Here is a 71664-nt window from a genome sequence, read left to right as displayed (position 1 = left end):
AGTGCTGCAATGAACATTGGGGTGCATGTGTCTTTTTGATTTATGCTTTTCTCCAAGTATATGCCCAGTAGTGGGATTGCTGGGGCGTAGGGTAATCCTGTTTTTAGTTTTTTAAGGAACCTCCATACTGTTCTCCATAGTGGCTGTATCAATTTACATTCCCACCAACAGTGCAAGAGGGTTCCCTTTTCTCCACACCCTCTCCAGCATTTGTTGTTTCTAGAGTTTCTGATGATGCCCATTCTAACTGGTGTGAGGTGATATCTCATTATAGTTTTGATTTGCATTTCTCTAATGATTAGTGATGTTGAGCATCCTTTCATGTGTTTGTTGGCAATCTGTATATCTTCTTTGGGGAAATGTCTATTTAGGTCTTCTGCCCATTTTTGGATTGGGTTGCTTGTGTTTGCTTTTTTTTTTTTTTTTTTTTTTTTTTTTGCTTGTGTTTTTGATATTGAGCTGCATGAGCTGCATGAGCTGCTTGTATATTTTGGAGGTCAATCCTTTGTCAGTTGCTTCATTGGCAAATATTTTCTCCCATTCTGAGGGTTGTCTTTTCATCTTGTTTATGGTTTCCTTTGCTGTGCAAAAGCTTTTAAGTTTCATTAGGTCCCATTCGTTTATTTTTGTTTTTATTTCGATTTCTCTAGGAGGTGGGTCAAAAAGGATCTTGCTGTGATTTATGTCATAGAGTGTTCTGCGTATGTTGTCCTCTAAGAGTTTGATAGTGTCTGGCCTTACATTTAGATCTTTAATCCATTTTGAGTTTATTTTTGTATATGGTGTTAGGGAGTGTTCAAATTTCATTCTTTTACATGTAGCTGTCCAGTTTTCCCAGCACCACTTATTGAAGAGGCTGTCTTTTCTCCATTGTATATTCTTGCCTCCTTTATCAAAGATAAGGTGACCATATGTGCGTGGGTTTGTCTCTGGGCTTTCTATCCTGTTCCATTGATCTATATTTCTGTTTTTGTGCCAGTACCATACTGTCTGGATTACTGTAGCTTTGTAGTATAGTCTGAAGTCAGGGAGACTGATTCCTCCAGCTCCATTTTGCTTTCTCAAGATTGCTTTGGCTATTCAGGGCCTTTTTTGTTTCCATACAAATTGTGCAATTTTTTGTTCTAGTTCTGTGACAAATGCCATTGGTATTTTGATAGGGATTGCATTGAATCTGTAGATTGCTTTGGGTAGTATAGTCATTTTCACAATGTTTATTCTTCCAATCCAAGAGCATGGTATATCCCTACATCTGTTTGTATCATCTTTAATTTTTTTCATCAGTGTCTTATACTTTTCTGCATACAAGTCTTTTGACTCCTTAGGTATGTTTATTCCTAGATATTTTATTCTTTTTGTTGCAATGGTAAATGGGAGTGTTTCCTTCATTTCTCTTTCCGATTTTTCATCAGTAGGGTATAGGAATGCAAGAGATTTCTGTGCATTAATTTTGTATCCTGCTACTTTACCAGATTCATTGATTAGCTCTAGTAGTTTTCTGGTAGCATCTTTAGGATTCTCTATGTATAGTGTCATGTCATCTGCAAACAGTGACAGCTTTATTTCTTCTTTTCCAGTTTGGATTCCTTTTATTTCTTTTTCTTCTCTGATTGCTGTGGCTAAAACATCCAAAACTATGTTGAATAATAGTGGTGAGAGTGGGCAACCTTGTCTTGTTCCTGATCTTAGTGGAAATGGTTTCAGTTTTTCAGCATTGAGAATGATGTTGGCTGTTGGTTTGTCATATATGGCCTTTATTATGTTGAGGTAAGTTCCCTCTATGCCTACTTTCTGGAAGGTTTTTATCATAAATGGGTGTTGAATTTTGTCAAAAGCTTTTTCTGCATCTATTTACATGATCATATGGTTTTTCTCCTTCAATTTGTTAATATGGTTTGTCACATTGATTGATTTGCATATATTGAAGAATCCTTGTGTTCCTGTATAAACCCTACTTGACCATGGTGTATGACACTTTTATTGTGCTGTTGGATTCTGTTTGCCAATATTTTGTTGAGGATTCTTGCATCTGTGTTCATCAGAGATATTGGCCTGTAGTTTTCTTTTGTTGTGACATCTTTGCCTGGTTTTGGTATCAGGGTGATAGTGGCTTTGTAGAATGAGTTTGGGAGTGCTATATTTTGGGAGTGCTCTGCTATATTTTGGAAGAGTCTGAGAAGGATAGGTGTTAGCTCTTCTCTAAATGTTTGATGGAATTCTCCTGTGAAGCCATCTGGTCCTGGGCTTTTGTTTGTTGGAAGATTTTTAATCACAGTTTCAATTTCAGTGCTTGTGATTAGTCTGTTTATTTTTTCTATTTCTTCTTGGTTCAGTCTCAGAAAATTGTGCTTTTCCTAAGAATTTGTCCATTTCTTCCAGGCTGTACATTTTATTGACATAGAGTTGCTTGTAATAATCCCTCATGATTCTTTCTATTTCTGCAGTGTCAGTTGTTACTTCTCCTTTTTCATTTCTAATTTTATTGATTTGAGTCTTCTTTTTTTTCTTGATGAGTCTGCCTAATCGTTTATCAATTTTGTTCATCTTCTCAAAGAACCAGCTTTTAGTTTTATTGATCTTTGTTATTGTTGCCTTCATTTCTTTTTCATTTATTTCTGATCTGATCTTTATGATTTCTTTCCTTCTGCTAACTTTGGGGGGTTTTTTGTTCTTCTTTCTCTAATTGCTTTAGGTGTAAGGTTAGGTTTTTTATTTGAGATTTTTCTTGTTTCTTGAGGTAGGACTGTACTGCTATAAACTTCCCTCTTAGAACTGCATTTGCTGCATCCCATAGGTTTTTTTGTCATGGTGTTTTCATTGTCATTTGTTTCTAGGTATTTTTTTATTTCCTCTTTGACTTCTTCAATAATCTCTTGCTTATTTAGTAGTGTATTGTTTATTCTCCATGTGTTTTTATTTTTTACAGATTTTTTTCCCTGTAATTGATATCTAGTCTCATAGAGTTGTGGTCAGAAAAGATACTTGATACAATTTCAATTTTCTTAAATTTACCAAGGCTTGATTTGTGACCCAAGATATGATCTATCCTGGAGAATGCTCCATGAGCACTTAAGAAGAAAGTGTATTCTGTTGTTTTTGGATGGAATGTCCTATAAATATCAGTTAACTTCATCTTGTTTAATGTATCATTTAAAGCTTGTGTTTATTTATTTTCATTTTGGATGATCTGTCCATTAGTGAAAGTGGGGTGTTAAAGTCCCCTTCTATTATTGTGTTACTCTCAATTTCCCCTTTTATGACTGTTAGCATTTGCCTTATGTATTGACGTGCTCCTATGTTGGGTGCATAAATATTTACAATTGTTATATCTTCTTGGATCAATCCCTTGATCATTATGTAGTGTCCTTCTTTGTCTCTTGTAATAGTCTTTATTTTAAAGTCTATTTTTTCTGATATGAGAATTGCTACTCCAGCTTTCTTTTGATTTCCATTTGCATGGAATATCTTTTTCCATCCCCTCACTTTCAGTCTATATGTGTCCCTAGGTCTGAAGTGGGTCTCTGGTAGACAGCATATATATGGGTCTTGTTTTTGTATCCATTCAGCCAGTCTATGTCTTTTGGTTGGAGCATTTAATCCATTTACATTTAAGGTAATTTTTGATATGTATGTTCCTATTACCATTTTCTTAATTGTTTTGGGTTTGTTATGCAGGTCTTTTCCTTCTCTTGTGTTTCCTGCCTAGAGAAGTTCCGTTAGCATTTGTTTAAAGCTGGTTTGGTGATGCTGAATTCTCTTAGCTTTTGCTTGTCTGTAAAGGTTTTAATTTCTCCATTGAATCTGACTGAGATCCTTGCTGGGTAGAGTAATCTTGGTTGTAGATTTTTCCTTTTCATCACTTTAAATATGTCCTGCCCCACCCTTCTGACTTGCAGTGTTTCTGCTAAAAGTTCAGCTGTTAATCTTATGGGGATTCCTTTGTATGCTATTTGTTGCTTTTCCCTTAATTTTTTTTCTTTGTATATAATTTTTGATAGTTTGATTAATATGTGTCTTGGTGTGTTTCTCCTTGGATTTATCCTGTATGAGACTCTCTGTGCTTCCTGGACTTGATTGACTATTTCCTTTCCCATACTAGGGAAGTTTTCAAATATAATCTCTTCAAATCTTTTCTCAGACCCTTTCTTTTTGTCTTCTTCTGGGACCCCTATAATTCAAATATTGGTATGTTTAATGTAGTCCCAGATGTCTCTGAGACTGTCCTCCATTCTTTTCATTCTTTTTTCTTTATTCTGCTCTGCTGTAATTATTTCCCCTATTTTATCTTCCAGGTCACTTATCCGTTCTTCTGCCTCAGTTATTCTGCTATTGATTCCTTCTAGAGAATTTTTAATTTCATTTATTGTGTTGTTCATCATTGTTTGTTTGCTCTTTAGTTCTTCTTGGTCTTTGCTAAACCTTTCTTGTATTTTCTCCATTCTATTTCCAAGATTTTGGATCATCTTTACTATCATTACTCTGAATTCTTTTTCAGGTAGACTGCCTATTTCCTCTTCATTTGTTTGGTCTGGTGGGTTTTTACCTTGCTCCTTCATCTGCTGTGTATTTCTCTGCCCTCTCAGTTTGCTGAACTTACTGTGTTTGGGGTCTCCTTTTCTCAGGCTGCAGGTTTGTAGTTCCTACTGTTTTTTATGTCTTCCCCAGTGGGTAAGGTTGGTTCAGTGGGTTGTGTAGGCTTCCTGGTGGTGGAGGGGACTGGTGCCTGTGTTCTGGTCGTTGAGGTTGTATCTTGTCTTTCTGGTGTGCAGGACTGCGTCCGGTGGTGTGTTTTGGTGTGTCTGTGACCTTATTATGATTTTAGGCAGCCTCTCTGCTAATGGGTGGGGTTGTGTTCCTGTCTTTCTAGTTGTTTGACATAAGGTGTACAGCACTGGAGCTTGCTGTTCATTGAGTGGAGCTGGGTCTCAGTGTTGAGATGGAGATCTCTGGGAGAGGTCTCGCCGATTGATATTATGTGGGGCTGGGAGGTCTCTGGTAGACCAATGTCCTGAACTCAGCTCTCCCACCTCAGAGGCTCAGGCCTGACACCCAGCTGAAGCACCAAGACCCTGTCAGCCACATGGCTCAGAAGAAAAGGGAGAAAAAAAGAAAGAAAGAAAGAAAAAATAAAAGATAGTTATTAAAATAAAAAATTTTTTTAAATAGTAAAAGAAAAAAGAAAGAAGAGAGCACCCAAACCAATAAACAAATCCACCAATGATAACAAGTGCTAAAAACTATAGTTAAAAGAAAAAAAAGGACAGACAGAACCCTAGGACAAATGGTAAAAGCAAACCTATACAGACAAAATTGCACAAAGAAGCATACACATACACACTCACAAACAGAGAAAAAGGAAATATATATTTTTTTTTAAAAAAAAAGAAAAGAGCAACCAAGTCAATAAACAAATCTACCAATGATAATAAGCTCTAAATACTAAACTAAGATAAACATAAAACCAGAAACAAATTAGATGCAGAAAGGAAACCGCACGTCTACAGCTGCTCCCAAAGTCCACTTCCTCAATTTGGGATGATTCGTTGTCTATTCAGGTATTCCACAGATGCAGGCACATCAAGTTGTTTGTGGAGCTTTAATCCGCTGCTCCTGAGGCTGCTGGGAGATATTTCCCTTTCTCTTCTTTGTTGGTACAGCTCCTGGGGTTCAGCTTTGGATTTGGACCCGCCTCTGTGTGTAGGTCGCCTGAGGGCATCTGTTCTTTGCTCAGACAGGATAGGGTTAAAGGCGCAGCTGCTTCGGGGGCTCTAGCTCACTCAGGCTGGGGGGGGGGGGAGGGAGCTGTACGGAGGAGGCGGGGCGAGCCTGCGGCGGCAGAGGCGTTGTGACGTTGCACCAGCCTGAGGCGCCGTGCGTTCTCCCGGGGAAGTTGTCCCCGGATCACGGGACCCTGGCAGTGGCGGGCCGCACCGGCTCCCGGGAGGGGCGGCGTGGAGAGTGACCTGTGCTCGCACACAGGCTTCTTGGTGGCGGCAGCAGCAGCCTTAGCGTCCCATGCCCGTCTCTGGTGTCCACGCTGACCGCTGCGGCTCGCGCCCGTCTCTGGAGCTCCTCTAAGCGGCGCTCTTAATCCCCGCTCCTTGTGCACCAGGAAACAAGGAGGTAAGAAAAAGTCTCTTGCCTCTTCGGCAGCTCCAGACCTTTTCCCGGACTCCCTCCCAGCCAGCTGTGGCACACTAGCCCCCTTCAGGCTGTGTTTACGCCGCCAACCCCAGTCCTCTCCCTGCGATCCGACCGAAGCCCGAGCCTGAGCTCCCAGCCCCCGCCCGCCCCGGCGGGGGAGCAGACAAGCCTCTCGGGCTGGTGAGTGCTGCTCGGCCCCGATCCTCCGTGCGGGAATCTCTCCGCTTTGCCCTCCGCACCCCTGTGGCTGCGCTCTCCTCCGTGGCTCCGAAGCTCCCCCCTCTGCCACCCGCAGTCTCCGCCCGCAAAGGGGCTCCTAGTGTGTGGAAACCTTTCCTCCTTCACAGCTCCCTCCCACTGGTGCAGGTCCCGTCCCTATTCTTTTGTCTCTTTTTTCTTTTTTCTTTTGCCCTACCCAGGTATGTGGGGAGTTTCTTGCCTTTTGGGAGGTCTGAGGTCTTCTGCCAGCGTTCAGTAGGTGTTCTGTAGGAGTTGTTCCACATGTAGATGTATTTCTGATGTATCTGTGGGGAGGAAGGCGATCTCCACGTCTTACTCCTCCACAATCTTGAAGGTCGCCCCTAGCCTCGTTCTACCCTCATGGTTTTCCTCTGGCGTTTCCTTCCTGCATAATCGCTAAAGACAATCACATGAAAATGAATTTTCGCTTCTGAGGGGTCCATCTGCTCCCCCCACTCACCAACACGTGAGAGACGCCTGCTCATGACTGCATCTCAATTTCAAATGAACAGTCAGATAAAGTGCTCCATCAAGGCTGCCTCACAGGGCATAAAGGCCACAACGACAGGGCTACTCCAGAGGCAACAAGCTCACGTCGCTCCCCCGGCATTGCAGCCACGCTCCTGGGCGTGAGCAGGATAAGAAGGGCCTGTAAAAGCTGCTTCCCCAGGATGCAGGGCCCTCAGGCAGACAGATGTGCTGAGTGTGGAGACAAGTTTTCCAAAGCCTCCCTTGCACCCAGCCGGGGGCATAGCACTGGGACCATCACTGCCAGCCACTGGCCTCCAAGGCTGCTGCCCCGGTTACTGATTTTAACTTCACCTTCTTACTCTCCCCTGCTATGGTTAGTTTTATGGTTTTTGGTTTTTCATTTGGGTACATTTGTAAGGTGATTTTTCTTGGATCTTCCCTATCATATGGATGTGCTGCAGGAATAGAGAATAAAAAAGGTAAACTTCTGTCTAATCATGCCTGAGTGATAAAGGCATAGATGGACAGGGAAGGGCTGGAAAGGGATGAATCTCTTTCTTAGTGGCTCTCACTTTTCTTTACACCATTGTCCAATGTGCCCAGTCTAAACAGCAGAGTAATGGGTGGAAATCATCTCTACAGTACTCTGAACTTTCTCTGGGAAACCACATCTCCTCCACTTCCAATCCGTCTTCAGTGCTAGAGTGGGCAAGTGACTCATGTCTGACCCATCAGAGCAGAGGACTCACCCATCCATATTGATGAACGTAGGCATGGCTGTGTGATCCAGTCCTGGTCTATCAGCTGCATAAGGCTTTTTCTTACTAATGGAGAAGAATTATGCTCTTGCATCTGCTGACTTTAATTCTGGAAAGTCATGAGCCCAGAAATGTTGGGGGCCACCACATGAAATCAGAGAGTAAAGGCTACGCAATAGAAAGCAGAGCCCAGTAATGGAGAAAAACTGAACTCTGATGAAATCGGTTGAGAGCCTAAATCTAGCAATGATTGATGCTATAAGATTTCCTTTTTGCCAGTTTCTGAATTCTGTTATTAGTGAGTAAAAGAAAAGCAACTGGTACAATTTCATTTGATCATCTACATTAATAAAGATTTTGGTAAGGCAAATTCAGTGTGAAGTTATGTGAATTTGCTAGCACAAAACATTGAAATAGAAACCTCATGGGTTATTTCATAACATAATTTGGTTTCATAACATAATGTGGTTTCTTTGGCTAGCACCACACAAGAAGAAAAATGTCAGGGATAAAGTTATTTTAGTGATTTAGTTACTGATATGTCTTGAGCAATACCATAAAGTACCCACCTGTTTACTACTCTGATTAAATTTTTTCTGAATTCCAATTCCCACTTTGTAGCAGTGTCTTCCTTTCTTTCCTAGACAACAAGCACTTACCTGGGTTCCTTCAAATCCAAAGGGTCAGTTTGACTGGTGTCCCTCCAAGGAAGAAGAATTAAAAGCATGCTCAATGCCAGAAGGTCAAGTGCTCTTCGGTGATAGCCACTGCCGACATGGTAGTTTGGGTGCTATAGTGACTCACTATAGGACTCACTACAATTTCCAGCCTAGAAACAGGTTCTCTAGATACCAGAGGGTGAGAATGGTCTTTCTCCCACAGTGTGATGTTCAAATATTGTCACAGCATGCCAACACGGGCATGACCTTCCAAAGCCAAAGCATTCTAGAGGCTTGATTTACACGCAGAGCCATTCCTTGAGGCATGCCCAAACTACCAGGGTGACTGGATTATATAGAATCTGGCCGTGAGCAACATATTGTGTCCAGAGATAACAATACGGGGGTAGGGGGGAGGGAGAGAACAAGGCTTTATTTAGCTCAAGAGATCAGTTCTGATTTCTTCTGACTGACCACTGACAAAACTAGGATTCTCTAGGCACCTGGCGGGGTAAGCATTTGGGAGGCTGAAGCCTCAGAGGTGCTGGGCAGTCAAAGGAACCCCCCTTCCAGTAGCCCCCAGCAGACCACCACACATCCTCATACAAGTCTGACATGTATACTTTTCCAAGGCAACATATTTTAGAAGTGATTTAAGTTTTTCTTGTAACAACCAGAGCAGGATATATTTTCTGTGAAGAGTCAGCTCTCTACTACATCGTAAACTAGTCTCCATCAGAAACTAGAGTCCTCTGCATCTTGTGCTACTTCATGCTTCATCACAATAGTGCTTCCCTATTTTAGAACAACATTAATATCCAGTCTGTGCCTCAGAGTCCCTAACCCACTTTCCACCTGCTGGTATCTATGGAAATAACACATCTGACAACCACTCGAAGATATAAATAGCAATCCAAAAAAAAACCCCTGTATGCCACCCTAGGCATGCTATTTACCATCAAACAGGTATTCAAACTTCCACAGACCACACAGCCCTTCCCCATTGTCAAGGAAGGATTGGCCTCACCATGAATTGCTCTGATTCTGTATGAGAAGCACTTAGACTCAAAGGACCACGTCCTACCAGCAGTCAACCTTGATGAGAATAAGGCCCTAGAATGAGGGCAATGAGAGCCACCTCCTGTGCACCAAAGACTTCTGAGCTCCCAGATGAAATGCTTCTGATATGACATAAATGACTGTAACGTTTCGCCCAGGATTTCTCATTCCACAGTTTGGAAGCCCTTTGAGAATGAGGCCCTGAAAGCCAGGCGGTAACCAGCCATCAGTGGCAGTCAGACCATCATAGACCAAGCAATCCTGAAGGACCGCAATGCACTGAAAAGGGCGAGGAGGATGAAAAGAAAACACCGCAGAGCTGGACACAGACACAGGAGATTAAGGAAGGAGGCGGAGAGTTTGCAAGGAAATCTGCTAGACGGTCTGGCCAGCCTCCACCCGGTGGCTTCAGCTCTCCACGGAAGTGGCAGAATGGCAAGAGTAGACCGACAGGTGACACCTGGGGGCGACAGACACCCTCAATCTAGATGACCTCACGCTGAATGTCCCATGTGCCTCAGGACTGTGTGACTAAAAGTGTCCTTGGGACTGTGCCAACCTAAAGAACCGGGATTTGAAGGGGGCGGGGGTCAGAGGTGATGTAGTAGCTGGAAAAGGAGAAGGGGTGTGTTTACATAACATCCAAGCGTTGAGCCTTGAGCAGTGCTGAGTGAATGACAGAGAAGGCATAAGGGCGTCACAAGCTCCCTCTGTGGCTAATTGAACACATTGATGTGCACCCCCTGGGAAGAAGAAAAAATGATGGTCCAAAACACAGGAAAAAAGTGTGAGACCCGGCCCATCTGTCTCGCCTTGTACTCTGTGAAGGAAGATAGTAAGTGTTGTAAGTGTAATAGTAAGTGTTGTAAGTGTTGTATTTGTTTGTTTTGTTTTGAGTGTGGGCCTTTTTGTTTGTTTGTTTTTAGTGAAACTGTCAATTCTGAGAGTAGCCGTGAGGGAAGCAGAATCTGCTGCTCCAGATGGAAAGGCTGGACCCCGCACCTGGCAGCCGGGCTGAGGGGTGCAGAACATGAGGGAAAAGGGCTTGGGAATTGGTGGCGAGGGAGTGGGGAAGAGGCAGGATGGGCAGAGAGGGCAGGCTGGTGCTGGAAAGCGCTGATGCACATAGAAATCCGGGTGGGCCTAGGTGTTCTGGCAGAAGCACTGGGTGAGACCCCCGTTTAACTTGCAGCCAAAAGGGGAGTGAAGCTGGGACCCCCAGAGGGAGGGAGTCTTGTCCAGTGATGCAGAGCAATCAGCCTAGACTTGAAATTGGAAGCTGGAAGGTTAGCAGGATGGAGAGTGGCCCCAGACTCCTAAGTCTTAGCTGATGAGAGGTAGAAATTAACATGGGAAAAGGATTCTCTGCGTTTTGCAATTGTGTTAGTTTTCTGTTTTTGACCTTTGACGTCATTTTTTAGCACTATTATAAAACCTTATTAATTACACCTGCACTTATTGGGATTCCGCGAACTATTACTTCAGATATGAAAGGTAGACTTATGTATTCAGACCCTGACCCCTTCAGTGTGCAACTATAAGAGACGAGAAAATAAAAGCACAATTTTGCAGATATCTATTAAATTCAAAATATTTACAATTTTTCCGTATTCAAATACATTTTGGTTGCAAATATTGAAATGGAGATAAAAGTTATAGATGAAAAAAATTAAAATATGAAAGACTAGAAACTTGCCATCCAGACAAAAAATTGCCTAAGTAACCGTTAAAGATTTAAAATGTAATTATTTACGACCAAATTTTCTGAGGTTAGTGGTAAGAAAGACTTCTCATGTAGATACTGGGGTAAACCACCTTGGTTTGCTTGGTAGTAAAATACGTCTAAAACAAAAGCTGAGTGGGTTATAAGCTTCAGTCGCTAAACCTGTTTAGCGCTTTATTTAGCAGGATGTTTAATGCTTTATTTAGCAGAATGTAGATGTAATGTTACTACATAACTTTTAATGAAGAAAAAAATCTTCATTCTCAAAATGCCCAAATTTTAGTTATTATGGATTATGCTAAATACACACAAAGGATTTTTCAGCTGTTTCCAAAGCCAAAGGCAAAATATACTGGAATAATTTAAATCCTGTAATAAACAAAGGATATAAGATATAATAACTCTAAAGTAGCAGGGAAAATTAACTCATTTTAAAATCGGTCTTTAGCAGGTGTAATGAAGAAGATAAATTTCAACAATTAGGAACTAATAAAGACTTTGTAAAAATTGCTATTTACAAAGAATAAGTGAGAAAATGCTTGGGAAACATGACATATATTAAGCAATAGGTCTGAATGACGAATGCCCTGGGCTATTAAGGAAATCAGTCAAGAAACTTAATTGACTTACAATGATTTTTCAAAACTCATAGTTGGTTGAATACTGGCAACATGGTACCCATTATCTGAAAAAGATTAGAAAGAATGAGCTCAGAAATTACCAGGTGGTGATTTTTCCACTAATCATATTATTAGTAAAATCATAAGATTAGAATTCAGTGCATAACAAAAAGATCAAGGCACTAGAATCATAATAACCATGAGCATATTTTTAAAATTAACCACACAAAACTAAACAACCTTTATTATTTTCCACTCAATATCAGTGAAATACAGAGGGAAGGAAAATAAAACTTACATTGACTACTGAGTATGTATTTTTTAATAATTTTGGAATGTGAGAAATCTAACATCCGCTTGCCAGATTACTTTTAATTGACTTGTTTAGAAGGTGGGCTCTGTAGATTGAAACTTGTCCTTGGCAAGGGAAGACCCATAGTTATCTTCCCACAGAAAAAGTCTCTAAGTGAAGGGTCACAGTAGTTGACCAGAGGGCTACGTTTCCATTAGTCTGTACCCTATGCTAATGAAGTCAATACTGAACATTGTGACATTTGGTTATGTCTCAATAGTGAACGTTTAGGATTTAAACTTTCATTGCACAGGGAATTTGTGGTTAGCATGGGTATGGGAAGAAAAAGAGTGTATCTAAAACCTCAAAGCCAGGGGAGAAAAAAAAAAAGCTTTAAATGGGAAAATTGGAGACAAGTTGTTGAGAGGAAACAAAGTCTTTAATGAAGATAAATGGGTGGATAAAAGCAAGTAATCAGTGGAAGCAGGATGTTCCAGAGCTGGTGGCAGTCCCAATGAATTATTCACTAGAACCATGGCCAGCGCCTGCTCGGCTGTCCTCTCCTTGCTCTGCAGTTACTGGCAGAACAATGGCTGTGTTCGAACTTGACTTAGTATACTCTGGGCCTAGCCTGGAGGGGAGTCAGACTGCGTCAGGTTTGGGGGAATTCATAGAGTTGAGATAGACAGTGAACTGTGTCCACATTAGACGCAGATGGCATGGAGAGGTAAATTCAGTGCCACCTTCCATAATATTAAATCACAGTCTTCTAAGGTTGTTTTCTGTTTTAAAACTGATAGTAACTTTCTTCCCACCTTCAAACAATTAAAAGATTTCTCTACAAAAAAAAAAAAAATCTAACATGATGTTAACTTAGTCTCTAATCTTGGACAAATTTCTTAGTTTCAGTGTCTTTGTTTTCTGTTTTTCAGCTGTAAAATAGAAATGATTTTTTAAAAGACCCTCTTAACAAGATGAGCATGAAGCTTAATGAAGTGAGATGTCACATGGGAAAACTATTCACAAATTTTCAGGGGTTATATGCATTAGTTATTATTTTTGCCATTCTGGTTAGATTATATTTGTCCTTGGCAGAGGAGCTGACTTTTAGAGAGAAGAGATAAGGAAATGAGTTTGCAATAGAATCTCTACTGATTAGTTGGGATGGAAATCAGAAGGTCTTCTGCAGTCTGGATTGCATTTTATATTATCTCTGAAACTTATTTAGTACATCAGCATATTTTGCAACTTCCCCTCACCACCACCTCAGTCCCTTCAGTAACATCTTTTGCTTGAATGAGCAGTAAAGAACAAGGAGAACTAGGGACAATTAACTATTATTGTAGCCCTATGACTAATGAAAATTCGTGCATTGCACTTTGGGGGAAAATGCGCTTATTAACATGCCTGTTGGGGGTAGCTTAATGTTGCTATTTTAACTTTGCTTGGGAAAAACTGAAGTCAAATAACTTACCCAAGGTTATCCAGCCATCTGTGGCAGTGAGAATTATGCAAGCAGAGGTCCTCCCAGCAATGGCCCCAAGCTACCTGCTGAAGGAAGTCTGGGGTCCCTGCAGCATCCTCTAGCCACACCCCAGACTCTAAACACAGGATCCATCTCTGCGTCGTGAGGCTCCTTAGCAAGATAACTAAAAATGTATGTATTAACTAGTAAGTCTTTGTACTATTCCCAACACCTTCCACATGCATTCACACATTCAGTTAATCATTCTTTCTGAGGATCTGTGAACCCAGTGAAAACTTCAGGACCCCAAAAAGAAAGTTTTAATGGTGATGTGACAATTGGAGGGATTGACATGCAAGTTCATTAGCCACCAAATCACACTGTCACTGATTTCTTCATTGACTGGGTAGTTTGGCGTTGCTGTAGCGCAAGTCTTAATAGAATAAACAGAGGACTGTGTTATTAGATACTGAGGATTCTCTTTACGACATAAAAGGGAGTATTTTATTGTGTAGTTAATGGTTAGCTACTGGAAAATTCTGAGCAGGGGTGTGACTTGATTAGATTTTCTTGACTGGTTTTGGCAACAATCTGGCAGAGTGGAGGACAAACCAGAACTAGGAAATAGCCCTTTTCCGAGAGTGACGATAAGAACTTGAACTAGATCTTTAGCCATGGGTATGGGGAGATGAAGGCAGACTGAGAGACATTAATATTCACAGGACAAACAGACAGAAAGACAGGAATGGCTGGAGGTAGGAGGCAAGAAAAAAAGGGGAAGCTTAGGATGACTTCTAGGTTTCTGGCTTGGAGACGGAGTGGATGATGGTACCGTTCAGTGAGACTGGAACCACAGGAGACAAAGTGTGTGGGGGCTGTGTAGGGTGCAGGGGATGCAGAATGGGAAATGTCTTTCCTTTGAAAGATGTTGAGTTAGAAATGCCTGCAGGCATCTGGACAATTTCCAATAACCAGTTTGCTACACAGTTTTAGACCTCAAGGAGAAATCTGTACTAACATAAAGATTTGACAGTCATGGTATAGTGGACACTCATGTACCTTGGCTGGCCTTGATTCCTCACCCAGCCAGTGTTTGATCCTGAAAGAAGGTTATAACCCATAGAAATGAAAAACAGGAGATGGTCATTTACTTTCTCTTTGCCTTTGTTTTTAATGTTGTTGTTCTTTAAGCCATGAAAATATCTGATGAGCTTAGCTAGTCCTAGGGAAAATATGCAGTCAAATATCAAGATGTGTCTAATAAACTCTGATAGACTTTTATAAACCCATTATAATAGGGAGTACAACTCACAAATGTTTCCCTGTCTTTCTTTTGTTTCTCATGGTTTCCCTGAGTATTTTTGACATTCATCCTTGGCCTCATGGGAGTCATTAAGATAAAGTGCTTTGTAAGGTGCAAAACATCAAAACAAAAGTAAAGGATTAAAACAGTCATAATGATGAAGATGATTAGACTTTATACATGTAAAGCACTTAACACAATGTCTTTACACCATAATTATTCAATCAGTATTATTTTTCTTACCCACTTCAATGGACCCAAATGCTTACAACATCTTCAGCACAAGAAAACTAGAACGGTGCTAATAATCAAATCACTGGTTGTAAGAAGTCAATTCTAAATGTTCCAATTTACTTTGTATTGATTGGCCCTTGGCAACATTTTAAGAATTTCCTTCAGGTCCTGTTATTTCTGTTCAATGCACCAAGATGATGGATGCAATAACTGAGGCTTTTTATTTTTAATTAGAGAAGATTTATTTGTTCAGAAGTATGTCTATGGAAATAAACCCAAAGTTGACCACTGTTAATTTTCGAAAAATAAAATTAAAAAGTGAAAATTTTATTTGAATTCTAATATACCTATTCCAATTTATCCCGAAAGGATTTCTTTAAAATAAACAAGTTATTTGCCTAGAATAAGTGAAATCATGGTTGAGGCAACTACATACAGACTAATAGCGACACCAAGTGGTAGCATATTGGAAATGTTTTTAGTCTGTTTTATAAACGACTAAATAAATTTCTTTATAAGAGAAATTACAACCCGGGAAAATGGTCATTGTGACCAGCATAATCTGTAATCTGCCTCTAAATGTTTTTAAGTATAATTACAACCAGTGCTTCTGTAATAAAAGTTTTATTTCCAGACCAGAGTCAAATAAGAAATTCCGTACGGACAACCATGATTTGTATATAAACGAGCATAAGTAAATTTTGCTTATCTTTTTGGAAAGAAAGAGGAGTCAGGTGTTGTGCAGAGCGGCCGTCAGCCTTCTACAGGGGTAGCTGCTGCCCCCTAATGGTGGGAGGTACTGATAGGAAGGTTCAACCAAGGTTCAAATCCGTCTTTGCTGCTTGTTGGGTGTATGATCTGCAGACCATTATTTTAAATCTCTCATTAATAAGTTTTTCCCCCATCTCTAAAGTGGGGACAGCTACACTCATTGGTATGAGGGAAGGTCAGTTACAGAAGGATTCGGACCTGACAGTGAGTCTGTTATCAGTTTCAGGTAGCTGGGTTCCTCTTGTCTCACCTTTACCTGGGAACAATCTGAGAAGTTCTCTTGCTTTCAAGGTATATGATGGGCAGATGCCGTGGGCAGATATGGGATGGCAAGAAGCGGGGAAGAAGCATCCAGTTTGGGGAAGATATGAAGCCGTATGGAATATAAATCAAACTACCGAGTTCACTACAACTGAAGTTATTATATGCAAGCACAAAACCATGGGAAACAATGAGAATAAGGACTCAGTGAGGGGGCAGCTCATAACAGGCGTGTCACTTGAACAAGTTTGGATTTTATCATGAAGACATTGAAAAATGGAGACTGGTGTAAATATATGTACTTTTTCAGAAGTATGACCCTAATAACAGGTTAAAGATTAGATTCAGGAGGAAGTGGATAAGACGAGCAGAAGAAGTAGTGAAGGGTTGTCAGGATGGTAGAAGCATGTGGAGTTAAGAAACAGGCAGGGTTTTTAATGAATCAGATCTTAATTAACTGGGGTACCAGAGAGGTAGTAATGAAGAATGATGCCTAGGTTTCTCTTGTCTTCCTATAGATGATATTCTATCACCGTAGAAGGGAGGGCACAAACAGCTCTCTAATCACTATTTCTGGTGGTGAAAGTCTTAGGGCTTAGAATGAGGTTCAGAACAGGCCGTGGAAAAGAAGGAATTTTGAAGTCAAGGACTCTTGAGTAGAGGTCTAGTGATTCCCATTCTTCTCCTTCCATGTCCATAATTCAGGACTGTCACCAAGATTTGTGTTACTGGACACTTAATCCAAAAATATTTAATCAACTTATATAACGTGTGAGGCAATGTTCTGGGTGATGGACAAGCCATACAAACTCTCTGGGTCTTAGACTCCTTAAAATAAGGGTGGCGTTTAGATTATTCCTAAAATCCCTCCCTATTCAAATACTGAATCTCTGTGACTTTCCAGTAAACCCCTTCTTATTCACTTATCACCTTTACCAATAATAAAACTTATTTATCCCTTCCATTCATCACTGTTAATATTTCTCTCTGATGTCTACCTGAAGGTAAGGAGATCATCCTCACTTCAGCCTCCCTTGAAAGCAGAAGTCTCAGGATTCTGAGTTTTCTAGAACAAATCTGATTTCAGATCAGAACAAATCTAATGTCAAACCAGAACAAACCTGATTTCAACCAGAAAAAAAAAATCTGATTTCCAACCTGTTGTCTCTGAAAACACATTTGCATTGTGCCCTGATTTAGGATTTAGGGGGAAAACGGTCTCAGTAGAGACAACTAGAAAGTTTTGTTTAAGCACCTTCTATAAAGCTTTGTGACCCATTGGATACAGAAGTCCTCTCCCAGCTGAAGGACTTTCTGGCCAGCTTCAGTCACCAGCTGTGCTTCTCAGGAAGGACAACCAGGTCAGCTGGCCCCAAACCCAGGACTCCCAGGCCTCACCTGGAAGAGGCTTAGAGGGTCTGTGAATATAAATAATCTTACTTCGAAACAGCAGCCCTGAAGCAACGTGAACCAGTGAGCCCTGTGGCAGCTTTTTCCTCCAAATCTTGGTCCTCTAATCGAATGACTCTCTCTTTATGAGGAAGAGAAGAGATTGCCTGGAGACCTTGGCTAACCCTTAGCAGGCGTGCCTAAAGCCCTGTCTCTGACACAGTCGCAGCCCTGGAGAACCATTAGCAAAAGCCTTCATTCTGATGAGAGAAACGTCAAAGGCCCCGGATGAGGGAAGAAGTGTCCCCGGGAAATGTTGAAACGACAAATAGCAATATTTCCGCTGACAAAAGATGAAGATGAAACAAATGTTAGAACAGAAAACATGATTTTATTTTGCCGGGCTCTCACTGGAAACTATCATCAAAGTCTTTAACTGAAATGAAAAAAGTGTCGATGTAACAAGCCCACTAGAGCCAACTCGGATTTCTAACGTCGAAAATCATCTCTGAAATAACAAAAGCTTACAAATTAATGAAAAATCTCTGTGCAGAAAGTCAGGTGTATGGCCCCAAATAGCCTTGTGCTGCACATTCGTTAGACAACATTAGAGCTGGAGGCCACTTAGGGATCAGCCTGGTAAACCCCTTCATGTTACAAAAGAGGAGACTCGGAACACGAAAGAAGTGAAGTAACTTGTTCAAGGTCTTAGAACTAGTTAGTGACTTCTGAATTGCGGGCAACTGCCTTCTCTACATCCGTGAAACCAATCACTTCTGCCTTCAAATCCAACTTTGCCCAGTTATTGAGGCAGCCCTAGTCAGGGCTGAAGTTCAAGTTCAGCAGGTGCTGGGGCCTAGTATTTGTCCTCCTGTCTTAGGTCCGTTCTGTGTTATGCTCACTAAGCCGTAGGCTTGCTGGAACCCGCCTCCCTACCACCGCACAGCTGCAGAGTCAGAGGTCCGTGTGCAGACCTATACCCTCTGCAGTCAGGCCTGTCTGACGTATGACATGGAACACAGGGACCAAGACTGTAAATTCCGAAAAAATACTGGGCAAAAAAGATGGAGGGCTGGCGAAGGCGTGGTGCATCCTAGAAACTGAAGCCCACAGAGTTAAATATTAGGGATAAGGGAAAAGATAGAAAACCCAAAAGATAAAATAAATGATTTTTTTTCAAACGCTGCTTAGTATGAGAGGTCCTGAGAATCAGTCAATAGGTGAGACATTCAACCAATTCAATCTTTTAGAATCTGCAAAAGATTGGCAGCAGTGTAGCTTAATCTGCCTTTCAGATATACAGATCGCACATTTTTCAAGAATAAGTAAACTTTTAAAAAGTATATATATAGTAAAAGTCATGGAGCCTATAGAGATGAACCTTCAGATCAAAAGGGAAAAAGCAGCATGGAAAATACTCAGAGAACGACAATCTGAGACCAATCTCTTATAGAATCTAAAGATAATGTATGGAATCTGTTTGACACATGCAATAGAAATCAAGTCGATATGTTGCTTATGAAATGTGATTCTTCTCTCACTATCCAGGAGAGAAGATTCTGGTATGAAAAGTGAGACAGTTGGCATAAGGAAGGATTGCTGAAAGGACTCTCAACCCACACTCTGCTCAGGTCCTCTGAGTTCCCACCCACTTCCCTGACCTTTCATCCATCTGACACTCTCTTCTGAGCTCCACACCCAGCTGTGAAGCTACCTTCTTGAAATAATGTACACTTTGCCCTCTGTATCCATGGGTTCCAAATCCATGGATTCAACCAACCACGGATTGAATTCCAGGGATACGGAGGGCAAACTGCAAGTATATGTTGCAAGAATCTCAATGCTAACCAGTTCAAAGTGGGACCCTTGGTCCCCACCACACCTAAAACTCCCTACCCCTGCTCCCCCTTCAGCTTTTCCCCATTGCAGGAAAAGCACCTCCTTCCATTCCTTTGTTCATCCCAAACCCTTCAGTAATTTAACTTGCCCTCACCACTCCCACACATACCCTGGTACATTCTGTACATTCTGTTTAACACTGAGACCCGTGGTTGCTTTTTAAAATGTGTCTCTAACACATTCCCTTTTCTAAGCTTATTCCTCTACTACTCTAATGTCATCAGCCCTCATCTCTTGCCAAGGCTATTAAAATAATCCTGCTATTGGACTTCTTGTTTCTACTTTTGCTCTATTTTATTTTATTCTCCATACAGCAGTCCAATTAATCTTTAGAAACTGCAAATTTAAGTGTTTCCTTCTTCAACTTAAAGCCCTTTAATAGGTGCCAATAGTATTAATAGTTAAAGGTAAATTTTTTGTGTGACACACGCACCCTTCATGACTGACCTTGCCTCTCTTCAGCCTCCTTTGCACGCCCCCGCCCGGCTCACAACTTCCCTCCCACACTCGTACCGTTTCAGTTCTCCTTCAATAAGCATCTTTTAATATCAGGAGTTTGTATGTGCTGTTTCTTCGTCCTGGTACACCTTCCTCATTAACAGCCTGGTTACTCTCACTCAAAATTTAGATCTTAAACAGTACTTCTTCAAAGAGGTCTTCCCACATTGCCAATCTAAATAAGTCTCCCAGGTGACTCCCTCATGGCAGCCTTTATTTTGCTTCTTTTCCTAATACTTAGGATGGTTCATAATTATATTGTTTTGCATCCTTTTGCTTCACCATTATGATCTTCACTCCACAAGACGTAATGGCACAAGAAGACTGTCCATAAATAGCAATCTTCTGGCATACAGTAAATATGGAACATGTGTTGCCTTCTTTTCCCCCTAAATACCCTATTTTGATGACTGTATAGAAGGGGAAAAAAGAAATTTACCAATGAAAATAAGAAAGGTGAGAGGGAGTTCAATGGTGGGCAGGAGGTTCTGGTTGATTTTTGGAAGTCATAATGTATATGGCAGAATATCAATGGATGAATCAAAGTGAAGGAACAAGCAGCTTGGCACACGTAAAGGAGAATGCTTGGGTACTGGTGGGCATCAGAATTCCCAGACAGACTCAGGATTCTGAGTCAGCAGACCCTGAGGGAGAGAGGGCAGAAGGGAGATGGAACTTCAGTGGCTCCAACTGGCTCCATGCCTCCCATCTCCCTGTTGGCAGAGTGATGGGCAATCCAGAATTGCTCCCTAGGGAAAAATAAAATTGTGAACTTTTTTGGTAAAGAAATTTTAAAAATCTGGCCAGAGAGAGAAGGTGCTTTTAATATGGAGACTAGAACCTGAGAGTAGAATTTATCCTACTCTGAAATTTGAAAGTTAAAGAAGGAGGAAAGGGAGTGGAGGCAGGTGGGGAAAGAGGTAGGCACGCCAGGCTTTTCTACCTGCACGCCCTCTGGTACAGAACGCAGGTTACACACCGCTCCATAAAAAGCAGACTTCTCAATTAAGCATACTTTTTGACAGAGAAGCCTATTGAATAAAGAGACCTACCTATACACATAGACAACAGTAGAGGCGACATAGACGAGCTGCCTACATCAATCCTCAAAATTATTCACTACTGGATAGGAGTCGACAATCAAAATGTACAAGGAACCTTGAAGAACATCTTTGGTTTACTATAGAGGGAACAATACTGACACTCAGAAGAGCTGATCTGGAAGAAACAATTTAGACAAGAACGTTAACAATTCCCATTAGGTATTTTTAGCTAATTCAAGAGCTTATTACACATGCTTACACACAAACACAGACACACAGACTGATATGACAGAAAGGAATAAACAAAAGGCAAGAAAATATGTTTCTGAAATTTAAAACATTATTGCCAACAAAATCAATAGAAGGACTTGGAGGAAAAAAAAATCGGGAAATAGCTCAGGATTTAAAAATAGAAAATAGAGAAAAGTTGAGCTGTAGATGATCGATTCAGAGGGTCTAACACTTGATGGCCATATATTTTGGACAGTAAGATAGGAAGGGAAGAAATAATCAAATAAATTGTACCACATGTCATCAATTCTAAAATGACCTCCCCTCTAAAATGCATTATTATTTCATGTATTGCTAAGGAAATAAAAGCTATGCCAATTGAATTATGATACAATACTTTGTTTCACTAGAATTTTTATTTATAAATATGTAAAGAGTCCCTTTAGGTGCGTTTAGATATGTATTTTGTTAAGTCTTCTTCATAGGTAAAATGCAATATTTTCAAAATAAATTGCAAAATAACTTAAAACCATATTTAGAACCTGGTTCTTTTAAATGTTTATGGGGCTTAAAACCATAGATGTTCATTTTCTCATCACAATATTCTTTATTCTGCCAGCAAGAGCTTTGGGGCATTACCCCAAAATGCATTATGTGGGCATTACCAAACGTGAGCAAACATAGCCCTATTGTCTGGAATTTTCTTCCAAGCTACTGACACTCTTTCTGCAAGTTTTGATGTTAGCGTGTGATAGGGAACCCTACAACACAGGGTTATAGGGTTGTCCTTTCTTAGGTCCTATAAATTATGGTTATTGCTTTGCAAGAAAATTGGGAATTTCACTCATTCTTCCAAACCTAGACATTCACTTCTCTAATATCCAATTCCACATCACTGTTTCACTTCAGTAATTTTTGGCATTTACAATAATTTTTTAAGGCCAAATAATAATATAATCTTTAAAAATTAATGACAACTATACTTGACACACATAGCATCAACAATAACTTGAAGTGAAAAAAATAAAGACACCTATGACTAAAAACATATACGGGCAATGACAATTACATCTAGACATATCCTACTTTCAGGGGTGTGAAGATGTACAAAAATGGGTCTTATTATGAAGTACAGTATACTAGTGATATTTTTTATCAGATTTTTATTATTTTTTCTATGTTCATCTGTCCAGTATTGAAAGAGGCATGTTGAAATTTAAATTTTATCTTCATTATGAATCATACCCTCTCTATATCAAAAGACAGCATTTCTCCATTTTAATTCACTTCCTTAAAGTCCACCTTTTCTGCTATTGATAGTTTGACTCCTGCTGTCCCTTTATTTAAATTTCCCTGATATATCTTTGCTCATTTTATGTCACTTTCTTTGAGGTGTGCTTAATTGAAAACCACATTTGACCAAACACCGTTTTTCATTTTCAATCTAAAAGATTTTTATCTTTTAATAAGGAAGTTACTTTTAGTTCCATTATTAAATTTACAATATTTAATCTTATTTCTCTTAGCTGGTGTAGTCCTCATTGCATCACGTTATACTATGATTTCTCCATTCTTCTGTTAAATCTTTTTTATTGTGAAATGTATCACTGATACAACACAATGGATATACATATATGTATATTTAAAGATTAATAGTAAGTTGAATAAACATGTAATATCCACTATCCAACTTAAGAAACAGAGTATCAGGAATAATTTTGAAGCTTCCTGTTGATCTGATTACATTCTTTCCCTGCCCTGGGTTTCGTACTATCCTGTATTTTGTGTTAGCAATTCCTTTGCCTTTTCTCTATAGCTTTACTACATAGATGTAGCTCTAAACAACATAATGACCAGTTTGCTTATTATTTAACTTTGTGCAAATGCAATTGACACTTGTTATTTTTACTCTGCATTGTTTTATGCTGATAGCTGTGATTAATTCATTTTCCCTAATATATGGTGTTCTGTACAAATTTGTACAACCTTGTACATTGTGTTCTGTATGAAAGGTGCTGACAATGTGAATGGTGCCCCAGAGCTGAGTAAGGTGATAACCCTGATTCCTTTGTATGAATACAACATAATTTATTCATTTTAATAATTCAGCATTTTTTCCTAGGGTTTCTTTTAGCATTTTTCTTGCTGTGATGAAATAGTATTGCTATGAGCATTATTTCACACGTCTCTTGAACATACAGTTTCTCTAGGGCTTCTAACTAGGAGTGGAATATCTGGTAATAGTGTGTACAAATACATGCATTAATAAACTGTTTTTTCTCTTGTTAATCTTTTTGTTAAAGAGCCTCAGCTGAAAACCTAAGGCAATGGCTAGAAGTAAAGTTTCCCTTCCCTACAAAAGCATAAGACAGACTGGACCGCCGTTGCTGACTTTGAAACTGGAAGAAAGCCACCAAAAAAGGCCCCCAGCTGACAGGCAACAAGAAAACAGGGACTTCATTCCTACCACCACGCGCAGCTCAGTGCTGCCAGTAACCTGAATGTCTCTGGAAACGGATTCTCCCTCAAAACCCCCAAAGGAGGCAGCCCTGCCGACACCCTGACTTTGACCCTGTAAGACCGGGGTAAGCCACTGACCTACAGAATTGCGAGATGAAGATTCTTTACTCAAGCCACTGGGATGGTGGTAGCCGTCAGCAGTAAAAACCAACACAGTGGATGAGCTTGGCTTGTGATAGTCCTGTTGATCCAAATGCTTTTAAATAACCTGATCAATGTTATTTTAAATTAATTGTTTTCTCTAGTCGTGTTAGTCTTTAACTGGCAGGAGGAGGCCATGAACTAAGACGTATCACTGCTCAGTTAAGGCCCAAACAGGTTTGGTGGAACACAGACACTTGATCAGTCTTCCAAGAAACGTATTAGAGTAACCGTCCCTAGTTCATCTCTATGTTTCCTAGCCGCTTTGCCCTTGTTGTTTGTTCTAGGATGGACAGCTATGGAACAAAATTTGGCCAACCTAAGACTATGGTTTTGGGGTTGAGGGGTGGAGCTCTGCTTCAAGTGCTGTGGGGGAAGAAGGAAGCTGACACACTGAGAAACAATAAAACCAGAAATGAAGAAAGAGCCTAAGGCACTTGGGTCCATAGTTCTAGTTATTCCTCAAGCACTTTTCTTAACTTGATACTGGATAATAAATTGCTTTTGTCTAAGTTAGACAGAAATGTGTTTCTGTCATTTGCCAATGGCAAGGATCAGTGTTGAATGCTGTATTCATTTCCTGTTGATGTTGTAACAAACTGTTATAAACTTAGTGACCTAAAACACCACAGATTCACCATCTCAAAGCTCTGCTAGTCAGAAGTCTAACGCAAGTCTCTGGGCTAAAACCAAGGTGCTTGCAGGGCTGCATCCCTCTCTCCGGGCTCCGTGGCAGAATCCATTTCCGTGTCTTTTCCAGCTTCTCCATCCACGTCTCTTGACTGGGCCCCTTTCCTCCATCCTCAAAAGCCAGCAACATTCAGTCTCTCTGTGCTCTTCCTCCATGGTCACATCCCCCTCTGACCTCTAATTTCTATTTTAGTTTGCTTTCTTTTATGAATGATATTGAGCATCTTGTCATGTGTTTACTGACCTTTTCTGTTTCCTCTTTTGTGAAGTATCCATTTCATGTCAATTTTTCTACTGGATTGTTTGTCATTTTCTTACAGATTCTTTCATGGCAACATTTAACCACTAAAGGATTTATCCTTTAGTGGTTAAATTTGTTAAACTATCATCTCCTGGTTTGTGCTTATATTTTTATAATTTGTATGGTGTATTTTAAACTTAAAGTACCTGTATTTTAATGTAGTTGATTTTGTCCATTGTTTGCCTTAACTGTTTTGCTTTTTATATATTAAGAAATCCTTCTTTGGGAATTCCCTGGTGGTCCAGTGGTTAGGAATCCGTGCTTTCACTGACAAGGGCGTGGGTTCAATCCCTGGTCGGGAGCTAAGATCCCGCGACCCTTGCAGCATGGCCAAAAAAAAAAATCCTTCCTTTCCCTAAAGTCATACAATATTCTGCTATATTTTCTTGTAAAGCATATAAAATTTTCATTTTTCGTTAAGTATTTACTATCTCAATAATTGTTTTCTTCTTTTAAATAAGGAATTTTTCCCAGCACACTGTATTGGGCTGTCATTTTCCTATTGACCTCTAATACCAGTTCTTTTCTATTTCACATTTCATATAAGAATAAGTATGCTTCTGGGCTCTTCTGTACTATTAATCTGTCTGTCTATCCCTGTGTAAACACCACACTGTATTACCAGGGCTTTATGATAAGCTTCAATATCTAGTAGAGCAGAGCTCTGCAACTTGATCTTTTTCTTTAGAAATGTGTTATAAATTTTGGCCTTTTTCTTATTCATATAAATTTTTACATAAACTTGTCAAGCTCCATAGAAGCGTTGCTGGAATTTGGATTAGAATTACATTACATCAATAGGACAAGTCGGGGAGAACTGACAATTTTTTAACTCAAGGTGTATTCGTGATATGAAATATGTCCATTTATTTTGGTCATCATTAATGACTGTCAATAGCACTTTATAATTTTCAACATAACAGTCTTGCTTATCTTTTGTTAATTATCATTCTTAAGAACATTATATTTTTAGTGCCAAATTAATTACATTTTCTAACTATTGCTTTTTAGATGCATAAAAATGCAATTGACTCTTGTCTAATAATGATATTGTGTACTACTATAGCAGGTATTGCTCTAACCTCTTTATCAACCTATTAAATCCTCTCAACAACTCTGTGAGGGGGTCCTGTTATCATAATTACACTTTATTTTGGTATTCAAACCACCGCATCAATTTGGTCACAGGGAATTTGAAGTAAGGCAGGGTGGGCAGAGTGATGTACAATGACTGCAGCCCTTTATGGAGAAGAGAACTTGCCGCAGAACAAAATGCTGTTGGTTTCATCGTGCCTGATGAAGAAAAGGAAAGGGTGGTCTGCACAAAATCTTGGTTCAATTCTGCTGCACTGGGAGTTCCTGACCACGGCAGTGGCCGCAGCTGCCTCCGTGCCCTCCTCATTGACCTCTACAAAGCACTTGTGCACGACCTTGGACATGGGCACGTTCTTCTTGGCTGACATTCCAGAAAAGTCGGCCTTGGCTTCCTCAAAAGCATCAGTCATTCCTAAACTTCGAAGAAAAGTCTCCAAGTCATAACTCTCCTCCAGCTTTAATCTGGGAAGAAAAACTTGAACTTTATCCTTAGTCAGCTTTTCTGGATTTGTCCAGGCTCTGAACTTCTCATATGTAAGTGCCTTTTCCACCTGAAATAATGAAGAGTTAAATCTTAAAAGCTAGATGACAATAGCCTGGTACCCACCCATCCAGCCAGTCATTAACACCTCCACACACACGCATGACCTGCAGCTAGATGGTGAGATCTGGTCCAAGATAATCTAAGGGATATTTCCACTTATAAACACACCAGGATTTCCCCTCAAATTCTTGCATTTTCCTTGTTTTATGGATACAAGCGAAGAACAGTTAGAAAAGACCTGAGACGAAGATAGGGTTTTATTTTTAACTATCTGTACCAAATTCATTTCAGGCGGTTTTTTTAGTTTAGAAAATTCTCATAACCAATTGATCGTATTCATGCGAAACACTTTACCATGAGTTTGAGAACTTGTTCGACAAAAGGGAGACAAAGCATGGCTCAGAACTCTGATGGATGAAAAATGGGGAAATCAGGGATCATCTGAACGGGAAGGAGGACGTGGATTCTGGGGGGGGAGAGCAGCAGTGGGGAATTCCACAGCACGATCGCTTCTGGCATCCTCATTTGCCCTCTGCCTGCCCTGGAGCTTCAAATCCTACGAGACCCAGAACTCATTCTGTTTATCCACAGGGAAGAAATAAAGGAGGAAGAGGGGGCTTCCACTTGCATCCCCACTTCCCTTCACCACCTGGAGTCCGGGTGCGTGCTCCTCTCCCGTGACAGCTGGGTTTGGATGTCAGCTCTATTCCTAGACTCTCCTGATTTTCTTCTCAAGTCGCCATGACAGAGCTCATCCTTGACTTATGCCAGGACCTTCCTGATTCCATGGAGAAGCCAGGGAGATCAGGCAGGCCCTAGCCTCACAGCGGTGTGCTGGTGTGCAGGTGGTGGGCTGGAGCTGGCTTGTATCTCCGGTGAGAGTCAATTGTTAAACCCTCGGGAGCCTAAATTCAGCCACGGTGGGGGTATTTACACCACAGGAATCGGCAAATATTATAATGCTTCCCCTACACCCCAGAGAGCCAGATAACCAGCACGCTATCACTCTTGTGCCTCCCACCCTACAAGTTTACTTTTCCCCATCCTGAACCCCCATTTTCTGTCACGGGAAAATGTCTTCCTCCTGTCTAAGGTAAATTCCTCACCTGTACTTTAGACCCTTGCTCCTCAAAGTTGGTCTATGACCAATGGCATCTGCATCACTTGGAATCTTGTTAGAAATGCAAAATCTCAGGCCATAACTCCCCCCAAATCAAAGTCTGCATTTTAACAAGATCCCATTAGGTTAATATGCACATTAATGTTTGAGGAACACTGCCCAGATCCATTCTTATCCTTTTCCTGTCCTTTTCTTCAGTAATTATTGGGCTCTCAACTAGTCCCTCCCTTCAAAATAAATAATAATGTTCTTATATTTTTGGAAGTCTCTCTTGTAAGCGTCATCAAAATTTGTCTATACCAGCAATTCCACTCCTGGTTGTACACTCAACAGGAAATGCATACACATGTTCACCAAAAGACATGCAGTGGTGTTCATTTAGCACTCCTTAAAAGAATCCTAAATTGGAAATTCCTCAAATGCTATCTGGTGGATGGACTTTTAAAAATGAGCTCAGCCTGGATCCAAGGACACTCAGACTCATTGGCAAGGGCTCACCTCAGCGAGATCCGTGCTGTCGTCAGGCAGTAAAATGAGCATGCTCAGCTCCTGCTCCGCGTAGGGCAGCTCCAGGACCTGGGCGCGCACCTCCTCCACATACCCCATTTTAAACTCAGCTTGCTTAAACATCATCTGCACTGTCTTCTTCTCCTAATAAGAATGCAACATTAAAATCAAATTACTGAAAAATGAGCACAGTGCACTAAAAAAAAGATATGTCTGATTCGCAGAATCCCTAGGTACGTATAATTATTATTTCTGTGCACTTATGCTGATTGATGTAAAGTCTTCATTATTACATATTAGTGTTGAGTATAACATTCTATTGCCCCAGCAGATCAAGTATGATGAGGCGGGAGAGAATAAATTGATGAATATAGAGAGACATAAAACTATAGTATTCTCAGAAGAAATTGTATTTTTTTTTCTCTTTTGAGAAGATGGGTAGAGAAGCACTCCCAGGGACCTTTTAATTAAAAAATTATTTCTCCAAGTTCAGAGGAAATTTAACTAATATTCAGGTCTTTAGGCTGAAAGATCTGGTTAGAAAAGGTATATAGGCCAGAGGGAGTTATACTTTTTTTTTTCCCCCAATAAATTTATTTATTTATTTTTGGCTACGTTGGGTCTTCGTTGCTGTGCACGGGCTTTCTCTAGTTGCGGTGAGCGGGGGCTATTCTTTGTTGTGGTGCGCGGGCTTCTTATTGCGGTGGCTTCTCTTGGTGCAGAGCACGGGCTCTGGGCACGCGGGCTCAGTAGTTGTGGTGTGTGGGCTCAGTAGTTGTGGCTCGTGGGCTCTAGAGCGCAGGCTCAGTAGTTGTGGCGCACAGGCTTAGTTGCTCTGTAGCATGTGGGATCTTCCTGAACCAGGGCTCAAACCCGTGTCCCCCTGCATTGGCAGGCAGATTCTTAACCACTGTGCCACCAGGGAAGTCCTGGGAGTTATACTTCTATTCTGAAAACTTGCTCAATTATATAATTGGCTTTATGGCCTTGCTTTGCTTGAAGGGGGAACCTTGATGAGATGTCTAGGGTCCACCATTTTTAAAGCTTGCATCAAATATATTCTAGATTTATAAATTTTTGTGCAATACGCTGTTATCAAGCGGATGGAGGTCAAATTCCAAGCTAACAGTTTTTGACCCCAGCCGTTATCATATTCAAAAGTGAATGGAGAAAAGTGTTTTTAAAGTTAGGCATGTAATTCTAGAAATCAAATATACAACGTGATGCTATAGTTAATAATACTGTATCAAATACTGGAAATTTGCTAAGAGGGTAGATTTCAGGTGCTGTCATCACAGAAAATATATGGTAACTATGTGAGGGAAAGATATTTTAATTAGCTTGACTGTGGTAATCATTTCACTATGTATATGTATATCAAATCCTCACCTTGTACACCTTAAATATGTATGATTTTTATTTTTTAAGAAGATCCAAGAATAAATAAAAACAAAGCTGGCCTGAACATTTGCTAACACTTTTTTTCTTGTATTAGGAATTGTACAGCCATGAATTCTAAGGCAATAAATAGTCATAGTTGTCACTGACTGTTGCAAGAAAGTGTCTAAATACAACAGTGATAGTAAAATACAAACATAATTCCAAGGCTTAGAAGACAGTTTCTTTCAATCCAAATAACATGACCAGAGAGAGAAGATCGATTTGACCAAGGATCCAAAAACCAAATGATCAATGTAACAATTATTTTAGTTTTTCTCTTTTCCATTCCAATAAGAGATACATAGGGGGCATGAAATTCCTTCAGAAATAAATTAAGAATCAAGACAGTGTGAAATAAATTATTTTTTTCCATTTATTCACAACCTTTCCCAGAGTATTACTTTAGAAAGTAGCTGTATATCTGCAAAATATGTCCCTACCTTGTTGGTTTTAAAGGTCATTCCCCTTGTGTGCTTTCTGTCAAATTGCTCATTCCACTTTCCTTTGAAATAGGTTGCATTCACGAGGACCAGCTTAGTCAGAGGACCGATCGCCCCAGCCCCCAGGATCTCTGAAATCTTTCCTGTAAAGAGTATGAGAGAAAGTTATTGCTATTGGGGGAGAATAAACATTCTTTTACGAAAGTTCTCTTGACATTGAAAGCCAAGGCTTGGTGGAGAAAAGGCTGGATCCTGTCGTTCTGGCTGCCTGAGGAATCAGGGTGATGGTGTTTCATTCTGTGCACACATACAGAGTAGTGTTTGTCCTTAAACAACAGTCTTGAAGCAGGCAGGTCAATGATCATTTTGCCCTCAACTTATAGATGTAGAAATTCAGGTTCAGAGTATTTGCCTGACTTTTTGCCAAGGTCACATAGACGACAAAGTGGTTGAGCTGAGAAAATAACCCAAGAGTCTCGATTCCAACTGTAAGCTTCTCGACCTTGGCACCATAATTTCTCAGCCACGCCACTACTGGCATTTTAGGCCACATAATTCTTTGTTTTGGGGACGGTCCTATGCGTTTAGGATGTTTAGCCAGTATCACTTCCCCCAACTGTGACAACTGAAAATGTCTTCAGTTATGGCCGGATATCCCCTGGAGGTTGATTCTGATTAAGAATCGTTGCTCTGTGCCCACCTTCAAGTCTCATTTAGGTGAGGAGAGGCTTCCGAAGGATGGGGATACAGATCTGTAAATGGGAGAAGGCAGCTTCCTGGAGGGAGGGAATGGGGCAAAGGAATTAGGGGGATGCAATAAAGGGGCCCAAACTGAGTTGTCCAATGAGAGCGGAGACGAGGTGATCCCCAGCCTCCCCTCCAGCTCTGCTATTCTGGGAAAACTCGGGTGGTCAGCCTGGTGGAAGGAAGGGTGTGAGCAGCCGTGGAGGGGGAAGTGGGTGGTGGAGGGAGGGTGAGGTGTGGAGAAGCTTCTGGCTTCCCTAGCTGACTCAGTGCTGCTAGGTCAACTGGAGAGCCAGAGACCACTGCACACGTGACGTATGAAAATATCAGCGTGAAAGGCTCTTCCCTTCCGATGGTCGTTGGCCGCCTGTGTAATCATGGGTATCGTGGCTGCCTGACACGCAGTGGATGCGCCGTAAGATGGAACGGACGGACTAATGAGTGCCAGGCGGGCGCGTGAACAAATGAGTGACGTAACCTCCCCTCCTGCTGGACGGCTCTAAATTTCGTGCTGAGTACTCAGAATTCTGAAAAGCACGTCCTTTTTCTCTGCACTCTAATTGAGAAATGGCAGAAATGTTTCTGGTGAGACAGAATGTGTCCGGACAGGGCACCCTGCGTGCTCCACATTAGCTGCGCTTCCAGAATCCGGAGCAAATTCAGAAAAGCAAACTTAGCCACAGCCAAGTTCAGAGGGAAGGAGAGGGCTGTGGATGAAACTAGAGCGGCTCACATCACCACCGGGAGGTGACGTGAAACGTTGTCCCACCTCAGCTGTAATCTAAATGGAATGTCCTCCTGCCCTTAGAGCACGGCAGTGTCCTCCCAGGTAGAAGTTAAATGGGGCGCCAAAGAGGAAGCATTTTTCAGGGATGTTCCAGTACCTTCCAGAGGGGAGGGCATCTGAGAGACTAACATTAGGTTTAAGCATTTTTCAGAAATCACCACTTCATAAGCCCAAGAAAAATATCAGAATTGCATCAATGGCCTGAAAGCCCAGCAAACACACATAAACAGGCCACTGGTTACAGGGTCACAGTGGCCACCCGTGGAGGTCACATCCCAGGTTACAGGGTCACAGTGGCCACCCGTGGAGGTCACATCCCAGGTTACAGGGTCACAGTGGCCACCCGTGGAGGTCACATCCCAGGTTACAGGGTCACAGTGGCCACCCGTGGAGGTCACATCCCAGGCAATCTCAGCTCTGTGTCCCTCACAACACCACATCTCCTGAAATGAAAATCTCTCACCTTCAGTCTTCTCCGTCACCCAGTCATTTATGTGTTTCCTGCATTCTTCAGTGTCTTTAGAAAAGGACAGTTCCTCCAGGTCTGCCTGATAGAACTTCTGGCAGGATTCCTTAAAAGCCTACAAATGCAAAATACCAAGTTTGGCCATATTCTACTTGGCAACGTTTCCTAAAAGTGTGAAAACATTTCTTTCTTAACGTGTTTCTAGCACAAATGCCTGCACAGGGCACCCTGTACTTTAAGACTCATTTATGCAATTAATCAAAATGTATAGACTGCTGGCTTTGTGCCTGGCACTGTGCCAGGTGCTGGACACCAGGGTGAAGACATGACATTGGACCTGAGGTGGCTCACAGTCTGCTGAGGGAGAAACATACACACACGATAGTTACAATGTGTTTTGAGAATACAGACGGCGGCAGTCATGCACAAAACAGCCCGTGAACGTTCCTGTCAAACGCTTAAACTCCATATTGACTTTCTGTTTGATTTTTGTCTCCCCCACTAGGTGGTCTAACCCTGTTTTACTCATTTTTGTATCACCAGCACCAACCACAGTGTCTGAAACATCCTTAGGGAATGATTGGGAGGCTCCACAGTGGAACTAGATTATCACGAGATCTTACAGGTCCTCCAGGAGCGGGGTCATCGTGGGTGGGTGTGTGTGTGTGTGTGTGTGTGTGTGTGTGTGTGGAGGGTATTAGGGAAAACAGTGGCAAGGCATGAGCCATGGAATATAAGTTGGGATCAAGTCAAGAAGGTTGTTATATGCAACACATTAAAACCCAAGGATAACTCACCTCATGAAAACTTGTTTTCTGATATAATGTGCCTGGCAATGGGCTCCCATCCTCCGCCCATCTCCTGTTCTCAAACATTTTAGCTTCTACAGAAGAAAGAAGATGTAGAGAGAAGAAGGACCCAAGCAACCAAGAAAAGTGGAGAATGGTTCCCTGTGTCCCCAGTATTCCTCAATTACAGTATTCAAAGGTCAGTCTGATATTCAAAAATGAACATCAGTTAACCAGGAGATTCCTGGAATCACTAGTGCTTATCCTAGAAAACCTAACTAGCTGAGGGATCCAGAATCACCTCCAATAATATTTAAGCCCAGAGCAGGCAACCTCCACGGGGTAGCACCCAACAGCAGCTAGAACACGATTATATCTGAGTCTAACCAAATAATCCTTGGAATTGCTGGCTAATAAGATGACCGGACTTGCCCTGATCATTTCATTAATCTTAAGATAGCATCACTCTGCATATTATGTGGCATAATTTTTTGGACTTCACTTATTGAATAATGGCAGGCTTTTACTGGACTAGGGAACTTTGGAATTATATTTTGCAGTAAACAGGAACTACCCAGATTCAAAACCTTATTTTTTATGAACAGATTTTAATTTTAGAAAGATTATTCTGTCAGTAGTGTGAAAAGACTAGGCTGAATTTGGAGAGATCCATTAGGAAACAATTAAAATAATAGTGTAGAAGATGTGAGAGTCTGGACCCAGGCAATGGCGGTGGTGATTCAGAAGACGGGACAAATTTAAGAGACTTTGCGAGGCCAGCTCCATAGAAACAGCCCAACAGTCAGAGATGAGACCAGGGAATGGCAAGAGTGATGCGGTCACTGAGAAGGGGATCAAGGGGGAGAGGCAGGTCCGGGTGCAGGAAGATGGACAAATTGAAATTGACATCTGGGAAGATATATCAGAGACAATACTTTTTCAAAGGACACAATTCAGAAGCAATCATAAAATTCAAAATTACAATTACAAAATATAATTCTAAGCACATTTTTAAGGCAGCAGAGCTACACTTTATCTCTGCTCTTCTGTAGTTTCTGTTTTATTTTCAATTTCTTTTTCATCAATGTGCAAGCACTACTTACTGGCAGGAAATCACATGTCTTTTCCCCAAAGAGTTTGTTGGCAGTTCTGAGCAAGCACTGAGGGCCAGATTTGTTCAATTCCATGAGAAGTGACTGGAATCCTTGGTGAATATCTCCACCTTTGTTCAAACAAAGTGCCTGGTAATAGAAGACGAGAACGGCGACTTTTGACATGCCATTTCTCCCCCAAAGAGCTATTTCCAAACAAATTTCGACACTGAAAATCACAGAGAATCCTATTTTAAAATGAGTTTTGTTTAACCGTCTAGCACAGGGTTCCTCAACCTGGCAGTATAGACTTTTGGGGCCACATACTTTGTTGGGAGGCTATCCTGCACATCCTAGGATATTTAGCTGCATTTCTGGCCTCTGCTCACTAGATGTCAGTAGCACCTCTTGGTTATGACAACCAACTCTGTCCAGACTTTGTCAACTGTTTCTGGGAGAAAAAATCGCCCCCAGGTGGAAAGCCCTGCTCTAGCAGATTTATCTATACCAGGAAGACAACGTGTGATAACTCAGGAGGGAGACAGAACAGAACAAACAGGTAGCGGGAGTGACCCACAGAAGACAAGATGAGCAGAAACGTTTCATTAGCGATTCCACAGAAGTCCTCCAGACCAGACTGTGACTTAAATGTCAGGTCAGAGTGAGAATCAAGGCTGTTCCCTTATCTCCCAACAACCCCAGTCCAAAGCCTCATTCCTCCAGGGAGCTGGAAGAAAGAGCCACCAGGGATTCAACTGTGGCCATGGACACGCTTCTGGGGGGTGTCTGTGCACCCCGCTATTAGTGGGAACATGATGTGTATATGACAGTTTTCTGGGATACATTCACCAGACGGTCAAAGAAACTAAGACATAAATAGGGGAAGGTCTACTTCCCTAAAGTAATATCCACTACTTCCTTGGTAGCTAAGGGCACATATAACCCATTTCAGATCAATCAGATAATATATTCCCTCTAAACAACTCCAGAAGATGTAAAAGTCCTCCTTTGTGTTGCATTCGTCTTCCACTTATGCATAGTTGTACACTAGAAACAACCCGTTTAACAAAAAGGTTCATTTACACAGTTGCATTTCAATTTGAAATATAATGTTAGCAAAAGTTTAAAATAGAACAAAGTTGAAATTCTTGGCCTTTCTGTGGAACAGAATTTTAGTTCACCTTACTTATCAAAGATGCAGAAAATAATGTACTGACTTGATTTCTCCCATGAAAACTAGCAGGAGATTCCGTCTTACACAATTCACCTTTCTACCCATGTCTGCTTTCTCTCCATCACCACGGTGCCCCTCCCACCTCCCAGCCTCACCGGCTTCCATCAGCTGGAGTGAAGGATAACAGACCAGCTCTATGAAAGCACAGAGGAAGCCCGCCCTTGGTCTTCCTTTGTGGTGGGCACGCATACCTGGGACATCTGCGCCGCAGTGTTTCCTTTGGCCCCCATTAAGACCATGGTCAGGGCAGAGGAGAGGCTCAGGGGAGAGAAGAACACGTTTCGCAAGTTGTCCTTTTCACCCAGCAGTTTTAATAAGTTGATGGCAAAAGTGCCATTTGCTTCACAGAGATCATCCATCAGTGAAGGTCTGCACCCAAAGCACAACACAGAAGCACATTAGCCATATGCCCTCCACTAGCCACTGCTCACTAGTCACTAGTCACACCTCCACCCCAGTCTGTGGACACTGGGTGTGGTCAGCAGAATAACTACATCCCCAAACATCCATGTTGAATCTCCAAAACCTGTGACGATGTTATCTTACATGGCAATAAGGACTTGGCGGATGTGATTGAATTAAGGATCTTGAGATGGAGTCACCTGGATCATCCGGTGGGCTCAGTGTAATCACAGGCTTCTTATAAGAGGAAGGCAGGAGGGTCAGAGCCAGAGAAGGAGAAGTGAAGTTGGAAGCAAAGATCAAGATGATGTGGAGACACAGAATGCAGGCAGCCTCCAGGAGCTGCAAAAGGCAAGGAAATGGGCTCTGCCCTAGAGCCTCCAGACTTAAAATGTAGCTCTGCCAACCTCTTGCGGACTTCTGACCTCCAGAACTGTAAGATAAATCCCCCTATTATGGATAGTTCTTCAGTTTGCTGTCTCTGGCATAATTTATAAGCAATGTTCTATGAATTATAATATACTATACATAAAAATGACATTTCTGTCACGCTGTCACATGAAAACAGCTGGATGGATTTCAACAGATTTTGGAGGGTTTTTCTGGGATGGTCTGCCCTAAAATGTGGGCTCCTGGGAAGACACAAAATTTACTTTAAATCAGAAGGACTCGAAAACAATAGACCATTTTCCACCGGAGTTGTTGAAACTGGGCTAGGAGCTGTGAAGGGAGCCCCTGGGCACGGAGGTAGAACATGAAGCCCAAATCTCAAGTCATCAGATGCACACTTTGAATCAGGCACTAATTTTGGATCCAGCCTTAACCTTCCCCCCAGCTTGACTAAACTTTAGACAAGCTTCTTCCTGCCTCTGGTGCCTGACCTCTCTTTCCTTAGAGCACTTACTCTAGGCAATTTGTCATGGTAAGTTCTTTCTCTGCTCCTCCGAGAGGTAAACATTTTGAAAAGCCTCTTTCCTATTTTACAGCCCAAGACAATCCTTCTCAAGTCCCTAGAAGCCATCCCTTTAAAATGTAGCTGTCAAGGAAGATAGTCTCCGTGGGACAGTGGGAGCAAAATAGCAGCAGGCACCTTGCTGCAAGCTGTGAAAAGCTTTTGCAGCATATTAATTTTTATAATTTTAGAAACATTTTATAAATGCTGCATTTATTTCTATTAAACCTTCTAGAAACCTGGGCTGCTAGTCAGTAAACTATTAAAGTTCATCAACTCATCTTGGTTTCCCTGAATCTCTTTGCTGTTACAGTTGAAGACATTTTGGAAAATAAAAGGACAAATCATCACCCATAATCCCATGATGCTATAAGCTATTTTTTCTATTATGCTATCTGTTTTTAATTGGTATGTATATTTTTAACTCAAAACTCGTAAAGCTACACAAGAAAAATATGTTCCAATTTGGAAAATTAGCAAACAAGAAAAGTACTGGAAACTCCACCTAGAGATAAGGGTCATCATGCATGTGCTCATTTTTTTTTTTTTTTTAAACTTTGGGTTTATTTATTTATTTATTTATGGCTGTGTTGGGTCTTCGTTTCTGTGCGAGGGCTTTCCCCAGCTGCGGCAAGCGGGGGCCACTCTTCATCGCGGTGCGCGGGCCTCTCACTATTGCGGCCTCTCTTGTTGCGGAGCACAGGCTCCAGACGCACAGGCTCAGTAGTTGTGGCTCACGGGCCCAGTTGCTCCACGGCATGTGGGATCTTCCCAGACCAGGGCTCGAACCCGTGTCCCCTGCATTGGCAGGCAGATTCTCAACCACTGCACCACCAGGGAAGCCCCATGTGCTCATTTTTATAAACAGATGGGCCACCCTCTGGTCCTTCTCTCATGCCCCAGTGGACTAAAGGGCCTCCTGCAGCATCTTGAAAGTATATTTCATTTAGACTTGGAGGGGGTGGGTCTTCTGGGCCGCAAGGGCAGGAGGGGAAAGTGGGTGGGGAACACACCTGTTTTAACCGGAGCCGCTTCACTGTTGAATGGTTCCTTTGAAGCTTCCTTCTGAGATATTTTTTTTCAAGAGGAGATGTCTCTGGTTTAAAAGAAAAAAGAAGGGTGGTGGGAAAAAAAAAAAAAAAAAGGGTGTGAAGTTCACACACTAAATATAAAATAACAGCCCAAAACCCATTCTTTAAAGTTTGAAAAAAATGTATTAAAACGTCAACCAAGGAAATACAATGGCACAGTTTGACAACAGTGCTCTATACTTAATAGGTCATTTAATAGAGGACACAGTGTTAAGTTCCTCAGTGCCCTCACTTCATAAGTCCCTCCAGAGCCGTCAGCTGCAGGGCTGGAACCCGAGGGCCGCAAGGGTCAGAAGGCTGATGTGTCTGCAGCGGGCAAGTCCCACCGCAGAGCAAGCCTCAGCCTGCCTCCAGGCCACTTCTCACCCCGCATTTCCTCACCTTACACTTGAGGATGTTTCGGCAAATAAAAACCTAGGAGCCAGGAGGGATATTCAAACTTGATAGCACTGTGCCTACCAGAAGGTGGCACCAAAGAGACTCAAGGAAGGAAAGAATTAGGTAAACTGGAGATGAAAGACAGGAATACATTTGGATTTGATCTTACATGAGCATAAGAGTTTTGACCTGTGGACTGAAATAAAAAAATGCACAACATGAGATTAAGTTGTGAGCTAAGTTTTATTCGGGGGTCTTACTGAGGACTATAGGCTGGGAGACAGCCTCTCAGAGAGCTCTGAGGAGGTAGGGGGAGAAGCATGATTTTGGCTAGGGAATGCACGCAGTCAGACATACATATCAGTAAAAGGTCACTGCTAGTCACGAGGACCAGATATCTCAGTTAGTGATTTTAGTGCTTTCCTATGTAGGGGAAGACGCAAGAATCTGGGTTCGTTAAAATTTTTTCCTGCGATACCTCTCTCTAAGGAGGCTGTTTTCCCAAAGCACAGAGTGTCTCATGCTGTTTTTCATCCTGAATTCCTTTCAGCGTGCACTGTAGGTCAGCGACTGCAATGGCTAATGACTTGATCCTTGTAGAACCGGATGGCGGGCAACATTCTTTGTTTTACAGGAGCCAGGGTGAAGCAGACATAAACTTGGGCTGGTGATTGTGAGTGTGTGTGTGTGTGTGTGTGTGTGTAGTTGTGCAATCTGAAAAGGCAAAGGAATGAACTGGAATATCACATCAATTTCCTCTTTACATTGTAACTACTCTTAATTGTAAATGTCTATGTCTGGTTTCTTCCATATTGCCTCTTTCTTCATCTCATTTCCGCACCTCCGTTCCTTTTCAACATCCAGGTGCTGGTCAGCAGCAGAGTGCTTCCCATCAGCATCTCGCCCCCCAGCACTGACACACCGTCGCACACACACACCAGTGCACCTCTCAGATGCACCCCCAGCTCACACCAGTGAAAAGATTTTATTTCCAGCCAGTAAAATGGATTGGCATTAAACTCGTTTTCCTTTTACAGGTGAACAAACAGGGTCAGAACAATTAAATACTGTCCTCAGGTCTCAGAAAAATCTGACAGATTCAGTCACAAAAGCAAGCCTTCTGCTTCCAAGTAGTTGTCCCTTGGTATCCATGGGGGATTGGTTTCAGGACCCCCGTGGATACCAAAATCCAAGGATGCTCAAGTCCCTTATATAAAATGGTATAGTATTTGCTCATAACCTACACACATCCTCTTGTATACTTTAAATCAGCTCTAGATTACTTATAATCCCTAATACAATGTAACTGCTAGGTAAATAGTAGCCAGAGGGCGCAAATTCAAGTTTTCAAAGCTTTTTGGAACTTTCTAGAATTTTGTTCAAATACTTTCCATCTGCTTTGGGTTGAATTTGCAGGTGCAGAACCAGTGACAGAGGGGAGGGCTGACTGTATTCAGCATCATTCTCTCCTGGGGGCCTTGAATGCCTGTCATCTCCCTGCTCCACTCCCCCATCCCATACTCACATCCCAAAGTGAATCTGTTCAAAGAGCACTTATGTCCAACTGTCCTTATATGATTTTGAAGAAAAAACATTAAAAACAAATGCCATAATTCCTGACTGGGAGCTCCCACCCTTGGGGAGATGGTTTCAAGCTGCCTGTGCGCTCCATGCCAAGACAACTGACAAAGGGCGAAGGAAGCCCACAGTAAAGCAGGATGGATTCTCTTTAGGAGTTCAGGAGAAGGGAAACAGGACTGGGCAGGAGCTCTGGAAGGTGGTGAAAGAGGGGGGTGAATGTGAGGGCTGTGGCTGCGGGATAGGCAGGTACAAAGAATGTAGAGGAAGGCCATGGTTTGTGCGGGGCCCAGGGGAGTGGGTGTGTGCGTGTTCCTGTGAGAGAACTGATGCCTGAGACAGGAGGGGCCCCTCACGCCAGGTTTAAAGGTTTGGACTTGAGCTACGGTCTGGAAAGCCAGGCACGGTTTTCAAACAAATGTTATACCTAAGTCTTAGAAAAATATTGTGTCTCACCATTTGGTGGGGAAAAAGGCTGTGGACCCTGCCGGTAGACCACTGCCATAGCCCAGGGGCTGCCTACTACAGAGGAAATTTCTGCACTGAAGACTAGAAGGTGGAACTGCCAGGCTGGGTGACTGATCACACTCGGATAAGGAGCAGGGGCATCAAGGATTATGCGGAGGTTGTAGCTAACCCGCCCTCAGGGTGCGCCAGGAACCGCAGGAAGCTATGTGAGGAGCCAGCTTGGGGTGGGGAAGGCGCTGCGTTCCATCTGCTCCATGTGAGATGAGTGGAACGTTCCATCCCACGGGATCCTGTAACAAAGACAGCTGAGGGACGTTTGTCAACATAGGTAGGGGACTCAAGCTGAGAAGTTCTCCAGCGAGCATTGGGAGCCATCAGCATCCTGATTCCAGGAGCTTCTAGGGGAATGGATGAAATTACTCAGAATGTACATGAGGAGGCAGAAGAGAGAAAAAAAATCCACCTCGTTCTGGAGAATTTCCAATTTTTGCAGGTAGTGAGAGGAAAAAGACGAGAGACCGAGACCCAATAATCCGGATGTCCTGGGAGAACGGGGAGTGTGTGAGGGGCCGGGGAAGTGGGGAGGGCTGGAGGAGGACAGGAAGGTAGCACCCAGGCTGGAGAGGCGGAGGGGAGCCAGCCTGGGCCTGAAAGCCCTCAGCAAGGGGTGGGAGCCGGAGCTAGACGGCTGAGTAGTATCCGGGCAGGGTGGAATCGATTCAGTTAGCTATTGTGGCTGCAGAGAAGGGGAGACAGAGGGAAAGTTTTTGTTTGTTTCACGTTGAGGGAAAGCAGCCCATAAAGAAGAACAGATGAAAGATGTTAAAGAAAAAAAAGAAAAAGAATGGAAGAAATACAGAAAGATAAAAGGAAGGGAGGGAGGGAGGGAGGGAGGAACTGAGAGAGAAGAAGAAAAAGAATGAGAAGGAGGAGGAAGTGGAGGAGAACGAGAGGAGGGGAGGGGAGGGGAGGGGAGGGAGGTACGCGCCATAAGCTGGATCGCAGAGGGGACAGGGGCTTGCGCTGGGGGTGGCATTGACCCAGCACCTCTGGGAACTTGCCCAAGGCTCCATGCAAACTCCAGGCGAGGAGGCCGTGGGCGCCACAGTCTTCCCGCTGCGCCCTGCGCTCCTCCCACTCGCTCTCCCCAAAGCTTCCGCCCTTCCATCTCCGGGAACCGCCGCCCAGGCTCGGGGCACCGGCCGCGCCCTCACTGCCAGCAAATCGCAGCGCAGCGGCGGCAGCAGGCCGGGTGGCCCTTCCACTCCGGAGACCACCCTCTGACCCAGGGCGGGTCTGCGCACCGCGCACCTGCGCTCGGGTCTCGGAGCCCCGTCCTGGGAGACTCACCTTCGAGCCCCAGACCAAGCGGGCCGGGGGCCCAGGGTACGGGGGGGCCAGGGCGACCCCAGCCCCGCAGCTCTCCTGCCCGGATACCTCCTGCCGTCGTTCCCCTAGTCCTCTCCTCCTCCTTTCCCAACCCCTGCGTCTGCCTCTGGCCTCCCTTCCTCCCCTCCTCGCCCCCGTCCTCTCTCCGCAGGAACTCTAGGCTAGAGGCGGCCGCCGTGGGAACCTGAGGGCTCGGGAGCCCTCCCAGCCCCGGTACCTGCGAGATTCCAGCTGTTGCTGCCGCTTCTACTGCTGCGGCCGCTGCTGTTCCGGCTTGGTGGACGCTTCACGCCCGCTTTGCTTTCGGGCCGGCTTCCGGCGGTGACTCAGAGCACCGGGAGGTGGCGCTGGCCTGTGCCGTCTCTGACTCCGCATCCCCAGGCTGGACCCCGGGCGGAGCCTGAGCCTCGCGCGCCCCCTCCTGCCCCGGCTGAGAGCAGACGGCTTGGCGGGGGAGGCAAGTCACCCGCCCCCTGAGGGTGTTTGGGGAAGACTTAGCCAATTGGGGGATTGGTTTGTTTTCCTGGGTTAGTACGCGTGTATGCAAGAGCAGTTTCAGAATCGGAACTCCACTTTGAAAATTAACTAAAAGCAAAACCAGAGGTTAAAGCTTCCTAAAGCCAGTGGTTTCCAAACTGTTCTGGTAGGACGTCGTCCCATCAAAACAATTTTTGAGCATGCATCTCCAGTATCGAATTTACATGTGCTTTATGCTAAATACTAATATATTATGCACGCTATAAAACACGTAAACAAAAATTTTAAAGATAAGAAAAACACTTTTTGATTAGAAGTACATTTTTGTGCTTACAAAAATTATTTTAAAATTTAATGAGATCAATGTAATTGAATATATGTTTGCCTGTTTTAATCTTAGTTTAAAGCTTTGAAATACAGTAATTTGAAGGCCTGGTTTTAAGTTCAGTTTATTTCTAAACTTGGATTGATAGCTATCATAAGAAAAGTCTTCTCAGGAAATGGGTTGATTTAAAAATGGAATAAAGGCATCATTAGCTGTACTTACTAAACCTGGACATTTGATTTTCATCCACATGCTAATTATGCAAAGATTTCTGGTTAAAATCTAACTGGTAAAAATCTCTTTATCCTCTTGAAAATCATTTGTTCTTGCAAACCAAAATTTTTAAACCGTCATATTTTAAATATTTTTGACAGTTTGAAGCCCACCAAATCTTTTCTTTTTGTAAGATTTTAATGAAGTTTAGAAAATTATATTTCCAAGTTTTTAAGTGCCCAAATATGAAATTGTTAATATCTTTTTAGCAATAAAATCATATAATGGAAAATATCCATATAGATGTTCTCAAAATAATCACTCTACACTCTTTCAAAAGCAGTTGATTTCTCATTCATAGGTAAGATGTACCTTTACCTAAAGGCAATCGACTATTTATTTTGAAGAATACTTGCTAGATTTTCTACTACTAATAAGCCATTTATGATCACAGAAAAGTTCAGCACATTTGGAGCACCAGACTTTAAAAAAAATATGTAAGTAATTAACCTCTTTTTTAAAGTACTTTGGTATGAAATAATAAACAAGCCTCATTGTTTTTCAAAAGCTATCGATGGTTGCTACACTGCTTATTAAAAAATATTGTAAAAGTTCTACTTTTTAATGTTCTAGGTTGCTGTTTTTAATCACAGTAACACCATCTGGTAGCACGCATCCTTTGCAATACCTTGCCCAAAGCAGACACATGAGGACGCAACTCTCAAGCCTCTGCATTATGAAACAGTGGGTCTAGTGCCTGTGCACAGGTTCAAAGAGCCAAGTTGAAGTTCAAATCCAAGTAACTATCCCTGACCCAGAAGTCTGTGCAGCTCAGCTTCTAGAGGGGAACTGAGAAGGCTAATTAGGAGTCAGAGATAAATGGAGACCCTTCAGTCTAGAGCATCACAGAACAATTTTGACGAGTATCCTTGCCATCTCAGGTTTACATTGGGTCCCTACTTTTCAGAGAGTTCTTACTCTGGAAAAGCTTAAAGGAACCACAGCCCTGACACATCATTAACTAAACATGAATGGGCTAAAGATCACATAGGGATTAGTTCTCCTGGTCTCTGACAGATAGTGGCGAAGGGAATATCTTTCCTCTTTACTCCCAATAATGGAGGGGTGGCCCGTGGTCCCCTTCACTGGGCCTACCATATCTCTCTACCCCTTCTGTTTCAAGGAAAGTAGACTTCTTTCTTCTCTAGGACATGGTTCCATTAGTCATCTCCTGTAACTTTAATCTCTTTTACTTCTCTGGAGTCTTCTTATCTCATAAATATACTCAGCATCTCCCATATTAACACAAACAAATAAACACAAAGCCCCACAACTTCCTCGCTTCTCTGCTCTGTAGCTACTGCTCTGCTTTTCCGTCCTTCCATTGACAGTCAAGTTTTTTTTTAATAGTTTTGTTGTCCCTGGGAACAAAGGAGATTAACAGACCGTGATTATTATCTATTGTTCTAAGGTCTGTTATCCTTCTAAAAAGATAGGCTGTATACATTTGCACTAAGGGGAGAACACAAATATCATCAGCAAATACTTTAAGCCTCATTATTGAAAAAGCCTGATACGCATGCGCACACACAGGTACATGTGTCTCCAAGATGACTGCAGTTTATTCTGCAGTCATTCCTTGCACTAACATCCACTTTGAGTCTGTTTCTCCCACGAGTTTGTAAGCTCCATGACTCCAAGAGACTAGGGACCAGGGTCTGTTTTTGTTCAGAAGTGTAGTCTTCCAGTAACTCTAATTCTCACAGAGAAACAAAGCGCACCAGTAAGAGTAGCTACGTAGGTAAATATGTATCAAAGACAGCATAAGTTTATCCTTGTTAGTAACTTTTCCTTCTATGTGATTTAAAAGATAGCTGCATAAAGCAATAATTATGAAACTGTTCATGGGCTTATAATTCATAAAGATGTATAGTTGTAGGACAATAATAACATAAAGAAAAGAAGAGGAAAAGGAGTGATACTGAAATAGAAAAAAAATTGGAGAAAATAAATAAATAAAATACAATAAATCCTCAAAAAAAAAAAAGAAGTGTAGTCTTCATGCCCCGAATATCAACTGATACAGTGTAGATGCTCAGCAAACATTTTTTAAATGAATGACTGCCTGAATGCATCTTACTAACCTGAAGTTTCTAGTATCATCCTTTTTCCTCTTTTGTTTGTTTGAAAAATACTGTGTTTAATATTTTCTGATTGACAGCCTCTGACACAGAGTTACTCTGGTCTTCCTTTATCTTGGCTTGGTTTCCATGCTCCCTGTTCACTTGTTACCTACTTTTCTTATGAGTCCACATGATACATAACACTTAAGGACTTTTAATTTAGTAGAACACAGACACAGGGGATTTCTTTCATTGTTACTTAATGTGAGGCATTATGGATAGAGGGAAAATGTTTTATAATGATATGATAAATTGTCATATATATTACAATTTCCTATCTTTGGAGCTAAAGCATAGAATCTTTTTTTTTTTTTTTTATTCTATGATACCAAACCAAGATTTAATGCAGAAAATACATTTTCTTGTACTAGTTTATACACCATTCATGTCGGATCCATATCAGATCATATCTTTCACTTAGTAGATTAAAATGGAAAAAGCAGCCTAGAATGATAGACTCAATCTCTAAAATTAGAATAACAGTTGATGAGACTACCAATGAGCCATTGCGTAAGAGCATTTTTAATAGAAATTAGAAAAACACAGCCAATTTTATGGAGATAAAGTTTTACTAAGGATATCTTCTTATAACTGACAATACACATTTATATAAATTGGAAATTTACTCTTCTAGCTTATGATTTTTAAAAGCAAGGATGTTAATGTGACAACTTTCACACGTAATAATTCTTTCCAGTAAAATTTTTATTTTGGAATAATTTTAAATTCACAGGAAAGTTACAAAGATAAAACAGGGAATTCCCATATACTTCTGACACAGTTTCCTCTAATGCTAGCTTCTAATATTACAGTGGAACATTTTTTTAAAACTAAGAAGCCAACGTTGGTACATTACTATTAACTAAACTCCAGATTTCATTGGATTGCACCAGTTTTTCCATTAATGTCAACATAAGTATTTTTAAAATAGCAGAAAAGGGGGATTTAATTTTACAGTGGTAATTTATGAACCATCAGAGTAATAGTCTTGAGAAAATTCTTGTTTATCAATATATCACCTCTATAAAGATTTTTTTCTTCACTAAATGATGCATGTGAAAATAAGTGACAATGAAAATAGTGACCAGGTAGTTCAAGCCTTTTAAGGCATTCAATTGAATAACCGAATTTCTGAAATGTAAGTAAAAGTCACATTAAGATAAAATGTTAAACCTAAATGCCCATAGACAGATGAATGAGTAAAGAAGATGTGGCACATATATACAATGGAATATTACTCAGCCATAAAAAAGGAACAAAATTGAATTATTTGTAATGAGGTGGATGGACCTAGAATCTGTCATACAGAGTGAAGTAAGTCAGAAAGAGAAAAACAAATACCGTATGCTAACACATATATATGGAAGCTAAAAAACAGTACTGATGAACCTAGTGGCAGGGCAGGAATAAAGATGCAAACATAGAGAACGGACTTGAGGACACAGGCGGGGAAAGGGAAGCTGGGATGAAGTGAGGGAGTAGCATTTACATACATACACTACCAAATGTAAAATGGATAGCTAGTGGGAAGCAGCTGCATAGCACAGGGAGATCAGCTCGGTGCTTTGTGACCACCTAGAGGGGTGGGGTAGGGAGGGTGGGAGGGAGGCTCAAGAGGGAGGGGATATGGGAATATATGTATACCTATAGCTGATTCACTTTGTTGTACAGCAGAAACTAACAACGTTGTAAAGCATTTATACTGCAATAAAGATGTAAAAAGTAATAATAAAACTGAATGTCAGAAAGCAAAAAAAAAAGTTAAAGAAGTTAAATTTGCCATTCTCTCTAGCTATATAGGCATGATAGGATCGCTAGAATATATTATTTCAAGATAATTTTGCTAATATTTGTATGTTAAAAAGAGCCAGGCTATAAACTGGTTTTTATTATCATTGTGTTTTTCCATCATATGTTTATTTTTCACACTGTAAGATGCTCTTGTTTGATGAGAGAGATGCAGGGTTTAAGGGGAGCAGAATCTCCCGTAAAATAGAATGCTATTGGTTTTGTTGTGCCTGATGAAGAAGAGGAACGGGTGGTCTGCATTGAATTCAATGGAAGGGAGACTAATTCGAACACTCACCTCACTCGCAGTACCAGATGCGGACTCTGTACCTTGTTCATTTATTTCCACAAAAGACTTATGGAAAACATTGGACAAAAATAGGTTTCCCTCCGTAGACATTCCTGAGAAATCTGCTTTGCTCTGATTAAAGGCATCGCTCATCCCCATACTGCTCAGGGTTGACTGGAGATCATACGTCTCTTCCAGCTTGAACTTGGGAAGATGCAGCTGCACGTCACACAACTCCATCATGTCTGTGCTGGTCCACGCACTCAACTTCTCATAGGTGATGGCTTTTTCCAGCTACAGTTTGGAGCCAAGGAAGAAAGAGTCAGTAATTTCGAAGTGGAGTGAGAACTATTCGTTGAGTGAGACCTTTAGATATTACGTAAATGAATTATAGTCACTCCTATTACCAAAGGTAACAAAACACACACATTTGGAAATTCTTTGTTTATAATGAGATCCTCCACACATCCTTGACATAATCATTTTGCAGATTAATAGTTCTCAGGATATAGGTTTTCTAGATTAGACCTTGATCCGAATGGAAGTACTTCTATGATAATATGCAAGACATCAACTACACATGCAAATACATCAATATAAATATACGCTTAGGTGTTGTCAACACAAAAGCATATACTCTAGGACATGTTGTATGCCAGGGCACAAAAAAAACTTCAGTTTTATTAACATAGTAGACAATTCCTTGAAAACAAAATCTGAAATAAAATGTCTATAGTCTATAATCACGCCAATATGAAACTAGTAACTATAAACTATGAAAAGAAAAGGAAAGAAAAACAAAAAAGGAAAATCCTCCAATCTTAAGAGTAATAACTTTTTTTTTTTAATCTTTTGGCCACGCTGCTTGGCATGTGGGATCTTAGCTCCCCGATCAGGGATCAAACCCACGCTCTCTACACTAGTAGCGCAGAGCCTTAACCACTGGACCACCAGGGAAGTCCCAAGAGTAATGACATTTTAAATAGTAGTTTTGAGGGTGCTTTTTCTCTTCTTTATATTTAAAATTTTTTAAACAATAAATATATATTATATACACATATGCGTACATATATATGATAAACAATGTTTGATTTTTTAAATAACGTTTGTTTCAAAGCACATGCTTTTGCTACTTTAAGAGTTTTCTAGATGCAAGTATTGCTATCAGTGACATATTTGTAAATTATGTGCAGTAAGTGACAATATCTTCAGGTCAGGAACCTGCACTTTTAAAAAGAAAGGCTTATCTTTTAAGGGTGTAACTCTAATAGTTTAGTATTCACACTTGGTCTTATTTCTACCATCCTCTCCAGTTTCACAAATTTTATGACACTATTTAGAAATCTTTCTACACACTAGTAGGGTGGTGGAAACATAAAGAATCTGGCACACGAGAAATTAGGCACAGTGTAAAGAACGACAGAACACTTATTGCATGAGAAACTAGTGTTCAGTTTAGACATGCGAATTGCTCAGAAATGTGGTCAGACCAAAGTCAGGCTTAAGAGAAGTTTAACAGATGAACAACTTAAATAATACTTGAAGATGCACTGATACAGACTATATCTCCTGAAGAGTGTTAACTTGATAAAAAATGTTTTTTAAAAACTGTTTTAGAATCCATTTAATATTTTTAAACATATGTCTAAGGCTAGATTAATGCAAGTGATTAAAAAATTAATTAGGTAAGTCCTACCAGAAGGAGAAGAAAGACCTATATTAACTGAAAGATTGCTATGATCAATCCACACAGCTTTGTGACTGACAGTAAATATCTCTATCTGTTGTTTGTGTGGTTGTTTGTGTGACTACCCTATGCTAAAGGTGTCTATAGATTACTTAACCTTCCTGAGGGATAGTAATATCAACCTGACAAAGTTTTGTAAAGCTTAAATGATGTATAAATACAGTACCTAGGGCTCAAGGTACGTTGGTTGCCTTCCTCTGCAGAAATTAAAGAACTGGGAGATCATGTCTTTATGTTTTTCCCAGGAGGGATAAACACTAGAACCTCTTCATGTCAGACAGACTGATGTCTTTTTTTAAAGTTTTTTTCCATACAAATAAATGTATATGCAGAACAGACACAGACTCACAGATATAGAAAACAAACTTGTTACCAAAGGGGAGAGGAAAGAAGGTAGGGATGAATAGGCTGATCCCTTTACCTGATCCAGCCCACTGCTGTCTTCCGGCAGTAGTATGAGTAGGCTGAGGTCATGGCTCTCATAGAAGAGTTGAAGGCCTTTGGCTTGTGGCTTTTTTATGTAAAATACTTGAAGTTTTTCTTTCGTGGACATCATTTGCACTGGTTTGCTTGTAGTCTGTAGAATATACGTAGCAAAATCACTAGGGAGGTGTTCCACCAAATCGTTAATTCTTTAGCATCATTGGTTCCCAGTAGTCTGGGACACTGGCAAAGCTAGTGATCCTCTGCTAAATGCTGAATAAAACTATTCAAACCTTGTTTTCTGGAAATATGTGTTCTACTGGATAACATCATCGATAAATGATGTGGGAGTTTCTTTCTCTGACACTGTTATGGCATCCTCTATAAATCATGGCAAGCTGGATTCTACCAAACACTTAGAAGAGTCTTATGCAAACTATGTAAATGCCAATGATTCAGAAACTGAGTAAGGTGCATTTCACACACAAACATTTGTGTTTTGTGTTTTTGTGTGAGGGTATTTTAGTATCATAAAACCGAAATTCACTAAGAGAATGAAAAGACAAGCAATAAACTAGGAGATGAGAGTTTCAAAACACATAATTAATAAAGGACCGGTATCCAAAATTTGAGAAGAACTCTTAAAACTCAACAATTATAAGGCAAAGAACCCAATTTTAAAAACAGCTGAAAGATCTGAACTGATACCTCACCAAAGGCAGAGGTACAGCATATGAAAAGATGTTCAATCTTATGTCCTTAGGGAATTGCAAATTAAAACAGTGAAGATACCACTACAGATCTAATAGAATGGCTAAAAGTTCAGGACACTTCTAACGAGGGTGGAACTGACATTCTCTGCCAGTGAGAATGCAAAATGGAAGCCACATTGGATGACAGTACGGTGGTTTCTTTAAAGCTAAATACAGTCTTACCATGTGATCCAGCAACTGTGCTCCTGGGTAATTACCAAAATGAGTTTAAAACGTGTCCACACAAAATCTTGCACACAAATGTTTATAGCAGCTTTAGTCATAATTGCTAAAGACTGGAAGCAACCAAAATGCCCTTCAGTAAGGTGAATGGATAAACAAACTGCTACATCCATACAATGGAATAGTATTCTGCAATAAAGTGAAATGATCTATCAAGCCATAAAAAGGCATGGAGGAACTTTAAATACATATCGCTAAGTGGAAGAAGACAGTCTGAAAAGGCTGCATACTATGCAATTCTGATTACACGGCATTCTGAAAAAGGCAAAACTATAGAGACCGTAAAAAGATCAGTGGTTGCCAGGGATTTAGAGGGAGGGATGAAAGTTTGGAGCACAGGGCATTTTTAGGACAATGAAAGCATTCTGTATGATACTGTAACGGTAGATACATGACATTATGAATTTTTAGTAAAGCCAATGGTGAAACAAAAGCAAAACCCTGCAATTCAGACATTGTAGACGTATGTTATTTATCCATTCTATGTGGAGCTAAATGTCCATCACAAAATCCTACTGTTCTGCTAAGGTAGTGGCCCATGTGACCAGGGCTATTCATTCAGGATACTCTGTGATACAGTGATCGTCTCAAGGATAAGCGTATGAATGGCACCAACCAGAGTGCTGTTTGGGAGCGTTCTGTTAGAGCTGGCAGCCAAGACTTTGTCTATGGGCTGTGAAGCTAGAATATGGGGCTGTCATATTCCCTGGTCATATGGATAAATTCCATCTTTAGTATTAGAGAATGAAGGCAAAAAGGAGGGGTCAGGGGTGGGGCAGAGAAAATGGATTATGTTTGAGATTCAAAGATCCCACTCCCAGACTTCCCAGTTCTTCTTAGTTGCATAAGCTAATGCTAACACAATGCCCATTTTACTGGAGCTAGTTTGGAATGCTTTTCTATCACTTGCCATCTGAAAACTCCTGGTGAATATATTAAGCCAAGTAACTATCCAGCTCATTTCTACTTAGCCTATTGGGTTATATGTTCAGTTCCTTCCCCGTCTTTACCCCACTGATTATCTGAAAACCACCTATTGCACACAACCATATGGTTACAGCAGTAGGTCCTCAACAGCACTGTTTATGTGAGATGATCCACCCCAGGACTAAAAAATGTTAACAATCTTTGGCCAATCGGTTCCTGTCCTAGGAATTTGGAATGAGACCTATCAGACTGGTCTGTAGAATGGAGGAGATGTGGGTAGCCATGTTCTGCCTTTGTGGACCGGGACGCAGAGGAAGTTAGACCTCAGTCTGAGAGAAGAATGATGGGAGAAACAAAGTTGGAAAGATAGAGAATGAATCCTGACAACATTTGAATCCTTGTTTCCACTCAAGTCCCAAGACCCAGCCACATTCCAGCCCTTAGGTGTATCTGTCAGCTTCCATTAGTCTCCCTTGTTGCTGAAGTAATCAAAAACAAGTGTGCTCTGCCCTAACACAGAAGGAAATGTTAACTAAAGAAATAAGATTTTAAAATTTTTATTTCTTTTTCTTATGGAAGGGTAAGAGTTTGGTATACGGTAGTACTGGCTTAATAGGACAAGAATAGAACTAGTAAGTGAAGAGTTTGGGGTTATGGTCCTGGTAGCCTTCTAACTTAAGCATGGCTCTAGTCACTTAACCATGCTGCATTTCTAACCTGGGAAATGAATGTAATAACTACCTTACCTACTCTACCGTAGTTGCAGCAAGGACTGAGTAATAAAATACATGAATAGTCTATTTTCAGAGAAAAAATAATGAAAGGGGAATTTCTAGGTAGGGTGGAACTGGGCTTTTCAGCACAGTCACCCCTGCCCTAGTGAGAGCCATAGTTTACAGGAGCATATAGTCAGAGAGAATACATTTAAAATAGAATTCCCTTTGCAATGCCATGTAAAAGTTCATACTGGTTATTAACAGGTTCCTACCTTGTTTATTCTGAAAGGCTTTTCTGTGGTATTTTGGACCAAGAATTGATGTTCCCAAATTCCTTTAAAGTAAACGGCATTTACCAGAACCATTCTGGTTACAGAATTCACAGCATCATCAGGTAGGAGGTTCAGGATTTTTCCTAAAAGAGCAAAAGGACAGATTTCAAATGATATAGTTACATCCTGGTGAAATGCCATACATAAAAATGATGATTACGAAATACCGTTAAATGATAACATCTTGTATCCACCAATGATCCAAGCCAGGAAGTTAGTATTGATAGAATATTTTTAACAGATCCTATTTAAATTTCATCTGTTGTTCCAATAAAGTCCTTTTATTTCCTGGACCAGAAATCAATCCAAGAGCTCAAGTTGCATTTAGTTGTCATTTCCTTTTAGTCCCCTTTAGTCTTTTTCTTTCATTCCTCATTCATTCTTTGTCTTTCATGTTCCTCATTCATTCTTTGTCTTTCATGACCTTGATACTTTTGAAAAAAATTTGTAGAATGCTCAATTCTCAGTTCAAGTTTGTCTGATGCTTCCTCAAGATAATATTTAGGTTATAAATTTTTGTGAGAATATTACTTTTGTGGGCTGAATTGTGTCATCCAAAAAGATACGTTAAATCCTAGCCTCCAGTCCCTGTGAATGTGTTCTTATTTTAAGGTCACTCTTGCCTCACCATGGCTTCTGAGTCACTAGTTCAGTGAAAAAGGAACTGAGAATTTAGGGCTGCCAACTTCCTCAATTCACTTCAATAAACGTTGCTCTGAATAGCTACCATGAGCAGGGCTGTTATCTGTTAGTGATTCAAAGCAGAAACTCAAATAAGGTAGTATTACTGCGCTTGGGGTCCTTGAGTTTAGTGGGGGAGGCAGGGACTTCAACAGTTAATTTCAATAACAACGTGGTAAGTGTCAAGGTAAAGGTTCCCACAGGGGGCTTTTGGAGCAAAGAGGAAGGCTCTCAGCTCAGCCTGGGAGCCAGGGGAGGACATTATGCCTGAGGGAACCCCTGAGATGTTATCCAGTGGCCATGAAGGGGCTGGGAGTGGCAGGGGAGGGGACCATGTTTCGAATTGAAGGGACACGTGAGCAAATGTATGGGGTCATGAGGTAGCACAGGGAGTTCCAGGGACTCTGTGCCACTTAGAATTCCTGAGTGTCAACTTTGAGTCAGAGAACGACAAGAGTTGAAGTGGAGAGACAGACAAGACTTCACGGTCCTGTTGGACCACCTGTCAGTTTAGGCAGCCTGTAAGATGTGGGGCACCATGACGGATTTTGAGCACGTGGTCCACTTGGCCGAATTCACATTTTAGGGAGGTCATTCTGATGGCTGAATGGAGGTTGCATTTGAGGGGAGCAAGATGAGAAACAGATTATTGCATTAACACAGATAAATGACGACAAAGCCGAGAGCAGAGGAGGAAGAGATTGGAAAGGAAAGATGAACTCAGAAACACACAGGAGGAGGCAAAGGAAAGGCGAGAATTTAGAGTATCTCTCGGACTTCTGATCTGGGCAAGCGTGTGGTAGCCATCCATCCACCGGGGTAGAGAATGAGTGCACGGAGAGGACAAGGTGTGGATAAGCCGTTCTGAATATGACTTCAGTATGTTGAGTTTAAAGTATGTAGGACCCTCTGCAAGCATATCTGGCAGGAATATACAAATGAACTCTGAAGTTTGGGGAGAGGGGGATTACCTAAACGTTCCATGTTTGTTGCTGCAAAGCGAAGGCTTAATCATTAATATTCATTAGCGATTACACCTTTGGTATTTCTTTGTGAGATATAATGGACCATCAACAGACATATCGATTGAAAAGGCAGCGTGGAATATTGAAATGAGTTCAGACTTCAGAGCTAATCTGACTTAGATTTCAGTCCTATTTCTGAAGCTTTAAACTATTTGATCTTGGTAACAATTTCTCTAAAGCCTCAGCTTCCTCATTTCTAAAATAAGGATCATAATAAAAAACTGCTAAATCACCTATGAGAATCCCTCTACTATTCCCTTTTTAGAAATAGAATACTTAAATTTTAGGTAGCATGTGGCTACCCAGCTAAAAACTACATTTTAAAGACCTTTATTACAGGAAGTCTGGGCAACCGACTTTCCCGGTTTGCCTAGGACTGAAACACCTTCAGATACTAAAGCCAGGAAAGTCCCAGGCAAACTAGGACAAGTTGGTCACCAGAGCATAAAATGTGCCATGTATCCAAATTTGGGATATGAGTGGAAACTGGTGTGTGAAAGTTTCAGGGCATCCCCTTAAAAGCAAAGAGGCTTTATTTTCCCTAATTCCTGCTGACTGTAAAACCGACAAATGTAAGAATCATCTTAGACAAATATAAAAGCCATGTCTTGAGGATGGCAGAGCTAACCCACTAGTCTGGGTCTCTGGATGGCTTCATGGAACAGAATGCTTATCTACCTTGTGACTATTAGGTCAGAGATAAACTTCTATCTTATTATTAAGTTATTGTATTTTGGGTCTCTTTGTTACAAGAGCTCAGCCCATACTCTAAGCTAATATATGACCTATTTTGAAAATTACTTAAGATTATATAGTACAGTTACTGCCACATTTTAATTGTTCATCAGCAGCTATTTTTCTTTAGAAACCACAAGTGCAGCAGTATTCCAAAATTCCTTTTTTGCAATTTTCTGCCTTTTATCCCTGGAGTCCTCCTTGGAATTAGTGGAATCTGATCATTTTCTTGCCTACTTGGTAAAATGGTTGTCTTATCTGTTTTAGATAAGATTTATTGCAAAAGTTATAAATCAAAAATTATGGGCATGAATAAAACAAATGTCTTGAATATTTAGAATGTGTCCACAGTTCTATTTAAGAAATGCCTATACTTACACATAACACAAATTCAAAATAATAAAGCGATACTTGGAGAAAGCACACTGCTGAGTACCTCGGAGACGACTTACCTTCAGTCTGGCTTTCAACCCAAGAGTTGATCTCCTTTCTGATTTGGTCAGAAGCTCCCATAAAGTTCACAGACTGTGGCTCTGCACCAAAGTATGTTTTCATGTCTTGTATATATTTCTGGAAGATATAGGTAAAATCTCCTTTTGTAGAATTTTTCCAGAATCGATAAACAAGTCTATTTAGATTATCCAAAAAACCCCCCAACAAACCCAGCTAGATGGACAATTGCAAACTCCCACCGCATTGCTCCCCTCAATCTTTCCACACTCCAGCTTTGGTTAAAAACTAAACACAGCCCTGTGTACACTTAGCTGGGCACGGACTAGCCATGCAGAGCCGCAGGTATGGAAGGAAGGCCCGTCCCCCACGGCTCTGGAGCCTCCACATCTTCGTCTGTTTTTGTTCGTCCTTGGGGAATGGGGCTGGGGTGGAAAGGAGGACCATTCTAGCAATCCCAGGAGCGACTCCAGCCAAGGAGCACTGGGAGTTGTACTTGGCTTTTTGTGGCAGAGATGGAGCCAGACTGAGAACCCTGGGTCTGGCAGCTGCCAGCTATGAACTCTAAACACCCAAGAGCCTGGGGAGGGCTTCTGAGGGAAACGACGGGCTGCCATGAAAACCGATTTCCAAGACCGGTCAAAGGTTTCGTCAGGTGTTCTAAGGGAAAAAGCAGGCTTCTTCCTTCGGGCTGTGGACGCGCCCCTCAGTGGCCATCATCCTAAGTGGGCTATAACCGAGGTTGCTGCTTAGGAGGGCACCTGCCTTGAAACATAATTTATTCCCCAGGGCAGCTGTGGCATTCCTTCAGTTTATTACTTTATGGAGGGATTGTGTGCCGTTAAAAAGTGTTGAGTTAATTCAGCTTCCAGGCAGTGGTTTGGAGATTATGAAGTCTACGTTCTGTACAATTTATAATCCAGCAAAAAGAAAACGTAAACGTTCTCGAGGTACCTATTCCTTGTCTTGACGCATGGGTTCTGATCAACCTCTCTGTGCGCAGCTAGGGCTTGTGGATATTTTAAAAGACGTACCATTTTGTATCTCTGTGTGCTTCTTTTTACCAAGTGCCCACCCAGCTCAATCATCTCTCCTACTTATGAATCAAACCTGAGTGCATGAGACTACCTGTAATAAAGATGCCTTTAAGACTTCACTTGGCTGCTTTTTTGCCTTTAGTAATAGCAAAGCCCAAGTTCTGAGCTCCCCGGAATTCACTGGGTATGGGCAGGGATAGCACTGCTTGAGATCACAAGGTAGCTTGACTTTTCCTGTTGCTATCCCTCTCCCTATTCAATTTCCTTACTCCTTACCCACTGGGCACCTGGGTCCTCTGGCTTTCTTCTGAAGTGTGCCAAAGGATGTGATGGGCAAACATGAAAGAAGTAAATGCTTGGCTTGGTTTGGAGTTGACCCCTCTGAAGAGCCCTTGCATCTGAACTGAGGATGAAGTCATGGTCTGCACTGTGGGCGTCTCAACCATCAGAGCAGAAGAGAAGTTGATTCAATTCCATGTTAAGAATCTTTCTTAAAGTGTCTGAAGTCAAGATGTGAAGTGACTTACCTGATCCCAAAGTCAACTTTGCTCTTGAGGACACAGTCTCCTGCCACACTCCTGTGATCACGCCACCCTCAGCTCCTTCAGACTCACCATATCGAGTTATTCTATATCTTTTGCTCTGTTTCCCATGAAACAAATGTTGGCCCGGGGATTATATAAACCACATTTCTATGAGCCTTCATGGGTTGTTCCTGGGGTGTACCCCTTTATTCTGGGCATAAAGATCTGATCACCAGATTTGGTTTGAAATATGTTATTGGTTTCCTTTACAACTTGACACGTTGGTCAGGCTAAATGATTGTTTATCAGAAATGCTGATCACATACTCCATATACATTAAGATTGTCCCTGGGACCCCTGGAGAAAAGTACAAAGAGTTTATTGATTGATCTCATGTGACTCTTTCCCATCAGCTTGAAATAAGATGTTTGCACTTACATTGTGAAATTGATAAGTTTTCTCCGCATAGATCCTGTTGGCTGTTTTAAGTATGTAAGCATTGCTGGGATTGTTGATTTCTGAGATAAGTGTCTGGAAATTAGAGTGTATTTCTTCAACCTTGCCTACATTGAATTCCTTTAAAAGAAAATAAATTGGTCAAATAAAAATGTTGAACAAGAACTAAATGTATACAAACAACTTACAGTAAATGAAATGATTTAATGTTTACGAACAAAGGCCAAAATCGATTGTATGGTAGATAAAAAAATGTTCTCTTTAGTATTATTAGTGCAGGAATGTAACAGCTGTTGGGACATCATTTTCTTCACACTTAGGTTGTAAAAGTAAGAACAATGTTGAAAGTAGAGTAGTTTTGAAGGGGAAGGAAAGGAAGAAATAAGGGGAAAGAATATTACCCTTCCAAAAAGTGTAGACATTCTGCACTCTAAAAAATTTCCCATAATTTTAACATATATTTTAAAGAAAAGTTACCTATTAAAGGTTGCTTAATTTAGCCACTAAAATACATGTGCCCAAAGTGCTTTCTCCTTAATTATCAAATAGATATTGAAATATAAGACATACCATTTTCTTTTTCTTTTCAAAACTGTCAGGACAAGATTTGCTGTCCTGGTCTCTGCTAAACTGAAGAACCTGTAATTTCAATAAAAAGGCAATATGTGAGTGCACTTTGCAGAGATGTAATCATATGGAATACACATCAGCAACTACAAGCCATTTGTTCCTATAGATACAAAACATATAATTAATGAACCAAGGGAGCTCTGATTTGACTTAAATGGTGTGTTACCTGACCTAATAAGAGTAAGTCAAGAGCTGCTTTTAAATAAATTTTTAAGTTGAATTTAAGTTGTTAGTCTCTTTATTTTAATACTTTTTATAGGACGTTGAGGATAATGTTGGGATAGCCTTAGAGGTAAAATTCTCATGTTTTCCAAGTTTCATTTTTATCTATGATTGTTTTGAAAAGAAGCCTAGGTATTCAACTGAGGCCATCACTTAGATAATTTAAGCAAATGCCACCATTGCCCCAGTTATCTGGAAAACTCAGGAATTTTAGTTGTTTTTTCTACTTAAGTGCTTCAGTTTTCACTGCCTACCACCATCTGACATATGGAGATAGAGTCATTGTCTTCACCCCAGCAATTCATGTGAAAGGTCACAGGAAGGATGTGGACATTGTGTTTCCCCTGAGAAAACAAAGCGGTAATTCCGTCTCCTGCATGCATCCTGGACCCAGCTTACAGAAAGAAATAAAGTCTATTTTACCAAAGTTTGTGCTGACACATGGTGACAGACAGGAACCACTTGCCATAGGGAAAAAAAGGGGAGGTGCCTAAGCAACCCATTCGTCTCAATTGCAAACTGAAGCTGTTAATATTTAAGTGACATTGACATAAAACAAGGGTAAGCAACACCCAGCAATATGTTTGTATGGAGTGGAAGCAAATTGGCATTTATCTAAGATTAAGTCTATCACATTCATAGTTAAACCTTTTAATAATGAGCCAATTATTAACTAGCTGTGAACCAGGATTTTTCTGTGAACCAAGATTTTGTTGTTGCTATTTTTAAACCACACAATATCTTATAAATTACGAGCATAAGGGGGATATCCTAGACCCAAACTGACAGAATATGTATTCTGCCTGTCTCATTCAGAACTGCTGGCTGTGCCCATTTCCATACTTGTCACAGAAGCCAGCTTCTTGGGTGGAAATTTTGTCACTTGGCCTTTCAATCGTTGTATGATTTAGAGCTGAATTTACTCTCTTCTATTTTTATTTTTACTTAAAACACACACATGTATTTATACGTTTACACATGCATAGATAGAGATACACATATATATGGCTATTTGATTATATGTTTTGCTATGTAAGGCTACACACATACACATACACTCGCTATGATCTGAGGATGCTTACATCAAGTTGATAATTGCTTATACAATAATCCTGTTTTGCTATTTTAATGCTCTTAATGGGCTCTTTAGATTCATCTAGACAACCAGGGACCAAACAAAGTAACAACCAAACAAAGCATGAGGAACAGGATTCACTTGATTTTTCTATTTTTTTCTTCAAATCTTTCTGAGATTAGAAAGATGATGACTAATTCTATTATTTAAAGTATGAGCCATTACTTTCTTGAAATATTCTAATAATCAAAACAAAATTGTTTTTGGTGTTGAACCAAACTCGATAACCTTATCATCTCTCCATTTGATTTTGCCAGAGAACACAGGTTCTTAAACGGTATTCCTAGAAAAAGTTTTCAAATTGATTCACTTTCTCAGACTTCTTTTTATGGTCTAGAAAATTTATTTAAGTGCGTCTTTTATTTTGGAGGACGTGGTTGTAAAACGTGGGCTATTTGGATTTCAGGAGAGAAGTGAACAAAAGACAAGAAAAGCATTTCATTTTAAGGCAACAGAGGATGGTTGAACTTTCTCACTCACCCGGGACATTTGGGCTGCAGTGGTGCCTTTGGTGCCCAAATACACCATGGCCAAGGAGGTTGAGATGCCCCAGGGAGAAAAAAAGATATTTTTACCCTCAGCAGATTCAGCTAGCTTTTTGCTAAGCTCCAGAGCAAATTGGTTGACAGATTTTGCTAGAGAGTCCATTGGGAAAATCTAAGAAAAATAAAGCAGAGTTAGAGGACACGTTAATAATCCTTTCCATTTATTTAACTTTTGTAAATGGATTTGTTGGCTTACATAATTATCTTTTTAATTACCCTTCATTGAAATGACAAAAGAATGTATTATCCAATCTGATTATATATATCTGATTTTATATATATATATATATATATATATATATATATAATATGTATATATACACTCATAAGAGCTGAATAAACTTTAGAAAAATTCCACTCCAACATTATTTTAAATATTTTAAAAATGAAGTCCAGAGAGTTTAAGAGAATTGGCTCAAATTTCAGAGTTAGTTCACATGAGAGAACAATCGGATTCTGGTCAGTTAGCGGCTCCCTGTTGAAAATGCCGGGATATAAATGGCACAGGAACCAGTCCAGTGCCTCTTATCAATGCACCACATGCCTACTGACTTTACCCAGTAAGTGAGGAGTAATTATACCCCTTTTCAACTTTGTACTTTTTCTCACTTATCTTTCATCCATATTTTTATACTTTTTAACCTTGTTTATTCCTTCACACCTTGATATATGATATCCTGGTTCCTTTATCCTCCTTTATTCTCTTGAAATCCAACTCTGCTCCAGATCTTCTTTTCCTTTGGAAGCTTTTTCTGAACTTTGGGGTTCACAGGAGCATGTCTTCCACCAAAGACCCATAAAACAGCTTTTGCCACCTGCTTGGAGCTTATCATACTGCTGGTTCTGTTTTCATAGATTTATATCTTTTCAACTCTAGGATAAGTTCCTTGAGAGCAAAATTTTCTTACTCAGCTTTGCGCATCCAATAACACCCACCTCAGGACTTTGCACAAAATGAAAACTTACAAATACTTGTTTATTTCTTGTTTAGAGTGTTTATAGTTGGGGCTCTAGCCACCATTTTTTTAATCTATTTAAACATGAAATCTTTCACAGTTTAGTGGAAATGCTTATAGAGAAGTAGAGAACTCAAGACTTGCTTGCCTGTATTCTCACTCACGTGAGACCCTCTGAAACCAATCTTAACGAACAAAGGAACTCAACCTTTCTCATTTTTAAAAATATTATATTCAACTTCTAAATTTCACGTCTAATTACCCTGATATTTTCATTTAAATCTTTTTAGACTGGGTCTCTATCAAAGAAGTAGTGAGTTCAATCTATTGTCATTTTATAGCCAAATAATTTCTCAAGCTGATTAAATGATTAAAAATAAACCAAATTCCTAAGCCTAGAAACTCCCATTAGTGCCAATGTTGTATAGAACTTGGTCTTGCACTGGTATCACCTGGCCCTCAGAGAAACCTACAATGAGAACTTTAGAAAGGTCAGAAGATCTCTCTAGTTCAATGGTTGCATCAAGGGAGAGGCATGTGTAGGCAAAGTTTTGGTTTCATCATGACTTGGATTAACAGTGATACTGTTGAAATCCCTCTTAGTCATAGGCTTACACTTAACCAAACAGCTTCCCAGCCTCTAAGTCATCCCTCGTCATAGCTCCCACCTATTTCAGAAGCTGATGATAATCCTAGGCTAACATTATTTTATTAAAGAAGAAAAGCAAGAGCCTCTAGTCTTGTAGCAATTCTACACCCTCATAAAATGTTCGAAACTTGTGTATAAGTATTTCCCTTGACAGATCCAATGCTGTCTGGAAATAACCTCCCTATTTTCTTTACAGCTATATTCATCCAAATGGTGCTTTGTTTACTGCCTGTATATTAAGCTTTATCTTTTAAGAACTCATGAATTCTTTCATATGGAAAATGCTTGGCTCCATGGCCAAAGCATCATCACTATGAAGGGAGGAGAGGAGAACCTACTAGTTTAAGGCCGAAGATTTTTATCTTTCTACTTATGATTTACGGTTATTCTAAAGTTTAGTTACCTGTAACAAATCCCTGAAAACAATAATTCTCTCTAATGAAAAAGCTAATTTCTTGTGGAAAGTTAATATCCAGGTATCTTCAACTACATTAATTCTCTCATTAATATCATCATCAATATATCAGGTGTAGCCCAGAACATACAAGAAAAATAATTCCTGCCTTTAAAAAAAAAGTATAGAAGTGCTAAGTCAGCCAGTGTTGGGCAAAATTATCCCGGCAGTGAAAAGTGCTTTCTGAAAGATGCAGAATTTGGGGATGAGATTCTACATGAAATAATTTATCCATACAAGGGTTCGACAGTGATCTTTTCAGAAAAGACTATAAATGTCTAGATCAGAAGCCAACTATGCCCTTTTCAGAATGAACGGCTCTTTTGCAATTTTCAGAAGGTATATGGATATATCAGTTTACATACATATAAATATACATACATATGTAAAATATGTAAAATCTCAATCTGTAAAGGGGCTTAGCTAAAGAAATATGAAAATAAGAAAGGGGTAGTATCACTCATCAATATGTCTCATCAAAGATACACATACTCTTCGCAAATCAGAGTTGGAAAGAACCTTGGAATCCCTCTAATCAAATTGCTTCATTTTATCTGCTAGGAAACTGAGGCCCGGAGAGGTTAAATGTGCTGACTAACATGCACAGCTAACTAACAGCAGAGCTATCGTTGCAGTCCCGTTCTCTGGACTCTAAATACAAATGCTTTTGTCATTATATCTTACTGTCTTTAAGGTTTTATGGTAAAAGGGAGGGATTGGGTGACGAAAGAGGACGAACAGGAGGAGGAAGAAAAGAGGGATGATGGTGAGCTGGAGGAGGGAGTGGGAAGGATTCTCTTTCCCTTTTCCATTAGAGGACATCCAAGGCCTCCTGACTTTCCGATGATACTGATGATATTGCCTACTTGATGGAGTTGTGCATATCAGAAAATGACCCCACGAATCCGCAGCACTTCTATATTTACCTAAAGCCACTTCTGAGGGAATTAATAGTCTAGGAGGGTTCATGATGAGCATGGAGTGTAAGGTTAGTGACTTAGATTATTCCACGAAAGAGAAGAAAGCTAAGGGCCCATGGAATGGTAGCCAAGACATGAAGGTGTGTGTGGGCGGGAGGGTAGAGAGTCAAATCATTAGTTCCCTACATTAGTGACTAAGCTCAAATTCATGTTGCCAAGTCCACTCTTCTGAAGGGTTAGAAGGGTTTTGGTTCAATAATTCTGAGAATACCCTATTTCTTTTTACCTATGTTGACAGATACAAAGGTAGCAAATCCAAAAATGTGACTGGAGAAAACTCCATTCATAGTTTCACAATTCACGGTAAAACTATCTTTCTAACGTCTTTGGAAATGAAGGCTCTCTCCCGCTTAGCCCTCTTTCTAGTACCAACTTTGAACCAGCTCAGGGTTAAATCTCTTAAACTTGCACAGAATTCCTGGGGGCTGGCCTTCATCTATTATTTCTGTTTTGTGGGAGTCTTGTTAATTTGTTCTTTAGCTAGGTACTTCAACAAAGAAAGAAAACATAAACAAACATTTTAAAACAAAGAACTATTTACAATACCTTGTTTTCTTACACGGGAGCAGAAATGGCAACTGGTTCCTTTAGTAAGAGACTGTGGCTGAGTTAAGTGACCTGTAACTGTAGAAATAATTTTCAAAACTTATAGCACCACCCTTTCCTCAGCCCCACCCTCTGCTTCACTTTCACAAGCCCATACACTCTTCCTTTCAACTTCATCTTGGCCAGGAGCTCAAATAAAAAGACAGAGAGATAGACAGGGTTTTGCCTGAATTACTTAATTACCCACATTTTCCATGTCTGTCTGCATGTACAGACTGGAATTCTAACAAATTGTAACTCACACTTTCCTGGCTTATGTTCTCTCGAGTCTGCCAACTGGCAGCAATTCGTGGTTTTCCCCAGTAGATTTATTTTTTCAATAGCAACAGAAAGTTTTAAATTAGTAGAATAACAAGGGACAAGGAAGCGGAGAAAATTATTGGTGAACTGTTTACTGTTAAAGTTGCTCATAAGGTACTAGGTGAAGCATCCAAGAAATGTTTCTGTTCTTCTCATTTGGGTGTTGGTGTAGAACCCCGAGCACAACTCCAACTTGTCCCATGTCCTCTGTCCCCACCCCAGGGACACGGGGTCTGGATCGATGTTTTAGACACATCGATGTTTACTGGGTCAAACGTTGCTTCATCACTTTCTGCTTCTCTTCCGTTTCTCCCTGTGAATGTTCCTCCTTATTTATTAAAAAGGGAAAACTGCCTATAACAGGATGCAGGGCATGGACGAATGGTGAAGGGGGTGAAGAGAGAGAGACGGGAATGGAGCACAGTCCCGAAGGGACTGAGGGAAAGGAGAATTATCTTTGTTAATAACGTATTTGTGTGTTTTTTCTTCACGCAGTTTCTGTTTTTCTCTTCATGGGGCACACATGGTAAAGTGGCTCAGAGTGTACTAGTTGAATGTCGATGTGGAACCCAGAGCAGAATGTTGCTTTGAATTTCACTGGGGGATGCAACTTGTGGCTGCAGATTCCGTGGTGCCTGCCTGACATGTGCTGAACAGATGTTATTATTCACAGGATGCCTGCAGACTATTATTAGCTGGAAATATCATATGGAGGCTCTAGATAGAGGGGCTGTCCATCTTGACTGCCAGTGGTCCACCAGAGAGCGACTTGGGCTGCATCGCCGCACAGCTCTAGTTATTTATGTTACACTTAATGCATCAATATAGATTCTGGGGAACCAGCCAAGAAATGGTTTCATCTTCTCTAAAGACACAGACTAAGTTTTATTCATGTTTTCCCACAAACCTTCTTCAGATTCCTTTCCACTTACCTCTTGTTTAAAATCTTTATATATTAATATATTGTTATGTTGATAAAATTTTGGTTTTGCATTATTTTGATGCCTGTTTGGAGGGGGCAGGGAAAGAGAAAGGAGTAATGGTATCCTAAGTTAACAATATAATAATATCAGCATAATTTTGCTTGTTTGTTTGTTTGTTGTTGTTAGTTATGGCCTGCCCTATGAATATTTAGCAATATGTACAGATATTACTAACGGGGATGGGGGAGTAGGAACTATATGAATGGGCAACGGGGGTGGGAGGGAGAGTTTTTGCTCTGGTCTTTTCATGATATTTGATGTTGAGATTGCATGAATTTATTAGGTATTCAAAATCTTTTAGAACCGAGAAAAGAACTCTAGGTACATCAATATTATTCAAATAGGAATCCAGAAGAAGAGAGTAAATAGAGTAGGGCGGAGAGAGTTGAGTGGATAATGGTTTTCTTGTTCAGTCTGGGTTGACATAACAGAGCACCACTGACTGAGTGGCTTAAACAACAAACATTCATTTTTCACAGTTCTGGAGGCTGCAGTTCTGTGATCGGGTTCTTGCTGAGGGCCGTCTTCCTGGTTCACAGATGGTTGCCTGCTTGTCTCCGCTTGGTTGAGAGCTTTTGTTTTTTCATTTCCCTGTTAGAACACTAATTACATCACGGGGACTTACCCTCATGACTAATTCTAATACTAATTACCTCCCCAAGGCCCCACCTACAAAGGCCATCACATTGGGGATTAAGTGTTCAACATACGTGTTGGGGGAACAAACATTCAGGCCATAGCAACGGCTGAGAGTTTCCCAGAAATGAACCAAGGTACAAGTTTCCAGATGGAAAACATCTCCTGATGAACAAGATAAATTTTTAATACAGTTTAAAAATACTCTTAATGCAATGAAATATCAAGAACATCATCAAAAACAAAAATAAAATAATTAAAACTACAAGAAGCAAGAATTATCTTGACATCAACTTTCCCATCCGCAACTTTGGTGCTGGAAGATGATAAAATTGTGCCCTTAAAGTGCTGAAGAATGCTTTGAACCTAGAAGTCTATACTCGTGCTCTAATTCAATAATCATGGTGAAATATGAATATCTTAAGACTCACAACAATTCAGAAAGTTACTACTTATTGCATTGCTGAGTGAATTATTAAAGTACATTTAAAATATGAATCTAAAAGTAAGTAGGAGAATGCAAGGAAGAACCCCTAATTTTCAAGAACGTCTGATTTAGAGGAAACAATCCACAACTCAAGCCTTAAAGAATTATGAGAATAATTTTCTGGGACTCTATGTTTGACCAGCTGACAGTGAGACAGTTTTATTACTGACAAAGAAAATAATCGTTATCACTAGTATTTATTAAGTACTGTACATGCTAAGCATTCTTTTAATTGCTTGTTCTGTATGAATTCATTTTACCATCACAGCAACCTAATGAGAAAAGCATTGTTTTCCCTAGCTTACACTGAAAGAAAACTGAAGCATAAAGAAGCATCATTTCCCAGCTTGTGGTTAAATGATTCATAAGTGTTAGAACTGGGATTTGGATGCAGTTAAGCCAATGTCCTTACCTTTTAGCCACCATGCTCCAGTAGGTCACCCATCCCTGGCTTTCATCGTAGGGACGGTGACGCCTGGAATACATTTCCAGGATCCAGCCACACTTCTGCAGCCAGAATCTGCAGCCAGCTCAGCTCCCTTAAACCTCAGGTCTTCCTTCGTTCTTAGGACTTAAATTATGTTCTTCTCTGATCCACTCAAAAGCATTCAGTGCTATTTGAGGAAAACACACTTATGTAATGTTTCCCATTGTATGTTTCCCTTCTGCTCTTGAGTCCAGTTCATCTCTACCCCTCTGAACGCTCACCTCAATCAATGATTATGACCTTGATTCTATGTCTGGACCACTAGACTTGGTGTTAATTCCTGATGTCCTTGAGGTTTGAACACAGGTGTCCCCAAAGGACTCTGACCCAAACTATTCTTTTGAATTGCTATACCTTTTGCTGCTGTGAGAAGACAGCTCTAATCCATTTTTCCCACAACTCCATCCCCCCTGCCAACATTGGAGCTTCTTGCAAGACGGTCGCTTATTCCTTTGGCTCCTTTTTTTTGTCTTTTTTTTTTTATTGGAGTATAATTGCTTTACAATGTTGTGTTAGTTTCTGCTGTAGAACAAAGTGAATCATCTATATGTATACATATATCCCCTCTCTCTTGAGCCTCCCTCCCTGCCACCCCCCATCCCACCCCTCTAGGTCATCACAGAGCACTGAGCTGAGCTCCCTGTGCTATACAGCAGCTTCTCCTTTGGCTCCTTTATTCTGTTTATTTTTTCTTGGTTCTCACAAATGAGCCATGATACCTGATTCCTGAGAATCAAGATAAACAGGTCTTATGACCTAAAGACCTAACAGAATGACAACAAACAAATGGTTGTGTGGAAACATGTCTATTTTTAATATATTCACAACCTTCCATAAGTTACAGACACATCTATGTGATACATAATGCTAGAAATGCACACAACTTATATTTTTCTGTTGTTCAATGCTTTCTTCTAGGTTTTTATTACAGAAGGGTATGGAAGGACACCTACTCGTCCTTCATTATAAGAACAAATAAGTGCATTTCCTTAGAAAGAAAAATAAGTGATGACCTGCTTCTGTAACTGTATCAGCTACACTAGACAGTGAACAATAATAAAAGGCCATTATATAAAATAATAAATAATACAGTAAAAGGTAATGCTGTAAAATAAACTAAGAGTAAGGTAGAACTAAATGAGATATCATCCCATTTTAGGAGACCAAATGATTAATAAGGTGGTAATGTTCTGATTGACAGATGTCAAGCTACTTCTGTATTTATATTCAGTGTGTAATAGAAGTTGTTCAGAAAAACAGAAATATGTACAGGAGGTTGCTAAAGTTTTGGCCCTTAGAGCAATTCTGAGGCTTATACCTCACATTACAACATCCTGTGCAGAAATGGAAACTTTCAATTTAGGGTGAGGCAAATCTGCCAAAAAAGAGGATGCTGTTGGTAATCTTGTGCATGATAAAGAAGAGGAAAGGATGGTCTGCCACAAACTGTGGGCCTCCGTGGCCAGTTCTCCCTGACATAATGGCCCCAGTGCCAGCAGCTGCTTCAGTGCCCTCCTCGTTCACGTCCACAGAGGCTTGATGGAACACTTCAGAGAGAAACAGGTCATTCTTTTCAGACATGCCTAAGAAATTGGCTTGGCCCTGGCTGAAGGCATCATCCATGCCCATGGTCTTGAGAATGGACTTGAGTTCGTAATGCTCTTCTAATTTGAACCGGGGGACATACACCTCCACATCATCCTCAGCCATGGTGTCTTCACTGAGCCACTTGTTGAGTTTGTCATAAGTTATTTCACTTTCCAGCTACAAATCCAAAAGCAAAACCAATGAGGGCTTAGCAGAGAAGGAAAACAACTTATAATGTTGACAATCAGTGACTTGAACTTCACTATAGCGTGGGTGATATTAAAATTTACTAGTTTGGTAAAAATTTTGCAAGAAAGTAGTATGTAGGACATAAGTTTAAGCCTTTGAATGAAAGTGTGAGACCTGGCACTGTTCCTCTCAACCAATTCACATATTTCCGTGAGAAACTGCACACCATTTCCCAAGTTGTAGACATATGCCAAGGTAAGTTTAGCCCCAGAAGTTTAAAACGATGGAAGTTGGAATGCCTTACCAACTCCAAGCCAGTAGAGCATTCAGCGATTGCATCTGGAAGCAACAGGAACATACTGACATATCCAGCGTAGGGCAGCTCTAGAATCTGGACCTTCAGGTCTTCTATGTACCCGATGTTCAGCTGTGCGTGCAAGAACATCATCTGTACTGCTTTGCGCTGAGTCTAAAATTATTAAAAAGTAAAATATGAAAGTAGATACTAAGAGGTCAAAAGATTTACAATCAGACGTAAAAGAATGGGTTCTGCTTTCGTGCTGAAGAACTATGTTTCTAAAAATCAACAAAATAAATTATTTGTATACCCTGACAGTGGCTCTGATCTATTTAGCTTTTTCAAGATTATACCCATTAGTAATAAGATGGACAATTATAATTATAATAATACTGAAACATTCGTTGAGTACCTACTAGGGGCCAAGAACACTGCAAAATCTCGTTGAATCCTCACAACAATATTTTGAGTTGGATATTATTATTAATCTAGTTTGACAGATCAAAAAATGGAATAGAGTCAATCAACTATCCAACGTGCGTAACTTATAACTAGCAAATTACGTACAAGTATCAGTGAGTGGTCCCTAACTTTTCTTTCTCTATTTTGTCAAAGGCCCTAAAATATATGTTAAGAAAATCTGTCTCATTGTCTCGTACCAAGTTCACACGGAAAGGATAAAGCCCGTTTAATTTCTTCTGAAATGGAGTTTTCCAATTTCCTTTGAAGTAGACAGCATTCACCAGGACCATCTTGGTCTCTGCATCTATAGAACCTTCAGGTAACAAGTTTGGGATTTTGCCTACAGAAAATATGATATATGTTTAGGTTTCATGATTAAGAACTGTGAAGTTATCCTGATTTCTTGAATCTTTTGAGTCACCGTCAAACTCAGCATCCACATTTATCAAACTCTGCAGAGACGTTGATCTTCAAGCTTAAGTTTTTCTCTCAATTTACCTAAATCATAAGTAAAACTGAGACCAAATTTCTGAGGTTTGCAAAATCCAAGAGAAAATGCAGAAGTACTGCAATTAAGGTTTAGAATTACTATCAGACTTGGAAAAAATTTTTAAGTTCCTTTTATACTGTTTCTCAAAGTTTTGTAGTTGTATGAAGTTAGTTAATTCGGATGGGAGTGAAAAAGAGTCACTTAAGGAACATAATAGTGCCTTTCCACAGTACATATGTCACTAGGGCTCCTTCAAGATCTGGTCTAGACAGTCTATCCATCTGACCCATTGATTGACCCAAAAACAGTTTTTTGGAAGTTGTGCTAGACCTACACCAGGAGTAGCACAGAATCATGAAGTGAGAAAGGAAGGCTTGCCCTGGTGGGACTGAGAATATTGGAAGAGAGATTCTAAATCAGTCAGGAAACAATGTGTGATAAGTTCTATAAGAGAGCTAAATAATGCAGAGAACTATGACAACACAGAGAAGGGAGTAAACAAGTGAGGAGCCAGAGAAGGTGCTCAGAAATGATAACATCTGAGCGTGATTTTTTTTATAGTTGGTTTAAGAAACAGGCCATTTATAGTGAATACCTGCTCTGCAATATTTCAACCACTAAATACATTATTTTATTTAATCCTCACAACTACTCTAGTAGGTATTATTATTGTCATTTTACACAGATGAACACCATAGTAAGAGAGATTAGCAACCTTCCCAAGGTCACAGTGCTTGTCAGCTGGTCAGAATTCCAGCATCTTCCATTCCTACTGACAGATATAGGACTCGAACAAAAAGGTCACTGTAGTCTGACCAGCTTCAGTATAGTCATTCAGTATTTCTAGTCAATATATCCCTCAGGGAATTAAAATTCTTGGTTACCACAGAAATCTACTAGGACTTTATTTAACTCTGTAATGCATATGGAAAAACTAGTATTTGATCCTAACAAATACAAGAGAACTTGTCTCAAATTATTATAAAATTTTCTGAAACAATCAGCCCAAATGACTACTTGGCATTTTGGCAATCCCACTGATTGATTTACAGCCATTCAACACAAATGCTTAAAGAGAAGAGAAATTCTTGCTGTTCTCAAAAAAGCAAGACTTTCATGCGTCTCTTTAATTTTGCAATCCCTTTTTACTTTCACTTCTGTTAATCCTCACTTTCTCTGCTTCATTTTTGTCAGTGGTGTGTCAATATTTTAGAGCAGTCATTTAAAAATCGAGAAATGAAGAACTAAAGTAGATCAACTATTTTCAGAGAAACAAAACAATTTTTTAAAATTCTATAGAACTTAGTTCATGTGTTTCTTTCCACTGTGGTAACTAAGAAACCAAGACACCACACTATGGCTTGAAACAATGTTTTAAACACAGGAGGTAAATGAAAATCCGTTTTTTGCATTAAGTTAGCAAACACTTTAAACATCCAATTGAAGAATTCCAGAATTAGACTAAGGCTCAGAAGAAGAGGGAACCCCAGCTTCACTACTAACAGTTAGTGGGATTTTGGATGGGAATCTAAGGGAAAAAAAAAAGGTCATGAAGAACCTAGGGGCAAGATGGGAATAAAGACACAGACCTACTAGAGAATGGACTTGATGATATGGGGAGCGGGAAGGGTAAGCTGGGACAAAGTGAGAGAGTGGCATGGACATATATACACTACCAAACGTAAAATAGATAGCTAGTGGGAAGCAGCCGCATAGCACAGGGAGATCAGCTTGGTACTTTGTGATCACCTAGAGGGGTGGAATAGGGAGGGTGGGAGGGAGGGAGACGCAAGAGGGAAGAGATATGGGAACATATGTATATGTGTAACTGATTCACTTTGTTATAAAGCAGAAACTAACACACCATTGTAAAGCAATTATACTCCAATAAAGATGTTAAACAAATTTTTTTAAATTAAAAAAAATTAAAAAAAAACAAAACAAAGAATTAAGGCCATGCGTTACAAAGGTAGGAGTAGCTTAGACAATCCAGGAGAGATGAAGCAGGGACCAAAAGAACTTGACAACATACTGACTCTGAATGGTGAAACAGAAGAAAGAGTTAAAATTTTATGATCCGTCCTTTTTCCATTGCTAGTATTCTCACACCAATTACTCAGTTGAAGGTCACGCCTTTTTTCTTTGTTTTTGTCCACTGTAGACACAGAGTCACAATTATTTCAATACTGATATTTCCTATGTTAGAAAAGAGCTGTCTCCTCTTATATTCTATTCTAAGGTAATATCCAAAATCAGATTATTTAAGTACTGAATATATATGTCTTCTATTAGTAGACCTCAATTATTTTTTTCTCACTTAAAACACCACGTGGCTCAACAAGAATCAGGTTTCATTAACCAAAATAACTAAGGTGGGGAGTAAGGGCTAAGTTCAAGGATGGTTTTTTAAAAAATACATAAGAGCTTTCTAAGTGGAAAGAAGAGCAGAAACTATTTCCTTGGTTTTACCTTTGGTTTGAGTCTTGACCCAGGAATTAATCTTTTTTCTGGCATCTTCTGCACGTTCTAGGAAGTCAACTGCCTGGGGTTCTGTAGAGTAATATTTCTTGGAGAGCTGCATGTATCCCTTTAAAGCAAAAAAAAAAAAAAAAAGACAAAGTTTACATAGAATATATACTCAACAAGCCTTGGTGTAATTATAAATTACAGGCTTCCTGTCAAGACTGGGGAGCCTGAGGTAGGTGTAGGGGTGGAGGTTGGCTAGGGAGGCTGATTATATGTGTTCTCTTGACCTCCACCCCCAACTCCAGTCCCAATTCTATTTGCTTTCCTGCACGCTTTGCATTATGACCACTGGGTACAAGGGGAGAAGTTGGGTGTGGGTATAGAGGCTCTGGAAATCAGCTGTGCTCTTCCTGACTTAGGACTCACAGGTGGGAATTTTGCAGCAGGGAGAGAAAGCCCCCACAGAGGGAGCGTAGGGATAGCTGCGTTGGATAGTGTCCAATGGCCTTAGGGAGTCTAAGGGAACCCATGTGGGATTCTGACTCTCTCAGCA

The 71664-nt window shown here is 40.6% G+C and overlaps 3 protein-coding genes across 4 annotated transcripts in view; all 3 read right to left on the bottom strand.

Annotated features, from left to right (window-relative positions):
- Window positions 1-25844: 25844 nt before the first annotated feature.
- On the bottom strand, window positions 25845-41583 carry LOC132347464 (serpin B8). 2 transcript variants are annotated; one of them, XM_059893991.1, is made up of 8 exons: window positions 41444-41583; window positions 37336-37418; window positions 35160-35337; window positions 33747-33884; window positions 31853-31970; window positions 29859-30001; window positions 27970-28122; window positions 25845-26358 (listed from the first exon to the last, which is right to left on the bottom strand). In XM_059893991.1, exons 3-8 carry the CDS (start codon window positions 35325-35327, stop codon window positions 25954-25956), a joined length of 1125 nt encoding a protein of 374 aa, XP_059749974.1. In that variant the 5' UTR covers window positions 35328-35337; window positions 37336-37418; window positions 41444-41583; the 3' UTR covers window positions 25845-25953. The 2 variants fall into 2 exon arrangements, with proteins under 2 accessions (XP_059749974.1, XP_059749975.1); XM_059893992.1 differs by lacking the exons at window positions 35160-35337; window positions 37336-37418; window positions 41444-41583 and adding an exon at window positions 32653-32738 and having other exon boundaries at window positions 33747-33777.
- A 4714-nt stretch (window positions 41584-46297) lies between these two features.
- Window positions 46298-62740, bottom strand: SERPINB10 (serpin family B member 10). The gene is made up of 8 exons (XM_059893989.1): window positions 62667-62740; window positions 59017-59193; window positions 57120-57188; window positions 56532-56669; window positions 54535-54652; window positions 51582-51724; window positions 48670-48825; window positions 46298-46795 (listed from the first exon to the last, which is right to left on the bottom strand). The coding sequence occupies exons 2-8, from the start codon at window positions 59182-59184 to the stop codon at window positions 46391-46393; spliced, it is 1197 nt and encodes a 398-aa protein (XP_059749972.1). The 5' UTR covers window positions 59185-59193; window positions 62667-62740; the 3' UTR covers window positions 46298-46390.
- Window positions 62741-66978: 4238 nt separating this feature from the next.
- The window catches only part of SERPINB2 (serpin family B member 2), a 9716-nt gene continuing 5030 nt past the window's right edge, over window positions 66979-71664 (bottom strand). The window contains exons 4-7 of the mRNA XM_059893990.1: window positions 71115-71232; window positions 68353-68495; window positions 67700-67864; window positions 66979-67383 (exon numbers count right to left, since the gene is read on the bottom strand). Of these exons, the coding sequence (XP_059749973.1) occupies window positions 66979-67383; window positions 67700-67864; window positions 68353-68495; window positions 71115-71232 (831 nt within the window). The remainder of the gene's footprint in view (window positions 67384-67699; window positions 67865-68352; window positions 68496-71114; window positions 71233-71664) is intronic.

Source organism: Balaenoptera ricei, chromosome 14, assembly GCF_028023285.1.
Source record: "Balaenoptera ricei isolate mBalRic1 chromosome 14, mBalRic1.hap2, whole genome shotgun sequence".
Taxonomy (NCBI): Eukaryota; Metazoa; Chordata; class Mammalia; order Artiodactyla; family Balaenopteridae; genus Balaenoptera; species Balaenoptera ricei.
The sequence above is the reverse complement of the archived record's forward strand: the minus strand, read 5'-3'. Positions and strand labels throughout refer to the sequence as shown.

Bases quoted from the DNA above. Each gene is read 5' to 3' on its own strand.
- LOC132347464 (XM_059893991.1), bottom strand. From the start codon at position 35,327: ATGGATGATCTCTGTGAAGCAAATGGCACTTTTGCCATCAACTTATTA. The intron at 31,971-33,746 runs GTAAGTAGTGCT...TTGCATTTGTAG, and splicing joins AGACATGTGATTTCCTGCCA to GCTTTTAAGGAATCCTGCCA. The intron at 26,359-27,969 runs GTGAGCCCTTGC...TCATTATTTCAG, and splicing joins ACAGCACGGATCTCGCTGAG to GTGGAAAAGGCACTTACATA.
- SERPINB10 (XM_059893989.1), bottom strand. From the start codon at position 59,184: ATGGACTCTCTAGCAAAATCTGTCAACCAATTTGCTCTGGAGCTTAGC. The intron at 51,725-54,534 runs GTAAGTCGTCTC...TTGCTCTTTTAG, and splicing joins GGTTGAAAGCCAGACTGAAG to GAAAAATCCTGAACCTCCTA. The intron at 48,826-51,581 runs GTAGGAACCTGT...TATATTCTACAG, and splicing joins AGCCTTTCAGAATAAACAAG to ACTACAAGCAAACCAGTGCA.